Source organism: Cucurbita pepo, chromosome 18 (genome assembly GCF_057944985.1).
Source record: "Cucurbita pepo subsp. pepo isolate OVF chromosome 18, ASM5794498v1, whole genome shotgun sequence".
NCBI lineage: Eukaryota > Viridiplantae > Streptophyta > Magnoliopsida > Cucurbitales > Cucurbitaceae > Cucurbita > Cucurbita pepo.
Genome location: NC_141815.1, coordinates 713648 through 784831, shown reverse-complemented (window position 1 = coordinate 784831; position 71184 = coordinate 713648). Strand labels below are relative to the sequence as shown.

The 71184-nt window shown below is 37.5% G+C and overlaps 5 protein-coding genes and 2 pseudogenes across 8 annotated transcripts in view; 3 read left to right on the top strand and 4 right to left on the bottom strand.

Annotated features, from left to right (window-relative positions):
- Positions 1 to 4569, top strand: part of LOC111780421 (kinesin-like protein KIN-14G) — a 9430-nt pseudogene extending 4861 nt beyond the window's left edge. The window contains exons 10-18 of the transcript XR_015413820.1: positions 357 to 452; positions 544 to 720; positions 802 to 908; positions 994 to 1424; positions 1726 to 1979; positions 2073 to 2236; positions 2666 to 2854; positions 3053 to 3579; positions 4165 to 4569. The product of XR_015413820.1 is annotated as a kinesin-like protein KIN-14G (transcript). The remainder of the gene's footprint in view (positions 1 to 356; positions 453 to 543; positions 721 to 801; positions 909 to 993; positions 1425 to 1725; positions 1980 to 2072; positions 2237 to 2665; positions 2855 to 3052; positions 3580 to 4164) is intronic.
- Positions 4570 to 16879: 12310 nt separating this feature from the next.
- LOC111780070 (putative protein phosphatase 2C 5) lies at positions 16880 to 21430 on the top strand. Of its 2 annotated transcripts, none has more exons than XM_023660344.2 (8): positions 16880 to 17128; positions 17511 to 17768; positions 17958 to 18129; positions 18223 to 18440; positions 18525 to 18632; positions 18720 to 18845; positions 19737 to 19945; positions 20977 to 21430. In XM_023660344.2, exons 2-8 carry the CDS (start codon positions 17559 to 17561, stop codon positions 21194 to 21196), a joined length of 1263 nt encoding a protein of 420 aa, XP_023516112.2. In that variant the 5' UTR covers positions 16880 to 17128; positions 17511 to 17558; the 3' UTR covers positions 21197 to 21430. The 2 variants fall into 2 exon arrangements, with proteins under 2 accessions (XP_023516112.2, XP_023516113.2); XM_023660345.2 differs by lacking the exon at positions 16880 to 17128 and adding an exon at positions 17167 to 17283.
- A 919-nt stretch (positions 21431 to 22349) lies between these two features.
- Positions 22350 to 26665, bottom strand: MTSSB (mitochondrially targeted single-stranded DNA binding protein). Its single transcript, XM_023660347.2, has 6 exons — positions 26507 to 26665; positions 26006 to 26187; positions 24189 to 24397; positions 24020 to 24120; positions 22799 to 22858; positions 22350 to 22695 (listed from the first exon to the last, which is right to left on the bottom strand). The coding sequence occupies exons 1-6, from the start codon at positions 26559 to 26561 to the stop codon at positions 22667 to 22669; spliced, it is 636 nt and encodes a 211-aa protein (XP_023516115.2). The 5' UTR covers positions 26562 to 26665; the 3' UTR covers positions 22350 to 22666.
- LOC111780748 (U6 spliceosomal RNA) lies at positions 23544 to 23654 on the top strand (annotated as a pseudogene).
- A 3640-nt stretch (positions 26666 to 30305) lies between the features above and the next one.
- LOC111779696 (eukaryotic translation initiation factor 3 subunit A) lies at positions 30306 to 39288 on the bottom strand. The gene is made up of 14 exons (XM_023659813.2): positions 39167 to 39288; positions 38321 to 38418; positions 37037 to 37518; positions 35741 to 35956; positions 35235 to 35603; positions 35120 to 35149; positions 34526 to 34753; positions 34237 to 34398; positions 33730 to 33951; positions 33421 to 33633; positions 33126 to 33332; positions 32372 to 32452; positions 31516 to 31717; positions 30306 to 31145 (listed from the first exon to the last, which is right to left on the bottom strand). The coding sequence occupies exons 2-14, from the start codon at positions 38364 to 38366 to the stop codon at positions 30688 to 30690; spliced, it is 2916 nt and encodes a 971-aa protein (XP_023515581.2). The 5' UTR covers positions 38367 to 38418; positions 39167 to 39288; the 3' UTR covers positions 30306 to 30687.
- A 4287-nt stretch (positions 39289 to 43575) lies between these two features.
- Positions 43576 to 45081, bottom strand: LOC111780299 (large ribosomal subunit protein eL39z/eL39x). Its single transcript, XM_023660663.2, has 4 exons — positions 44947 to 45081; positions 44156 to 44199; positions 43931 to 44034; positions 43576 to 43836 (listed from the first exon to the last, which is right to left on the bottom strand). Exons 2-4 carry the CDS (start codon positions 44156 to 44158, stop codon positions 43788 to 43790), a joined length of 156 nt encoding a protein of 51 aa, XP_023516431.1. The 5' UTR covers positions 44159 to 44199; positions 44947 to 45081; the 3' UTR covers positions 43576 to 43787.
- A 3801-nt stretch (positions 45082 to 48882) lies between these two features.
- LOC111780580 (putative protein phosphatase 2C 73) lies at positions 48883 to 53746 on the bottom strand. 2 transcript variants are annotated; one of them, XM_087119479.1, is made up of 6 exons: positions 53456 to 53746; positions 51790 to 52047; positions 51044 to 51124; positions 49521 to 49644; positions 49214 to 49437; positions 48883 to 49138 (listed from the first exon to the last, which is right to left on the bottom strand). In XM_087119479.1, the coding sequence occupies exons 2-6, from the start codon at positions 51994 to 51996 to the stop codon at positions 48935 to 48937; spliced, it is 840 nt and encodes a 279-aa protein (XP_086975605.1). In that variant the 5' UTR covers positions 51997 to 52047; positions 53456 to 53746; the 3' UTR covers positions 48883 to 48934. The 2 variants fall into 2 exon arrangements, with proteins under 2 accessions (XP_086975605.1, XP_023516780.2); XM_023661012.2 differs by having other exon boundaries at positions 50816 to 51124; positions 53456 to 53744.
- Between the last annotated feature and the right edge of the window lie 17438 nt (positions 53747 to 71184).

Below are 71184 nucleotides of genomic sequence, written 5' to 3'. Positions count from 1 at the left end.
TGTACTTTGTTCGAGGACTCCAGAGAAGGAGTCAAGGCTCGATTAAGGGAGGCTATTCGAGGGCTCCATAGGCTTCAGGGGAGGCTCTATAGTGTACTTTGTTCGAGAGGAGGATTGTTGGGAGGGAGTCTCACATTGGCTAATTTAGGGAATGATCATGAGTTTATAAGTAAGGAATACATCTCCACTAGTATGAGGCCTTTCGGGGAAGTCCAAAGCAAAGTCATGAGAGCTATGCTCAAAGTGGACAATATCATACCATTATGGAGTGTTATGGAGAGTTGTGATTCCTTACACATTTTTCTAGATTGTACCTTCTAATGTATTCTCAGTCTAACTGCTAGCTCCTAACTTAGGTAAGCGCATGCATAGTGTGGCTTATGCAGCTTCAGAATACCGAAGGGTTGTTGAAGAAAATCGGAAACTATATAACCAAGTTCAGGACCTGAAAGGTAGCATTAGCAGTGTGAACTTCCTCATAAATTTTGGCTCTAATTTGGCTTGGTAGTAGCAGTCTTGTAAACAATATAATGTTCATATCAGGAAATATCAGAGTATATTGTAGAGTTCGACCATTCCTTGGTGGACACTCAAACCGACCCTCTATTGTGGATCGCATTGATCAAGGGAATATGAGCATTATGACACCATCGAAAAACGGCAAGGAGGGAAGGAAATCATTCAGTTTTAACAAAGTATTTGGGCCTTCTGCAACCCAAGGTTCAACTTCCTTTTATGATCTTCTTATCATATAAGTTTTCAACATTATGAATATTGAGCATAAACATTCTCTCTATGCAGGGGAAGTATTTTCAGATACTCGACCTCTGATTCGATCCGTGCTCGACGGTTATAATGTCTGCATATTTGCTTATGGTCAAACTGGATCAGGGAAAACTCACACCATGGTATGAGATTAAGCACCAAATATTAAATTATGTGATTATTTACATAAGTTTTTTTTTTTTTTGATCCATTATTTGTAAAATCCAGTCAGGACCAACAGAGCTCACTGAGGACACTGTAGGTGTAAACTACAGGGCCTTGAGTGATTTGTTTGTTCTTTCACAACAAAGGAGACAGACCATTTCCTATGACATATCTGTTCAGATGCTTGAGATTTATAATGACCAAATTAGAGATCTTCTTGTCACGGATTCCAGTAACAGAAGATATCCTTTTCTTTTTCCCTTCTGTATTTCTTTATATTCTTTCATATAATGAAGCTCTGACTATAATGATTGTCCTTAACTGGTAATTACATTGGAAGTTCGTAACAGTTCTCAAAATGGGATTAATGTACCGGATGCATGCCTTGTACCTGTGTCATCAACAGAAGATGTTATAAATCTGATGAATCTCGGCCAAAATAATCGTGCCGTGAGCTCTACCGCCATGAATGATCGGAGCAGTCGCTCTCATAGGTACAAACTCTTTTTAAATAAATTTAGTACGAAGATTTAGGAATGACACGTGTTAAGAATCACGGCTCTCCACAATGGTATGATATTGTCCATTTTGAACATGAACTCTCATGGCTTTACTTTGGGCTTCCTCGAAGGGCCTCATACCAATGGAGATGTATTTCTTACTTATAAACTCATCATCATTCCGTAAATTAGTCAATGTCGGATCTCATAGTATCTAATTATTCATTGCTTTGTCTGTGCATCTTTTTGTTTTTTGCCTCCTTATGTGCTTAAACTATTATTGCAACAATTGCAGCTGCTTAACTGTTCATGTTCAAGGAAGAGATTTGGCAACCGGTGCGACCCTTCGTGGGTGCATGCATCTTGTTGACTTGGCAGGAAGTGAAAGGGTTGATAAGTCTGAGGTAATAGGAGATAGATTGAAAGAGGCACAACATATCAACAAATCTCTTTCTGCATTAGGAGATGTTATTGCCTCTCTTGCTCAAAAGACTGCACATGTCCCTTATAGGAACAGTAAACTCACACAATTGCTTCAAGATTCACTTGGTATGTGTGGCTTTGAAAACTAATGTGTGTGTCTTCTCCCTTTTGGCTGTTGTAATATTCTGGCTAACCACATTTGCTTCCGCTTCCATTCAGGAGGTCAAGCAAAGACACTCATGTTTATTCATATAAGTCCAGAGCCTGAAGCTCTTGGAGAAACATTGAGTACTTTAAAGTTCGCCGAAAGGGTTGCAACCGTTGAGCTCGGTGCTGCTCGGGTTAACAAAGATAGCACCGAGTCTAAAGAGCTCAAGGAACAGGTTTTTAACTTTTATTCCCCATTATTATTTGGTTGATAAATTTCGGAAGACCTTTATGTGAGATCCCACATTGGTTGGAGAGGAGAACGAAACACTCCTTATAAAGGTGTGGAAACCTCTCCCAAGCAACATGTTTTAAAATCTTGAGGGGGAGCTCAGAGTGGAAAGCGCAAAGAGGACAATATCTGCTAGCGGTGGGCTTGGGCCGTTACAGTTTATGATTTTTTGGCTCTTGTGTTGTCGCTTCTTCATCTGTTGTCACTGCAAATTCTGCTCTAACTCATTTCTTGGCCTTTTTCTTCCAGAAGGCAATTAATAAGTTCTTTGATTTGCATGTTTTTATATGCTTTTGATCAGTACAAAGAATAATAGAAATGGTATGCTCTATCTCTCGTGTTCTTACGTGACAACTTTATTTCTTATTATCAGATAGCTAGCCGAAAGGTGGCCTTAGTGAAGAAGGACAGTGAAACGGAGCAAAATTGTCGACCAAGCAGTCCAGAAAAAAGTAGGATGAAAACTTTCTTGTCATCCCCTTCACTTCCTAGCTGGAAAAGTGTTGTGGAGATGTCTGTTAATAGAACAAATTCATCGGAAGATGTTCGTAATCCTCCTGAGGTACGAATTGTATTGAAAATCAATGTGCAAATAAAGCTAAATTTGATAACAAAATCCGTAATATTGAAAGTAATACCATATCATATCATTGTGGCGGGTCGTGGTTCCTAACAAAAACTACTTCTACTTTGATATTAGTAAAAGTCTTAGTCGGTCACTGAAACACATCTGCGCTCATGCACGCTTTTTTGCTAACAGGTTCAAAACAAATCGAACTCGAACGTCAAAAGAAGAAGCTTAGATCCCCGAGACATATTGCCGAGTTCTCCATGGCCACCTTTGGGCGCAACTCCTGTTAATAGGAGGGAAGAAGAGAAAGAATCTGTTTCAAGTGATGGGGAGGACAAAGTTATGGTAAACAAGAATGAGAACATTAGTAGTGATGAAACTCTTACAGGATGCTGGGATGTAAACACGAAGTTGCCTGAGACATTTGGTCAGAAATTTGTTGTGAATCCATCGAAGGTGTACCCTGAAACCCTGCTCAACAATCCTTCAGTGAACAAGAAGGAAACCCAAGAACCTGATGTGCAGAGGAACCAGGTTGAGATGGTCAGCACTGATGATTCTGATGATCATGATGCTGCAAATAGTGAAACATCAGAGCCAGAAGTTATTTGGCAGTCAAGCCTTCCACTTCCAAGACCTTCAAGCATTCCAAATGGTTTGGGATCAAAGACAAAGAAAACAGCTATTCCTAAGCAAGCAAGGAGCCCAGAAATGAGGTAATTATTCAATCTTTTACTATTCTTCCTGCTCTTTGGTCTGCATAGAAGAGAAAAATCTGCTCCCCTGTCTCCCATATGCTAAAAGAACTTTCTGCTCCAAATCATCATGTTTAGAAGTGTTTTGTAGTAACTTTGGAAACATTCAAGCATTCAAAAGTTCTTTGTGTTGAGAAAGCACTTGTAGAATGTGTTTTGATTCTGAGTACGGTTCGGAACCACGACCCTCCATAGTAGTATAATATTGTCCACTTTGAGCATTCTGAGTACTATTGGGAACTACGACCCTCCATAGTAGTATGATATTGTCCACTTTGAGCATTCTAAGTACTATTGGGAACCACGACTCTCTATAGTAGTATGATATTGTCCACTTTGAGCATTCCGAGTACTATTGGGAACCACGACCCTCCATAATAGTATGATATTGTCCACTTTGAGCATACACGAGTACTTGTTATGAAAGCACTTTTAAGAGGGTAGAATCAAACATCAAAGTTGTTTGTCATCACCACTATATAATGCACACTTTATCCCCATGTCTGCTACACCAGATTGATTATGTTTGAATGTTCTTAAAACCAGGAGCTTCATTCCATCATTGATCCCTTCGCCATCACGAAAACCGCAAGCTGGAGTCGCCCAGCCCGTGCCCAAGACAAGCAAACCAGCGGCCGTGTCAGTTGAGGGGGGGAAGAGGAGGGGTGGCTATACAAAATGAGAGTATTGGGGGATGGAGATTGTTGTTGAATTGATTCTTCCTTATTTTTGCTTTCCCTCTCTTTGTATTTATTGTATATAGAAAGAGCGAGAGAAAGAGAAAAAGAGAAAGAGAAAGAGATATATTGTCCGTTGAATAGGCAATAGCTCAAGTTGCCTAAGTTTCTTGCTTAAGTTTCTCTTTCTCTTCATTGATGTGTAATATTAAAATTTAAATTTTTAGAACCTACATTGTATTTGTGAAATATTATTGATTTTTTTTTATAGACTCGGAGTTGCTTTGAACTCAGAGTTGGGCAACGCTTCCAATCATTCTTTCTTTTCATTCGTCTGGATGATATTGCAGTTAGGATCGTACAACAACACAGACTCAATCTAGATGAACACAAAAGAACAAGAGAGAGAGCTAAAAGTTTATATTGATGACTTCAAACATGTATACTAAGAGAGAACAATTGTTTACTGTATTTACCGTGAATAGCTTTACCAATTTACTATATATAACTATCTACCATTGTTTACTATGTTCTACTAGACGTTCGTTGGGTGTCTCCCTAGTATTTGGGTGATTGCTGACAACACCAGTCTAATGAACATAAGTCATTTAGCTATTTTTAGAATTTAGGTAGCTCAAGTTAAGTTGTATGATCCACATGTGTGGTAGGTGATTTGGCGTGTGACATAACATCAATCTTGTGACCCTGGCTGCAATTTGATTGAAGTTCTCTCTACAACTCTTAAAACAAGTAAAGTTGCCGGATTGACGACCTTCACCTTTACTGTATCTTGATGCCAAAGGATGTTCATGTGTTTTACTTCGGTCTCCGTCATGAAGTTGTGGGTGGCTCCAGAGTTGACAATGGTGCTCCTGGCCACCCTGTGATTAACCCAGATTTCACATACAAAGACTGCATTCCACTAACTTCTCCATTTCTTTCGCTCTCTTTTGGAAAGCAGGCAAGTATTCCAGTGCCCATAGGTGAGAGTGTTCAATATTCTCAACTAGCAATATTTTTGTTTCTACCGTCTCATATTCGACTTTTGAGTTCATTCCAAATTTTGCTTGGAAGGCATAGAGTACCCGCCTTTTGTGGGCACTCGGTTTCTTGGTCGGCCCATGCATATGAAGCAAGACAAGGGGCCTTGACTTTGACTATGATTGTTTTGGCTGTGAGATCTCTGCCGTGGAGTTCTACCTCTTTGTTGGGAGGACTCGCATTCTTCTCCTCCTCCTTCAAGTCTGTCATTTCCCCCACCTTTGGGGGAGTTGGGTCGATCACTTTTATTTCCACCATTTGTGGACACCTGGTTCCATCTTATCGATAATAAGAACAAATAGTCGTTCAACTGTAGCATAGGTCGTAGAAAGGTCTAGAATTCGTAGCTCGTAGAACTTTGTCTTCACCGACGTCTTCAGTCCCTCAAAAAAGCTAAAGACTTTGTCTTTCTCCGACGTATCCTTAGAAAAAAAACTTTTGAAAAGTAATTACATAATTATTTTTCATTTCATTACAAATTTTAATTAAACGTTTGAAAATAAATAAATAAATAGATATTTTATGAACTAATGTTTTATTTTTTATTTTTAATGAAAATAAAAATTTGAATAAATGACTCGAAACAATTAAACTATCTAACCCAAAAAAAAAAAAAAAAAAAAAGAAGAAGAAGACACGTGTCAGATGGAGAGGTGAGTTGTACAGACTGGCAGGTGAGGTTAGCAAAAAAAAGAACAGCAAAGGTCCACTTGGCTTTGAGCGGACAAATTGAGGTTTCCAGCTGGAGGAGGAACGTAGGCCGACCCCTTCTAATTAAGTGCCCAAAACACCCAATTGGGTCCCACCTTAACACGTGGCCACGTCATCTTTTTAATTTTCTTTTCATTTTTTTTCCTTTTCTTTTTTATATTAAAGTGACAGCATAGCATCAACAACAAAATTTTTTGCCCCTCCAAAAATATTAAAAATGAAATGACCAACCTTTGAAGGACCACAAATACTTCAACCACGAGCCAAAAACGGGTCGGGTTAGAGAAATCTATGAGACTAACTCGAAATTTCAAGTTGGTTCGGTTTGTGATTGAACAACCCAACCGAACCCTCTAATTTTATGTTGGATTGGGTCAGGTTCTCGAGTTGTTTTTTAATTAATTATTTAAAAAAATCATACTTATCATACACGGTACATTAATAACTAAAATCTTATAAAATTCAAATAACAAACATTTACGAGTCAAGACACATTACTAACATGAGTTAAAAAGTTACAATTATCAAGTATTCTTAATTTTTATAATAATTTTAAGAGTAAGGTAGGATCGGGTTGAGTTGTAACCCTAATTTCAGGTTGGTCAAGTTAACCCAACTAAAAAATATTAACCCGCAAATCGACCTGTATGGTCCTAATTTTGTTACCTATATCAGAGACGTCACTGCATGCATGTCTTTAATAACGGAAAAGCCACCCATGAAACTACTAATTGAAAACAATGCATACTATTGTTCTATCTTAGCTTCCATGATCACTCCAACATTCACCGTCATCCGTGCAGGGGCGCTTTACCTTTACCTGAAAAATAAAGGTAGCACGTAGCGTGAGTATTTTAAGAAATACTCCGTAAGTAACCCCACTGTTGAGATTAGGTAATGCAAACACACACATAGATGATGAGACCTATCCTTTCAAACAATATAGCATGACCTTGAACTCTTTCTAGCCCGACAGAGTTGGTTGTGTGATATTTCCTCACACACAACCCACGCACGCGCACATGGACCCACCAGGCGGGCTTGTATATTTATCCCTAAGTCTGACTTCGTTGGACTAAACGCGCTGACGCGTCGCCGGACGCCATGAACGGGAAGGGCTCGCATGATATCATGGTGAACATAAATATCGAAGATATGCGTCCGTACTAACATAACATAACGGGGAAGCATCTCGATGCACATGACATACATAAATGTATGAGGTTCCCATGGTTTAAAACCATAGCATAAAATAAGAATCACTTTGTTCTTTTCATCCATGTCATAGTACACTATGGGTCATGTATGCATATTAATCAATATGGCTTTCATCTTGCATCATCGTATAATCCATAACATGGTTTCACATGGTAAATCGTAGCATTACACACGGTAGTTTTAGGACATCACATAAATGCATAACATGACATCATACATTATCACATAGCATGACATTATGAAGCATATAGGGGTCCCGGGACATGCGTCATTATACATCATACAATTTTTCCAACACCAACAGTAAGGTCACTTACATGGTTGACCTAGGTCGGAGTTACTAATTATTCTTTGTACCGACTTGAATATGCTCCTCAAGGTCCAATTCAACTTCGGATCCATCGTCTTGATGATATCAATTAAAACAAATGACGGCATAGATTAACTACCTTGTAGTCCAATTATCGAGGATAAAGAAATACCTCGACATATATACTCTACCTTTAAATCAAGTCTACTGTTTCGTATTTAAAATTCTTAAAATTAAAAATCATGTGCAGTTGGTTTCCTGTGTTTGGCCAAGGCCATATATCAGATAGATCGATGGGCTCAGGTATATGTTAGGAGCTTGCACGGAGTGCCAGTCCTGATCATATCATATCAAGACACCAGGTTCACCTATTAGTTTTAGAAAGGTCTACAGAAGGAGTTGGGAACGCAGCTCATATTTAGCACAATATTTCACCGTAGATGGACGGACAAACCAAAAGATTGAATAAAGTTCTAGAAGATATGTTGCGGGCTTGTGTTATAGATTTATCAGGTTGTTGGGATGAGCATCTGCCCCTGTGGAGTTTTCCTACAATAACAGTTATCAAGCGACCATTTAGATGGCCTCGTTTGAAGTTTTGTGTGGGTGTAGGTGTCGAACACCGATATTCTTAGAAGAAGTAGACACACAAAAACTATTGTGTCAGAGTTAGTGCAGGTTACTAACACAATAATATAGAATATTAGGCAGAGGATACTTACCACACAAAGCCGACAGAAGGGCTATGCAAACTCTTGTACAAGAAACCTCAAGTTTACTATGGTTGATCGTGTCTTCCTAAAGGTGGCACCTATGAGAGGGGTGTTGCGATTCAAGAAGAGGAACAAGTTAAGCCCGAGGTTCATAGGCCCTTTTGAGATTTTTGAGAGGACATACAAACTAGTATTACCACCCACCATTGTCGGTGTGCTTATGCATTCGACATTTCCATGCTGTAAAAACACACACCATAACCTATTCATGTCATACGACACGAGACACCTCCCCTTTTAGAGGACCTAACTTATGAGGAGAAACTTAATTTTTGCTCGTGACGTAAAACAGTTGTGCATCAAGAACATTCCTTTATTCAAGGTCCTGTAAGGTAACCAACGAGATGAGGAGACAACTTGGAAACGTGAAGACGATATGAGAAGGCTCTTATCTCGAACTCTTCCAAGGAAAACCAACTTTCGGAGACGAAATATCTTGAGGGAAGAGTTTGTAGCAACTGAGCCCAACATGTATATGATTTTATTAACTTTTCTCTTACGAACTTATGTGATTTTATTGATGACCTTAGAAGCTAATGAAAATTGCCTTATGGTTATTTTTACCCTATAGGGTTATTTTTTCAAATTCCTGGTAACTTATCCATAATTTGAACTTTCACGTAACCGTTCATATTTATTTACATTGCTTATACATATAGTGGGTGATATGCATCGGGTTTTTTGAACATCCCTAAACTTGCCAACTAAAAAAGTCTCTTCATCAAGCTTTTTTGACCAATTGGGTAGATCAAGAAAACAGCAGTAGTGTAACATGTTACAAAAATCCAAGGACGCATACCCATACGGAAGCTAAGTTCCCACTCTCGACCCATGTAACATGCTACACCAAGTAAGATGTGTAGAACAATTAGCTCATAAGGACCACAATTGTATAACCATTCATCAACGGAAGCAGCTTCCCAAATTGGGTAAAAATGCAATCGATAGCGGCAGAAGTAGGGATAATGGCACCAGAAATAGTATTGTTTCCTTAAAGTAGAGGTCCAGAAACAGGTTCACGAATACCATTAATATCTACTATAGGAGCAGCAATGAAGGCAATAATAAATACAGATGTTGTTGTCAATTAGATAGCGATCATCAAAACACCAAACCTACTAAAATAGAATAAATTATTTAATGAAGCTGGGACGATATAGTTGACAATTTACACCGTTGGATGTAAGAAAGAAAAAAAAGCGTAACTTCAAGAGGAAATAATCGAAATTCAACTGCCGCACGGGTTTTTTTTTCCTGTAAATTAGTACGCTAGGATTATGATGATCATATTATTTTATCAAAAGTGATTGTAATTAAGACATTAATGTGAAATTTTTTGAACTAATTGTGTTTAGGTTTACTAATATATCTTGTGAGAGTCCTTAATTGGTTGGGGAGGAGAACCAAACACCCTCTATAAGGGTTTGGAAATTCCCCTAGCAGACGCGTTTTAAAGCCTTGAGGGAAAGTCCAAAGAGGACAATATCTGCTAGCGGTGGATCTGGGTCGTTACAAATAGTATCAGAGCCAGACACCGAACTATGTGCCAACGAGGAGGCTCTTCCCCGAAGAGGGGTAGACACGAGACTGTGTGTCAGTATGGATGTTGGGCCCTGAAGGGGGGTGGATTGTGAGAGTCCCACATTGGTTGGGGAGGAGAACGAAACACCCTTTACCCCGATAGGAGGTAGACATTATTAGGTTATGGAGTCTGATGCTTATTTATAGCTTGGTCAACGGTTATATCCGGTAAAGCTATATATAGTAGATATATATATCCCGTCCGGTAGAGCTTTGAAATGTACTTTCTATTCTCTGTACTCTCTCTTGTTGTACATATCTGAAGTCATCAATAAAAAAAATCCTTTTAGCCAAAGTTCTCCTTGCAATTTTCTCTATCCCATTCTTTGTGTTCATCTAGATCGAGCGTGTGCGTTGTTGTGCAATCCTAACAGACACGAGACGGTGTGCCAGTAAAGACGCTGGGCACCAAAGGGAGGTGACCCTTTACCCCAAAGGGAGTAGACACGAGACGTGTGCCAGTAAGGACGCTAGACCCCGAAGGGGGGTAGACACGAGACGATGTGCTAATAAAGACGTTGGGCACCGAAGGGCGGTGACCCTTTACCCCAAAGAGAGTAGACATGAGACGGTGTGCCAGTAAGGACGCTGGGACCCAAAGGAGGTGGATTGTAAGAGTCCCACGTTGGTTAGGAGGAGAACGAAACACCCTTACATGGAAACCTTGATCTGGGTCGTTACACATCTAATTTTAGTTTTATTTAATTTCATTTCTTACCTTTTTCCACCTAATCTTTCCCTACTAACATCTTTTTCAATATGAACAATTAATTAAAAGTCAAATGATATGGAAAACTAAATCACGAAGAAAATACAAAATTCCTTCAATCAAGCAATTGATTTTCAAAATTTTTTTAAAATAATAATATTATTACTTTTCTACAATAATAATATTATTCCTCCAATCAAGCGATTCCTACAAATATTTCTTCCGGATGCTGATTCTTTACTGTTAGCTTGGTTGGATGAATTGTATGTATGATGATGCGTGCCTTGTGGCCCTTGCACGTCTCATAATTATGATTGTTATGTTATGCTATGTTATATTGTACTATGTTATGCTATGTTATATTGTACTATGTTATGCCATGTTATACTAGTATGTTATGTTGTGTTATGCCATATTTATAAGTTATGTTATAGTGTGACAATGCTATGTTGTAGAATTATGCTAATGATGATAATCTATGATGCATAAACCTTCATACACCACGCTAGGTAAGCTATGTTATTTACCAAAGATTTGACCGAAATTATGCATGCATCATTCATAGACTCCCTTGTGAACACACACAATCCAACTCAAACTCAAACTCTGAAATCAATTGGTTGAATTTTAGATGCCTTACAAACTAATTTAACAAAGATAAATATAGCAAACTCTAAAAATAAAAGAACTCAATAAATGATTAGGTGGTTCTAACATTCACAGCTAGCCATTTTAATCCTAAAAAAATGGTCTAATACGACTCTCTTTAACAATTTCTCCCCTAAATTGATTTCGAGGGATGCTTTTAAGTTTACTTCTGCTACTACACACATACTCATTGACCCATGTAGTTTTATGAACGCATCCAGCTTCAGTGGTTTTGTCATAATATTTGTAACTTGTTCTTGTGTGACACAATGCTTCAACTTAATAACTTCATCTCTGGTCAAATCACGCAAGAATTGGAAACTCACATTAATGTGTTTGCTGCGTACATGCATGATTGGATTCTTGGATTAGTTTAATAGTGGAACTGTTATCACATAACATAGTGATACACTTATCTTGAAAATGACCAAGTTTTCAGTGTTAGTTATGCTATCAACTCTCCATTAGCCCATTTCCAATACAGAACTCTCAATCTCAACACCCTTTTTGCAGCATGCAAATGCAACTCAATTGAACTTGGCATAATCAGTTGAACTTGGCATAAATCTGCTATTGAGAGACACTACATTACATTAAATCCGGCCTTGTTGTAGTTAGATACATAAGACTTCTATTCAGTTGTTTACACATGGTAGCATTGACCTTGGCTCCTTCTCCATCCTTTGTCAGTCTAACCCTAGAAACATTAGGGTTTTTCACGCTGTTACTTTTTTCCATCCTAAACTTCTCCAAAAATTCTTTTGCATACTTTCTTTGACTAATATAAATGTCTTCAGCATTCTGTAAAATCTCTACGCCGAGAAAATATTTCACTTTTTCCACATCAATCATTTCAAGTTCAAGTTTCATAGAAGTCTGGAACTTAACAAACATGCTCTCATCGTTACCAGTAAAAATTAGATCGTCAACATATAGACTAACAATCAAAATTTTACCTTCATCTCCTATTTGTATGTATAAAGTATGATCACAGTTGCACCTTTCAAATCCTTCCTTGACAAACTGTGCTTCAATTCGATTGTACCATGCACATGGGGCTTGTTTAAGGCCACATATGACTTCTTCAATATACACCTTGTATTCTTGACCTTTTTCTCATAACCTTGTGGTTGCTCAACAAACACGGCTTCTTTTAACTCTCCATATAAGAAAGCATTTTTCACGTCAAGTTGATACACGTTCCAACTATTCCGAGCTGCTAAATCAATTATCATTCGAATAGTATTCCACCTAGCCACAGGTGCAAACACATCGGTGTAGTCTATACCATGTTGTTGTGCATAACCTTTTACTACCAACCTAGCCTTATACTTTTCAACTTCGCCATTTTCGTTGAATTTGGTTTTGAAAACCCACTTTACACCAATCTTCTTCATTCCTTTAAGCAAATATGTCAACTCCCAAGTCTCATATTTCGTTCGATGACTTCTATCTCCAAGTCCTTGCAGCTCTCCATTTTGAACTTTGAACAGCTTCTTCAAAGGTAGTCGGATCTGTAGTTGAGGTTAATAGATCTAAATTGTTCACTTCGGGTGTGCTTTCTTCAGATGTTAAAGAATTTGATTCAGATGACTCATTGGAAGATACACTAACTTCCTCTTCTTCTACTACTGCTTCCTCTTCAGATTCTTCCTCACTTTGGTCATGTTCACTTCCTTCTATAACTATCTTCCCATTCGAGAGTATCAAGTTTAGCTTCTTCATTACTTTTCCCCCAATTCCAACACTTATTTTCTTCAAAAATCACGTCTCTTCTTACAACTATCTTCTTGGACACTAGATCATAGAGTCTATATGCTTTAGACTCTTCACTCGTCCTTAGCAGCACACACTGAAAACTTTTATCATCTAACTTCTTTCTCTTACCGTTTGATACATGAACATGACCAATGCATCTAAAAACTTGAAAATAATCAATATTAGGTTTTACGCCACTCCAAGCCTCCTCAAGAGTCATATCTTTCACTACCCCTATAGAACTTCTGTTGAGCACGTGCACTGTCCAATTTACTGCTCTTGGCCAAAAATTCTTTGGAACTTGCTTCTCTGATAATATACTTTTAACCATGTTCATTATTGTTTTGTTCTTGTGCTCAACTACACAATTTTGTTGCGGAGTGTAGGCCGCAGTAACTTGTCTACTGATACCATTAATTTTGCAAAAAATATTGAACTCTCCACCCCTATCCGTGCGTAGATAACGAATAAAATCTCCCGTCTCTTTCTCAACAAGATTTTTGTAATTCTTGAAGATAGTAAAGGCTTCAGAGTAAGAAAATATATCCACACCATTCGACTGTAATTATAAATAAACCTTATAAAATATCTCTTCTTACTATTGGGAAAAGGTTTGATGGGTCCACAAATGTCTGCATGTACTAGTTGCAGCCTTTGTGTTACTCTCCATAAACCTCTGTTTGAAAATACATCCCTATGTTGCTTTCCCACCATGTAATCAGTGCAGATTTTAGACGATTCTTTCAATTGGGGTAACCCACTCACCATTTGCTTATGTTGCAATGTTTTCAAACCTTTGAAACCTAGATGTCCATATCTTTGGTGCCAAAGATGAGCGTTGTCTTCTATAATTGTTTGGAAACAAGTGGCCGTTTGTGACCTAATTCTTTCAAGTAATATGAACATCCTATAAGCCCCTTCTTGGGGCGATAGATTTTGCATTCTCCATGTTGTATCAAAATAGAATACATCAGTGATTACCTGAGTGACTCTAGCAACTTGCAACATAATGTTACCTTTTCCCAACATCGCCATCTTGAAATTATTTTCAAGCTTCACAGATTGTTGGAATTCCTCATCAAGATCGGAGAACCATTCCTTGTTTGCACATATATGATTGCTACACCCCGAATTAAGGAACCAAACGTACATCTTCCCTCCTTGATTGATTGAGCGCCACATATGACATCAGCAACATCTCTTCTTCCTCCTCAAGCTCAGCATAATTTGCTTCCTTCTTCCATTGAGGACACCCATATCTAAAGTGTCCTAACTGATACTTATAACACTCAACTGTAGTTTTGTTGAATGGATGTCTACTTCTTCCACTTCCTCTACCTCTTCCTCGAAAAGCTTCATGAGCTCGATCACCTCCTCTTCCACCGATTCTATTATCATATGTCACATTTAGTGCTTGTTCATCACCTACACATCCATTCAGTATTTGCTCATGTACCATCAAGCTGCTTTGCAATTCATCGATAGTTAAAGTGTCTAAGTTATTAGACTCTTCAATCGAACATATAACATAGTCAAATCTTGAGTTCATTGATTTCAAGATTTTTTCAATAATCCCCACCGATTTCATGTTTTTGCCATGAATTTTCATCTTGTTTGGGATGGTGAAAGTTCGAGCAAAATATGCATCAACACTCTCGCCCTCTTTCATCTGTAGAACTTCAAACTCGACTCTTGTGGAACCCTGATACTTTTGATTCATAGAGTCCCAAATTTGTTTGGCAGTATCTCTGTTAAGGATTGTTTCCATAATAGTTCAATCAATGGCTTAGAACAAATAATTCTTGACCTTCAAGTCTTTCAGCTTTTGATCTGCCATTGTATTTTGTTGTACTTCGGTAATCTTCAATCATGCTGCGGCAGGGATTCCGGTCTCCACCAAAAACCAATATTCCTTTGAGCGAAAAAAATTTTCCATAAGCATAGACCAATTATCATAATGGCCATCAAACTTAGTAATTGCTGATTGAACGAAATTGGTTTCAGCTGCCATATTTTGAATCTCTTTCATCTCACTTTTCAAGAAAAACTGCAATTTCTTTTTTCACAATCGGTTTTGCGATGTGGCTCTGAAACCAAATGTTGTGAACACACAAACTAACTCAAAATGAAATGGTCTAATATGACCATCTTTAACATACTCGGGATACTTCGCCATTAGGATTAGTACGGATGCATACCTTACGACATTTATGTTCGTTATCATGTTATGCGGGCTCTTTCCCTCCGTGGTATCCAACAACCCATTATTGAGTGCTAACTCGACGAGCAAGGCCTAAGGGGTATACGAGTCTGCATAGTGAGTCCACATGCGCATGTGTGGTTATGTGTAGGGAAGTACTGCACATCCAACCCTGCTCGGACCGGAAAGTTGCCTAATGTTTTGTCATGTTGTTTTCAAAAGGATAGGTTTCATCATATTGCATGTGTTTGCTTTTCTCTACCGCAACAGGATTATTTCTTAAATACTCAAGTCACGTGCTACTCTTGTTATTATTATTATTATTATTATTTTCGAAGAGAGAGAAGGGTCTATCTATTTGATTTAGTTATTCAGTTAAACCAATGATTCCGTATGTAACAGATAGCAACAAACATTTCATCAGGAAAAGCCATCTTTTTTTCAACAATGTCTTTGTCATTTGATCTTCGGTCGGATAGGAACAAATTTGATTTATTTCATTTATGAAATTTATTTTCCGCTTAAGGTATTTATTTTGAATGTTAAGTCTATGACACTTTTATGAAATATTTTAAATGATTTTTTCTACATACGCCAGGCACATCATGTATGTAATGACGTCTCTATTTTCTTAGAAAAATTAGGGTCGTTACTAATGGTATCAAAGCGGTACCTCTCGCAGTAAGATGTGGTTCAGGGACAAATCAATACAAAAGCTAGTGACATCTGAGTAAAGGATGAGTACATGAATGAACCGAGACCACATCTGTGGATAGAATCAGCCAGAAAGATTTAAAACAATTGAAAGTCATTACCTATACCGACAAAGTACACCTTCTTTCTCGGTGGCTGAATCATAGAAACTCCATGATTAAATGTGCTTTTCTTGGAGCAATTTGCAACCTACTAAAATTTTCAAAGGATGCACGTGAGTGAGGACAAAGCATGCTGGAAGGACTTGTATTGATCTGTGGGGATAATTTTCACTCTTAGAATCTACCCGTTTGTATGCATCATCCTACAAAACCTGATTTATATGCGAGACCTCCTTCATGTTGTATGTAAGAAAGATTTTGGATCCTTTTTTTTCTTAAGGTTCAACCGTGCGAGAGTCTGTAAGCTTATATGTAGGCTTGAGATTTATGAAAACGAGGATGCCTGATGGATTGTCAATGAACCATGTATATAGAAATATTATGCATCCAAACTCCCTCGGGGATAAAATTTAAACCTAAGACCATAAACATGAATTTATGTCTCGCGGTAGAGTCACTTACTTTACCCGTGTCAATTGAAGAGACGGTGAAACTGTACAAAAAGTCGAGACATTTGTAACACGTAATAAATAATATAACGCTCCATAAGGGTATAATTGGTAATCCTTAAAATTATAGGAATGTTGAAAAAAAAAAACTTGGGAGGACTAAATGAATAATGTAAATATTGAAGTAGGGATGAAAATGGAAATATTCACAAAGGAAGGACTATTTTGCAAATAGCAAAAAGTAGGATAGAGTCAAAAGGACGCAAATGTCAAAAGAAGAATTGTTGAAGGGTATTTTAGTCATTTAGAAAAATAATGTCATTATCAGAGACCTTGCCCGATAATCCCATCTCCAACCCCACCTTTCCGCGTCTCTTTTCTTCTTCTCCTTCTCTCTCTCTCTCTCTCTCTCTCTCCCAATCAAATCACTGAGAGAAACTGTGGGTTTCTCTCTCTCTCTCTCTAGAAATTCTAGCTGAGAATTTTCCCCGCCATCCGATCGACCTTGTTAGCAGTAGATAATTTCAAGGAAGTTGAAGATTTTGTGAAATGGAGTTGCAGAACTGTCCACTGTCCGATCCCCTTTGCTCGATCTGCTACTGACATTGAATGCACCACCTGTGAGCTCTGTGGTCCCTTAATTTTCCTAATTTTTATCGTCCTTTTTGGTTTTGTTTGAAATTGCTCTCAATTTGTTGTACGATAGGTTTGTAATAGAGCGAATTTGAGAGGCGTTTGGTTCTGCTTTTTCCCTAATTTTGTTTCAATTGATTCTGTGAGTTCTTGCATTTCATGGCGCTAATTTGGTTTCTGAGTTGGATTCGGTGTTGTGCATTTCTTTCATTTTTGGTTAGGTTTTTCTTGTTTGTTCTTGTGTATCTGTAAATTATATGCTGCTGAATCGGCTTCTCAAAGTTTAGATCGGCCAGTGGGAATTGTTCTATAGTTTGTGTTTTGGTCAAGATGTTGGTTGATACTCATTTAATTGATTTCAATGACCAGGAATTTTGGCTGCACTGCGCTCATGCAAATGCCGAAACATAGGATGTAATGAGTCAGACAGAAGTATCAAGGATTAAGCCCCCTCTCGTTCCGCTCGCTACTTTGATCGGTCGCGAGCTGAGGAACGAGAAGGTTGAGAAACCTTTTGTGAAGTATGGACAGGCTGCTTTGGCAAAGAAAGGGGAGGACTACTTTCTGATCAAATTAGATTGCCACCGTATTCCTGGGAACACTTCCACCACGTTTTCTGTCTTTGCGGTATCCTTTCAAACATTATTGTGCTCTTTGTTATCTAATACTTCAGATACTTCTCCTAAGACATGAATTCCGTGATTGAGAACTGGGAAAATAGTGTGATTATGAGTCTTAGAAGTGATAAATTTCTTTATCAAATGGGATTACTGAGGATAGGATGATACTGAGATTGATTGAACCTTCTATTTGCAGATTTTTGATGGACATAATGGCATTTCAGCGGCTATTTTTGCTAAGGAACATTTATTGGGTAATGTCCTAAGTGCAATTCCTCAAGGGGTCAGTCGAGAAAAATGGCTTCAAGCCCTTCCTCGAGCACTAGTTGCTGGTTTTGTTAAAACTGACATAGAGTTTCAGCAGAAAGGTATTCTATCAGCGATTTTCTTGTTGTACTTCTTCCTGAATACTCGATGCGTTGTCCACCGTGTCCTTATGCTCCGTTTAATCTTAATTGCAGGGGAAACTTCTGGGACTACTGTTACATTTGTTGTGATTGATGGGTGGACTGTTACCGTTGCATCCGTGGGAGATTCACGGTGCATATTAGACGCCCAAGGAGGTGTGGTTTCTCTATTGACAGTTGATCATAGGCTGGAGGAAAACGAGGAAGAGAGGGAACGTGTAACTGCAAGTGGTGGCGAGGTTGGGAGGCTCAATGTTTTTGGCGGGAATGAGGTATAATTGTATACATCTCCACTGTTTCTAGTATTACATGATGACACATTTAACTATATCCCTTTTTATGACTACCGTTTGCAGGTCGGTCCTCTCCGCTGCTGGCCCGGTGGCTTATGTCTTTCTAGGTCCATTGGTGATACAGATGTAGGAGAATATATTGTCCCAATACCGCATGTTAAGCAAGTGAAGGTGACTTCTCAATCTTTCAGTAATTGTTTGACTACTAATAGAATGTACCTTGACTATTCTGCTATCTTTTTATTCTGGATTATACAGCTTTCTAATGCTGGTGGAAGGCTAATTATTGCTTCTGATGGTATTTGGGACACATTATCGTCTGATATGGCTGCAAAGTCGTGTCGAGGTTTACCTGCAGAGCTCGCTGCCAAGCTGGTTGTGAAGGTGGGTTTCAACTATACATTCTAAGAGGCTTTTGAACTTACGCCTTGAGGCTAGACTACAAAGTTTATGTCCTTGATCTTACACCTTTGGGTCATAAGGGGCATAGATCTCTAAGAAGAAGCTTAGGCCTCCATGAAAATGCTCTTTAGCTTAATTGTCTTTACTCCTTGTTAAATGACTATAAAATCATTACCAATTTTGTGAACTTCAAATAGTTTAACAAGTTAGCTTGCAAACCTTATCTTCATGCCCAAGAACCATGGGAAGTTGCTTCTTAGAATGCCGTCCTCTCGGATTGCCCATTCATGAAATAAGGTGCAGGAGTTAGTAGTTTGTAATTTGTATCTCATTACTACTTCTACCCACTAAGGCGTTGGAAAATTGTTAGATCCCACATTGATTGGAGAGGTGAACAAAAGAGGTGTAGGAACCTTTTCCTAGATGAGTTTTAAAATCGTAAGATTGACGGCGATACATAATAGGTCAAAGTGGACAATATCTGCTATTGGTGGTTTTGAGCTGCTACAAATGGTATCAAAGCCAAGTTTCGAGGATGCTGAACCCCAAAGGGGGGGTGTGGACACCAGGCAGTGTGCCCGCTGGGCCTCGAAGGGGGGTGGATTGTAAGATCCCACATTGATTGGGGAGGAGAAGGAAGCATTCTTTATAAGGATGTGGAAACATCTTCCTAGCAAACGCATTTTAAAATCCTTGAGGGGAAGCCCGAAAGGGAAAGCCCAAAGAGGACAACATCTACTAGCGGTGGGCTTGGGTCGTTACAAAAACATTGTTGATAGTTATGATTTTGAATCTTATTTAAGAAAGTGAACTTTTTTCTTTTTAAATTGAGACTTATGTGATGCATTGAATTTTAATCTGTTCATATTGTAGGAGGCTTTACGGTCAAGGGGGTTGAAGGATGATACAACTTGCTTAGTTGTTGATATTATCCCATCCGAGCAACCTATATTAATACCATCAACTCCAAGGAAGAAGCAGAATGTGCTCACTTCTCTCTTTGGTAAATCTGCCAACAAACTTTCTGCTGTTGGAGTTGTGGAGGAATTGTTTGAAGAAGGCTCTGCTATGCTTTCTGAAAGGTATGATTGGTGCTTTTCTTTGGGAAATTGAAGTAATCTTGTCTTTGAATCAATGTTTTTTTCTTTCTTGTGTTGCCATTTTATCTATTTTTGTTCTTGAAGCATGAAATGATGATGTCTGAACACATTTTTCTAGGATTATTCTCATCTTCGTTCACCGCTAGCAGATATTGTCTTCTTTTGACTTTTTCTGTCGAGCTTCCCTTCAAAGTTTTTAATACATGTCTACTAGGGAGTGGTTTCCACACTCTTATAAAGAATGTTTTGTTCTCTTCTCCAACCAATGTGGGATCTCACAATCTACCCCCATTGGGGCCCAGCATCCTCCCTGGCACTCATTCCTCTCTTCAATCGATGTGGGATCTTAGAATCCACCCTCCTTCAGGGTCCAGCGTCCTTGCTGGCACTCATTCCTCTCTTCAATCGATGTGGGATCTCAGAATCCACCCTCCTTCAGGGTCCAGTGTCCTTGCTGGCACTTATTCCTCTCTTCAATCGATGTGGGATCTCAGAATCCACACTCATTCAGGGTCCCACGTCCTTACTGGCACTCGTTTCTCTCTCAAATCAATGTGAGATCTCACAACCCACCCTCTTTTGGGGCCAGCATCCTCCCTGACACACTACTTGGTGTCTGGCTCTGATACCATTTATAACAGTCCAAGTCCTCCGCTAGCAGATATTGTCCTCTTTGGGCTTTCCCTCAAGGTTTTTAAAACACGTTTGCTAGGAAGAGGTTACCACACCCTTATAAAGAATGTTTCGTTTCCTCCCCAACCGATGTGAGATCTCACATGCTGTTTACTTGTTATCCCTCATTCAATTTAACTAAGACTCCTACTCTGCCTAACTTGTTATATTGATAAAAGAGGTGGTCTTAGGAAAATTTCCTAGGATTATTTACCTCAATGTTGATATAAATCGTACTGTAATTAATTTATATAAATGTTGTAATTTCCATCTGAAAGTGACTTGAAACATGCTCACCATCACTTATTCTTGAACTTTCTCCTCTTTGAATGGAAATACAGGTTAGGGAAAGATTTTCCTTCGGATCCAAACTCAGGGATCTGCAAATGTGCAGTCTGTCAAGCGGATCAACCCGCAAATGAAAATTTGTCGATGAATTCGGGGCCGTTCTTTTCACCGTCGTCAAAGCCATGGGAAGGTCCATTCCTCTGTGCAAAGTGTAGAAGAAAGAAAGACGCCATGGAAGGGAAAAGGCCAATAAAACCTACAATAACTGTTTAGTAATTTATCCCATAACATAGTGTATGTTGTTGATAACTCTATATAATTTTTTTTTTTTTTTTTTTTTTTTTTTTTTTTTGTTCCCTCATCTGGCAGTGTGAGCATTACTTGTTTTTTGGGTTTCCCCTGTGGTGATTGTTATAGATAGATGTGTGTAAGAAAATGAGGTTGAGATCAAAGAAAGAGTTGGTAGAAGAAGGATGTTTTGGAGACTTCTAAAGAGCTTTGCTTTCATTTGGTTTCTTGCTCAAACTGTTGACTGACTTACTGACTCACTCACTGACAACATAGACAAACATTGATATCAGACAAAAATGTCTTGACTGTTTCTTTGTGACTGTCCCATTGTCGTCTTAGCATTCTGTCATATCTGCTCCTGTTTTGCTTTATACGTTGCAAGGATTTCCATTGCAATTACTTGTAAGTCTAGATGATGGTGTCAATTTCCCTTTTAATTCTTGGAGGTCAACGCTTTCGACTCCCGAGTCGAAAGCCTGAACTTTCGAGGATGGCATTTTCTCATGTCGCTACTAGCTATAGATAAGATATGACTGGTTGAAGAAAGAAGAAAAGAGAAATGAATGATTATGCGAGACTTTGCGTTAGAGACCAATGAAATGACGGGTTGAAAAGGCTATTGGGATTGGGATTCAAACAGTAACAAAATTACACCTCTCGTGGAGGTCGACGTTTTCAACTCTTTGGCACCAGCCTGAACCTCCGAAAATGGCATTTTCTAATGTTGCTACTAGCTACAGTTTAGATATGACTAGTTGAAGAAAGAAGAAGAGAAATGAATGATTATGCGGGACTTAATCTTAGAAACCAATGAAATGACTAGTTGAAGAGACTATTAAGCTTGGGATTCAATCAGTAACAAAATTACACCTCTCATGGAGGTCGACGTTTTCGACTCCCCAGTGCAAGAACCTGAACCTCCAAATATGGCGTTTTCTCATGTCGCTATCAGCTACATATTAGATATGACCGACTAAAGAAAGAAGCAATGAGAAATGAACGATTAATCTTAGTGACCAATGAAATAGAAGTTTGATTATACAAAAGTTCTTTGAATACCTCTTGCTTCAACTTCCCCGCTTATTATTGCTATCACTTCAACAGCAGCGGCGTTCTATAATTATCAAACGAGGCATTAACAATTAACAGTCTTCTATTGAACTTTGTCTAATCTGCGGATTTCAAAACTATGATGCCATCACTTGTTAGGAGAAGTGCATTTAAACAAGAATAAAGGCATCATCAGCAGTGACAACTCTTGTGAGCCTATAACAATATCCCTGGCCAATCTAACACAAAACTGGCTTTTAAGAGCCTTGAAGAACAAAATGCTACAACGCTAATAAACTAAACAATTGCAAGAAGAGATTATGAGGCATTGGTAGTTTCAGTACTCAACTATTATAGCTAATCTTTGAATGGCAAGTAATACCGTCTCTTTTTGGCAACATGTTATGTCTCGTTCTGAAACAACCCTTCTTCTGTCAATTACAAAACAAACAAAAAAACACACATCAGATGTCATGCAATGCATTGTTCCATGTTTAGTAATCACATATACAGAATGTTATCTGGAAAGCTCACTTAAATCGTCCAGACAAATATTGCTGGCACTTTCTCCGGCCTTTAAAAGCCGAATCTTCCCTGCAAAAAAGGAAGGATGGCAGTTAAAAGGGTCCCCCATAAGGTCTTTCACAGATCAAACTTGAACCAACATTTAATAAAAGTATTAGCTGTTCATGGTCGTGAATAATTTACTGTTCATACCATATAAAGATTAGGATAGTTTTAATTTCAATTTGTTCCCTTTGACTGGTTATGTCTTGGAATGCTTATGGTTTACCACATCCTGCCACTTTTCTGACTTGATACACATTCTTTAGACACTAACTTATCACCTTTCTATCAAATCTAAAGAGAATATGTTATGTAAAATGATTGTCAACATCTTGTGATACTAGAGAAGTTCTGAAAAACGAAATAAAATAAAAGGGATCAAATTTAAAATGTTATCTAATAGGAGCTAAATGAAGATCAAGTACAAACAATATGAACTAATATGATAATTTAATCTTTATGATTATGAATATCCAAGCACGCCCTTTTAGATGCTTAAAATGACCTTTACGAAAAAATCAAGTAGATGCAGAACGTACAGAAGTAATAAGATGATGACTCTTCTTATTAATCTAAGATACTGAAATAGCCCTAGCCTAAGTCCAAGCCCACCGCTAGTAAATATTGTCTTCTTCGAACACGTCTGCTAGGAATAGCAGATGTTTCCACACTCTTTTAAAAAATGCTTCATTCTTTTCCCCAACCGATGTGGGATCTCACATAAAAAAAAGGACATCCGATAAAATTGGAACGATACAGAGAAGATTAGCATGGCCCCTGCACAAGGATGACACGCACAAATCGAGAAATGGTATCAGAGCCAGACACCGGGCGATGTGCCAGCAAGGAGGCTGAGCCCCGAAGGAAGGTCGACACGAAGCGGTGTGCCAGCCGCGAAGATGATGGATTGGGGGGGCCCCACATCGATTGGAGAAGGGAATGAGTGCCAGCGAGAATGCTAGGCTCCAAAGGGGAATGGATTGTGAGATCCCACATCGATAGGGGAGGAGAACGAAGCATTTTTTATAAAAGTGTGGGAAGCACCCCCTAGAAGACGCATTTTAAAAACCTTGAGAGGAGGCCCGAAAGGGAAAGCCCAAAAAGGACAATATCTGTTAGCGATGGACTTGGGCTATTACAGAAACATTCAAAAAGGAAATCAAAAGATAATAGTAAGTATTGTAATACCATCCCGTCGAACACATATTTCTGGGACATTTTTGACTTCACCATTGATGCTGTCATTGTAGACTCTGGTTTCAATGTCGCCCTCAACATAAACCGATGCGCTGATAGTTAACCAAAAATCAGTGAAATTGTACAAACAAACTAGTTTTATGAGAAGTTCAGACCATACTTTTTAACAAGTTGTTGAACTGCATAAGCACCAAGAGGCTCATTATGCACAGCAATACGATGCCACTGAGCAGGCTTTGGCAGATCTTTTGCTTCAACAATTCGTTGGTCAAACATCCCTCCTGTTCCAACTGTAAAGATTGTTATTGTGCGCCCATTTCTCAAGATCTTCTGCACAGGGGCTTGCCCAATCCTTCCACAAATTATTGCCTGCAAACATTTGATTACACTTTTAGACAGAATAAACATTATATTGGGGATAACTGAACTCTTATTTCTCTGCAGAAGATAACAAATTTAAAGAGACATGATTTTCCTGGTTTTTACCTCGTTTTCACATTATCTAATAACCTGAATCAAATATAATCTCTTCTGCTTAGTTGGGGTGGGACTTATACCTAAGATTGTGATGTAACCCTCCAAGGAAGATATTTAATCAAATGCTAAACAGAGGTAACTATTGTCTGATATATTCAGATGCGTTTTTATTTTTGTTTTTTGTTCTTATTTTCGTTTGGATAACAAACAGAGAAAGGTATATTCCACAAAAGATGAGAACAGACACACTAAAGGAGAAGAAAATTAGTTAACTATTTAGCTGATTAGTTAGGCTTTCAGGTAATGTTAGTTATGCTGTATAATCTATCTATAAATAGCTGATATGAATCCAATTATCATGTGAGAATAAATCTTTCACAATCAGCGACAGATTCCAGAACCACCAAAGTTACAGAGCTCTGGGTTTCTCCCAAACTCACTCTAATTGTTGCCCATAATACCTCTCAAGTCTCACTTACAAGTGATTCGTTTAAGACTTTCCGAACTATCTAAGAAGTTACTCATCCTACCTGTTCACCTGGAATCATACGATACATCACATATACTGATACGAAATAAGATATATTAATCATACCACAAAGATTTAAGTACTTTATTATATTTTTAACTTTTAGAAAATTATCTTTAAGATTATAAGTCACATTTAGATAGTGGCCATTATGGTCTTGATGGCCATAAAAGTTACAACCTTTCAATTAACCATAGGTTACTATAAGGTTTATTTTCAAGGTGATAAATAGGCATTCATATTCATGTTGTTGCTTTAGTATCAAGATTTTTGGATATTATAATGAAAGTTGCATACTATGCTTCTTAAGGCATGAGCTTGTTCCTTTGCAGTTCTTGTGTTTAGATTTGCATGCTAGAGTCAGTCAAGTAGTCTTGATCAAGCTATCTTGTGGAGTGATTCAAATCACGTGTCCAGAAACAAGTTCCCTTTATTCTTGATCTTGATCATCAAGGGAATCCGTTCCAAACCTTTCCCTTAGGTTGATTCCTTATCATTTTTGGGGTTCTTGGATAATTTAGATCTAAAGATCTTGTCCTTCAACATGTTTGTTAGATCAAATCCCAAGAGTTTCATAACACACATATATTTAATGTTCCAAACCACTTACATCATACTTTAAAGTTCAAACTCTAGCCACATAAGTTCTCGTTCTTTCTTTGCCCACAACGGTTCTCACTTACTCGCTATACCCCATTCTTATGCTTTCTAAAATACGGAAGTACACAAATGAACAAAAGAAGGCAAGGCACTAGGCACATTTTCTAAAAACCAAAAATATAGAAGCTGTTCTTTTATTTTGGATAGTTTATAAATTTGATAAAAGTAAAACAATCACCAAAAACATGAAGAATCATCCCAATAACAGATTGGAGATACTAAACATCACTATTTGGGTGAAATTCCCAGCATCCGGATTTCAAATCCCAACTTTTAGAAATGGAACACATCAGTAGACAAAGATCAGATACCTTATGTACGCCACGAAATCCCCAACCTCGCCTGGGATCCACACCCTGGGGCTGTAATTCAATTTTATCATTAAAAAAATCATCATATTCTTCTTCATCTCCATTGTTCTTCTCAACATCAATGCCACTTCCAGAAGCACTAGTCGATAACCACAACTTTGAGCTCATTTGCCTACTTGCCACTACAATCAAACGTTCAATAAGTAATCAAGCCACCACTCCAGCAAAAACATTACACATAGACACCCAATACATACGATTAGTCAAGTTTTTCATCCAGCCTCTCAAATTAAAACAAAAACAAGTTCGCTCACCACGTATATTTGATAAAAATCCACTCCGAAGATCAAATTGCAAAAATTCGGAAAGCGTCTTTCAAAAATCAAACGACCTTTTCGACACTAAACCATAGAAAACGTCTTGGGAAATTCCCTCAGCTCGTAGAACATAAAGAACATACGCCTTAATCAATCAAACAAGAGAGAGATAGAGAGAGAGTACCAAATGAAGAAGAAATCCTGAAATCCTTGAGGAATCTCATTGCGACTGCATTCATGTTGATCGAGCGAGAGCAGAAATGGAAGTGTGTCGATTCGATGAGGGTAAAAGGAGGGTTTTAGGCCTTCGCCAATATTTCCTAAAGGTTAGTATGTACCATTATATATTTATACTAATAATACAACAGACTGACTGTTTCCCTCTTCCCTCTTGACGATGCCTCATCGTCTCACTGGTCGACCTTGACCCCTGTTATTTTGAGATCATAGAGTTTGCTTCGATATAGTACCGCTCTCGAGGCCCGCACCAAAACAGTGCTTTACCCCTGGATGTCCAGTCAACTGCTACGCCTCAACGCATTTCGGGGAGAACCGGCTATCTCTGGGTTCGAGTGGCATTTCACCCCTAACCACAACTCATCCGCTGATTCTTCAATATCAGTCAGTTAACAGTGGTTTGCTCCTAGATGTCTAGTCAACTGCTGCGGCTCAACGCATTTCGGGGAGAACTAGTTAGCTCTAGGTTCGAGGGGCATTTCACCCCTAACCACAACTCATCCACTGACTCTTCAACATCAGTCAGTTAACAGTGGTTTAACTCTAGATGTCTAATCAACTGCTGCGCCTCAATGCATTTCGAGGAGAACTAGCTAGCTCTAGGTTCGAGTGGCATTTCACCCCTAACCACAACTCATCCGCTGATTCTTCAATATCAGTCAGTTAACAGTGGTTTGCCCCTAGATGTCTAGTCAATTGCTGCGGCTCAACGCATTTCGGGGAGAACTAGTTAGCTCTAGGTTCGAGGTGCATTTCACCCCTAACCACAACTCATCCACTGACTCTTCAACATCAGTCAGTTAACAGTGGTTTAACTCTAGATGTCTAATCAACTGCTGCGCCTCAATGCATTTCGAGGAGAACTAGCTAGCTCTAGGTTCGAGTGACATTTCACCCCTAACCACAACTCATCCATTGATTCTTCAACATTAGTCGGTTCGGACCTCCACTAAGTTTCACCCAAGGTTCATCCTGGTCATGGATAGATCACCTAGGTTTGGGTCCATAAGCTGTGACAATTGCCCCATGAGGACTCACTTTCGCTACAGCTCCGGTGGGTTCCCTTAACCAAGCCACTGCCGAACTCCATCAATTCGGACTATCCAATTCAAACCATAAAACTTGGGTTGACTTAAATTTTTTTCTTTCTAATTCGGGTTGTGTCAAAGTTTTGAACCTAAAAATCATATTAATTCGCGAGTAGACATTTTTTTGGTCAGGGTCAACTCGACCAACCCGAGGGTTACAACTCAATCCTATTTTAAAGATTATTATGAAAATTAAGAATGTTTGATATTTGTAACCTGTGTTAGAGATGCGTTGCGACTCGTGAATATTTGATATTTGAATTTTATAAAATTTTAGTTATTGATGAACCATGTATAATAGATAAGTAGATATTTTTAAAAATAATTATAAAAAAAAAAATAGTCGGGCAATTCAACCCAACCTACCCCAAAATAAATATAGTGGGTTGGGTTGAGTTGTGAACTCTATTCGAGTAGCTCGGGTCACCAATTCAACCAAACTGAAATTTTGGGTTGGTCCAAAAGATTTTTCTAACTCAACCTAACCCAATCCGTGTACACCTCTATTTATATGGATATAACTTTTACTACGTGTAGAACTGTTATACAAACCCTAGCGATAACGAGACTAGTCGAGAATGTCGACGACTAAGATCAATTTACGTGTTTTTTCTTCTTACAAAGATCATCTAACAACATCATATGATAATAAATAGAATATATACATCGAGGATATATTAAACGAGGTAAAACCGTTCATATTTCATCAAAGCTTAGACATCTACGATGTTGAAGAAAATGGTGATGTTATTCAAAAAGAATTTGTCGGAAGATAACCCGGTAAACTTATTTAGGAAGACATTAGCTACTACAAAAATAGAACATTACCATTCAAAGATCTGAAACGATGGTTTTATGATACCAGTAAACGTGTTTGAGACGAACGTTAAAGTGTATGAATAATGTACTTTTTTTTCTTTCATTACGACTTTTTTCAATTTGGCTTGTAACGACTCGACTTTTTAAAATTCTATATTGACCGAGTACGTCACTTATAGGAAACAAAAATATGCATGTTACAAACTCACGCACTTCAATACGAATCATTCGAAGTAATCAATAAGAAACCACTTCATTGAGGTTAGATAGGCATATAGTTACCACAAATATTAAGAAATGAAGGGACCTATAAATAATTCAAAATTGGTCGAGGCCCTCGGAACAAGACTATTCTCATGACCTCATAACCTTTAGACTTAATCATATGAACCCAGAAATCGAGGACCAAGGTCATTGGATTAGAACTAAGTTATGGACTCAAAAAGCACGACTAAACCTTAGGTTCTTAAGACAAGAGCCAACATGTTTCATGTTCAAGATACGAGTGTGGTACCTAACATCCACTATAGACACGATTAAGAACCTACACGTAGACTACTTATCACGGACAGGAAAAGATTGCAGTCGATTTGATAATGATCGAGTGACATTGCTTCTTCGGTCTGAACCCAAGAATCCCTTAGATATGATACAAAATAGATCTTGTTCTATCGTTGATCAGAGATTTCTCTATGAACAATACAAATCGAAGTTTGAAGAAGGGGAAGGAGGAGTCCTCAACCCGCAACAGATAGAGGAGGATATATTCAATCACAAGTTTGGGCTCCTAGAATATGGCACCCTTGGGACTTTCTATTTGATTGTATCGAAAGGCCCAATGAATTGGGATTTCCCTATTGAGTTGGGTCATTTCGAGGCACGCCGATCATTTCTGACGAAGAGAATGATTCGGAGTTCTTGTGGAGTGAAACCGTGCAGTAACAGACATGAGATAGATCTTCCAACAACAAGATTTTTTCGAATAAGCCAATTCATTTGAGATCCTGCAGATCCACTCTGAGTCATGTGCTAGAAAAGCTAGAAAATGAACGTAAACTGTTGAATCGGTTAAAACGGTAGCGAAACCAATCTAGAATGTAGTGAACCAGGCCAAATTGGACTAAAAACTAGAGACAATTCGCAAACATGACCTGAACCAATGAGAATACCCTGAACTATACTCTCCTAAACCAAGGCTAGAAATTAGACACACTAAATCAATCAATTTACACATTAGACTGCATACCCCACTCTTCTTCTCCATCGGTTTCGCATGGTCAATCTAGTAACACAAACGCATAAATTGTTGCCAAAACAGCAGTAATGAGAATACCCAGAACTATACTCTAAATTGCATTGAACTAGAGGATTAGGAAATGAACCCAAACCCTAAACCGAAAACCCTAAACCCTAAACCAAGGCTAGAAATTAGAGTCACTAAATCAATCTATTTACACATTAGACTGCATACCCTGCTCTTCTTCTCCATCGGTTTCGCACAGTCAATCTAGTAACACAAACGCATAAATTGTGTGCCAAAGTAGCAGCAATAAGAATACCCAGAACTATACTCTAAATTGCATTGAACTAGGGGAGGATTAGGAAATGAACCTAAACCCGAAACCCTAAACTCTAAACCCTAAACCAAGGCTAGAAATTAGAGTCACTAAATCAATACATTTACACATTAGACTACGTACTCTGCTCTTCTTCTCCATCAGTTTCGCACGGTCAATCTAGCAACACAAACGCATAAAATGTGTGCCAAAGTAGCAGCGCTACAACCACAACCAAGACATGTCAGTGAAATGAATGTAAATTCAAAAGGAATAGAAGAAATAACTTAAAAATGGCAGATTGACATATATATAAAGTCCATAAAAATGCTTGTAAAAGCAGCAGAGTTCATCTCACTAACGAAAAAAAAGAACTGTGGAAAAGAAAATTCAGGCCTATAAATTGGTAGCCATGAAATGAAATGCAGTACATTCATCATATAATTAGAGAACAAATGGACAACTCATCCACCACTAGTCTTTTCCTTCCGCCACCTAAATGCAGCACCACACATAAGACCACCTTCCCCTTCCCTTCTCCCTTCCCTTCCCAATAGTACCAAAAACAACTGATTATTTTTTCCATAAATGATTTAACTTCTCAAGCAAACCAAAAATTTTTCTTCCCAATTCATACCGACTTTGCCAGACCTGCCTTGCCACAATCAGCGATCTGAGCTACCACGATTAGGACCTCGGGATGACGACCAAGATGACCTTGAACTTCCGAAAGCAGATCTGCGTTCATCACTGCGCCAGCTGTCTGGTTGAGATGGTCGATTATCGGACCTGCTGCTTCCCCATCGATCAGATTCAGGTGCTGGTGCATTAGGGCTAGAGCTTTCAGTCCGTCGAAACCTAGGCACATACTTCGCTGGGGCTGGGGCGGCGGCAGCAGCAGCTGCAGCAGCAGGAGCAGCAGCAGCTCCGGACTCCAGAGGTTGAGAAACAGGAGCAACATGAGGTCTAGAAGGTGCATCAGCTGGTGCTCCACCACCAAACAGCATTTCTTTCCGCCGCCTTTCCTTTTCTTCCAGTTCTCGCTCCCTCTGTCTCTGCTTCTCAGCAATCTCATCCAATTTAGCCTTGCGTTCAGCTTCTTCCCTCTTTCTCCTCTCGGCCTCTGCGGAGTTTGAAAGATGCAATAAGTGATAATAGGCAGAAAAGGAAACTACACAACCAAGCACACTTTTAAAGCATAATTAATGATCACCAAAAATACTTATAGAATCGAACAAACGAGAAACAGGAGACCCCAAAAAAAGTTTGAGAAGATACATTTCAGAAGCTCAGATATTTGACAGACACCCTCCCTCCATACTTCATGAGAAATTCAGATCATTGGACCCAAAAATGGGGAAAACAAAACAGGCATCAAAGGGGTTTAGTAGATTTGTAGATGGTGGTGGATGGTTCGATTCTCTACCCCCCGCCACCCCCGACCCCAAATGTTAAATGAAATTTTAAAAAGACAAATGATGTTGAACAAATACCTTCACGTTTGCGTGCTTCCTCCTCTTCGCGTAATATTCGAATCCTCTCCTCCTCACGCCTTACATAAAAGATTTTCTTCCTCTTAGCCTCCCTTTCTGCTTTCCGAGCATGAATTATTTGCCTGATTTGTTCTTCTCTCTCAACTCTGCGTCTGCTGAACTCCTCTTGGCGAAGATTAATGACTCTTTCTTGGAAAATTTTCTGAAGAACAAAGAACAAAAGGTCAAGTTTAATAGCATGCCAATAGTCAATTCTGCAAAGATTCGTACAATTCAGTAAATAATAAAGAAAAAGAACAGAGAGCAAAAAAAACAGTCTAATGAGCCTATGGCAAATAACCTAAGTTGAATTTCACCTAAATAAATTATATGGAAAATAACCTTAAGAAGCGCTCATGTAATATATGTAAAAAACTAGCGTAGAATTTATGCTAGTTATAAAAAATAGTAAATTGTGGTCAAAACATATTTGTAGGTACGCTGAAGTATAAAACATAGCTTCCTATACAAACATTGCATTGATATGTCAATTCATATGAATTTGATAATATAAATTAGTAGTATTAAACAAGAAAAAATCATTATTGGTTAAAAGTTAATTATACATGGGTTCGTGAAATATCAACATCGATAGAAATCAAATAATTTATAAATTTCGTTTAAATCAATGAATTAAGGTTTATTTAAATTTCTAAATAATTTATATACCATATTAGTAGTATTTATACAACATATCAAAGATCATATCTACATATCAATGAATATTTTCATCATTATAACCAAGTGAAACCTAAAACTTTGAGTAGACAAAGATCAAGATTAAGCCAATACAGCCATATGAAGCAAACTACTTTACCTTACTCTCCAACATTCTAGCCAATCGATTCTTCTCCTTGAGATCACCTTCGTGGCGTTGCTTGCTTAACTCAACCTCCAGCTGAAAAGTAGAAAAGAAAAAATAATAAAATAGAACATAAAAACATCAATTAATTATTAACATACTAACTGTGGAAATAAAAAATCTGATAACAAAAATTGAAGCACAATAATATGAAGAGGAAAATGAATAAATGGAATCCATACAACCAAAGCGTGTATGGTAAAATCAGAGACAAAATTAACCATTTGACTTCAGAAACTTAAAACTAATCCTTGAAAATCGTAAATCCACTAAATAAGTAATGTGCAAAAGCATCAGTTCAGCTTTATGAAGTTCACATAGGATTACAGCGATCCTATCCGAGATAAGAACTTCCCTCTCTCCGCATTAACCAAAAGTACTTATCAAAAAAGTTGATTCTTTTTATCCGACTGGAGAGCCTCCATGAATGTAGTAGTGAGTATTCTGCTAGTTTTATTCCCACCCTCACAATACAGAAATGTGTTGACAGTAACGCTTCATAAATGGAGAATCATGATGCATATGATACATAAGATGGCATGTGTGATACAGATGATATAACCATATACATAATTATTTTACTTTGTTCCCTAAATATACTAACAAAATTTAAAAACAATAATAACAATAAAAAGACTACAACCAAAAGCATATAATCAAAGTCATAGTTTCTTTTAACGTGTTAACAAAATCATTAGGAAAGTATGACCTGCTGATCACGTTCATGAATCAATCGCTCTTCGAGCAAACGTTGCTGAAATGCAGCTTCAATTAAAGTTGCAGCCTCCTCTCTTTTTGCCCTTTCTAGATAATCCATAGTTTTGGCTAGCTTTTGCAATTTCTTCTCCATTTCCTGCCTCTCCCTTAATTGTTCCGTAAGGGCCAATTGCATTAAAGTTTGTTTCGTCATCTTTTCCTAGAGATTAATACCAATTGTTATTAATCAATTCTACATCCTTCCAAAATAAGAAAAAGAATTAAAAAAAAAAAAAACAAAAACTCACAGAGTCAAGAACCGGCTTCCTGCTTCCCTTCTTTTTACCAACACGCTTTTCAGCTTCCTGAAGTAAAGCCTGTGCTTCTTCAAGTTCTCGCTCTTCCATTTCCCTACGCAGGCGTTGGTTTTTCCTTTGTTCATATTCTGCAGCTAGGCGCTTCTGCTCGGCCTCTTCAGTTATCTTCAGTAATTTTAACCTCCTTGATTCCTCCTCACGTTCCTAAACAAAGTTCATTACATTTTTTTTATTTATACACCACAAAAAAAAAAAATAAATAAAAAAAAAAATCTGGCATTCACAATTCGATTAGAGTACCATTTCCAAAAGTTGTCGTTCCTGCTCTTCCTTCCTTTTCTCAATTATTGATTTCCGAGCAAGCAGCCTCTTGTGTTCCTTATCGACAATATCTGCTAAATCAGGCAGTATCTCACCTGTTTTTGATACTTTCCTAACTGGAGGATAGATCATAGCTCTTGCCTTGTTTAAGGATTCAGCGAGAACAGCCAGGTGGTCCCGAAGCCCATCTGATTCAATACCCTAAATTGATCCATAAAAAACAAAAGCATCAATTTAAAATACCTTAAATCCTAATATAAACAAACAGATGAAGATAAAGTCGTCCTTTAAAGTCAACTAACGCATACAAAAAAGGCAGAGGCTTAAATCAGAAGGGTTAAATTATAATCTTAAGCAGCACACAATAATTAGATGGGATATATAAAAATTATAAGTGAGATGCAATTATCGAGCATGTCTCAAATATTAGTGGCCTTCTCTCTAAAGCAAAAAAGATAACGAAGAAGTCCAAGAAACTTTCAATACCAAAGTGCCAAATAACACAATGTTCCTTGAATGATCAACTTTCATGGCAATGAAATTTTGTTTAACTGCATCAACTGATATTTTCTCCACGGCTGAGAAATCAAAAAATGGGATCATCTGAGATAGACTCTCAATTTTCATAGTCTGATACACCTTGGAGACCTGGCATAACATAGATAAATAAAAGGTTCAGTGGATTAAAACAAGATTGCCAAGCAACATTTCTTCTTCATATATGAAGAAATAGCATAGCAACATTCACAATGAATTAAGGATATACAAAAAGTACCTGCTGAAGCAACCTCAGGGTAGCAAGTTTTTCAAGAGCCGGAACATACTGGGATAATTGCACTTCAGGGACAGATGAAGCTGATGAAAGCTTGCCTCCAAGCTTTGATATTTTGTTTAATAAAGGTTGCAATTTGGTTGCAAGATCAAGAGGGAAAAATTCATGCTCCAAAAGATGATAGAGATCTTTAACTTCCTGAGTTGCGCAGCTCAGGACTCCCTTAGACACCTAGAGGAAAGCAGAAATATACTAAGCAAATAGAACTAGAATTATTGACTACATACTAAAGGTTGTGTTACATATTTGCAAACAATTTTCACTACAAATGAAAAGACAATTCTTCGTATAAAATGGGAGGTAGATATGATTGCACAAGTAAAATAAAAGAGCCTCTTTGACTAACTTGGTACGAAGCTAATCACTATTAGTTGCTAAACTTTCAATAGGAAGCTCGAAGTTAATTCGTCAAGGTATAGAATTTTCCTATCCACCCTTCTAGCTTCAAATAAAGGTGAACCAATTGAAGTATTATAATTTTAGAGGATAAGAGGGGAAGAGTTGAAAAAATATTAAAGTAAAGTGAATCAAACATACCAGTTCAGAAAGAAGATTCGCTCTTGAAAGCTGGATGAATAAACAGAAAAGAAGTAAGGTACTGCTCAGGTTGTGAAAAATATAAAAGAAAATCCAATTAGGCAAAGTTCTTTACCACATCTCTACTTTCAAGTTTGGAGTCTAAATTGAACCCTATAAGATTAGCCATCCTCAAATTCCGCTCTTTCTCATGTTCAAGTTCTAAATGAGAAGCACCGTGTTTAGAGTCATAGGGGGACACAGCAAGAGCTGCTAAAAGAACAGATGAAGCTATCAGCTGCAAATCCTTCTGGCTTAAATTTTTGTTGAAACTCTTCTGAAGGGAGAAAAGTTTAAGCCAAGCATAGGCATGATAAAGATTGCTCTTCGATATCCAGAATATCTCTGTTAATTTGACGTAATAAACAACCATCAAGGATGGTTTAGGTGTTTTCTTCACCATGCACATCAAACCATGAATATCTTCCACCGAACGAAAAGCTTCCTGCAAATATCGGTGAGAAAGAAATTTTTTACTTTGTGTTATTCGTAGAGAAAAATCATGATATAAATTTTGGGAATCTACACATTAAACGACTTCTCTATATTGAGAGAAAAATGACTGAAATGAACAATTCAGACCTGCCAGAGCTCCAGCTCTGTGGCAACTTTCAGTTGTTCAAATCTAGTGTCAAGGTACAACTGCAAAGTCTCTGGAGTAGAAATGTCGGGTCGATCTCTTTGGTCCCTATACTTGTTGAGATTAGCAAGATGATTTCTGATAATTTCACATAATCTGCGAAATTCTGTTGTTCTTTTATACGTCTTACAGAACTGGAAGGCACGATGGGCTGTCATCTACAAATGAAAAACACCAGCAGAAATATTACATCTAGTTACAAAATTCTACATATGCTACATCGAGTGACTGTACAGAACACATCAAGGACAATAAAAATAAAAATGCAGATCCTTCTACCATCATACAGAGGAGACCATGACAAGTATACTTGCTATTGAAGTGGTAATTCACGCTAAATAAATAATGTCCAAACTGAGTAAGGCCTGTGACCTTGTATCCTCCTCTTCTCGAAATTGGGTTATGTAGAAGGTAAAGAATGAAACTTCAAAGAAGTCTTATAAAAAACCAGCCTACCCACCCAAGGTTCAACACATCATACCTCAATCTTCATAACATTAACCAACTAAAACATATTTTTCAAGTTATCAATAAAAAAGACTAAATAAGTCCTTGAATTTTGAAAATATCTAAAAGGTCCCTCAACTTTGAGTCTATATATGTCTATTTGATCCTGAAATTTCAATTTTGAGTCTAATAGGTCCTTGAATTTTGAAAATATCTAAAAGGTCCCTCAACTTTGAGTCTATATATGTCTATTTGATCCTGAAATTTCAATTTTGAGTCTAATAGGTCCTTGAATTTTGAAAATGTCTAAAATGTACCTCAACTTTCAATTGTGTTGAATAGGTCCCACGACATGATTTGACGTAAAAAAATAAATGAAGTCTAATAGGTCCAACAACTCTAAAGTTCTTGACCTATTGAACACAAGGTTGAAAGCTCATGGCCCTATTATAAGTTAGGGGCCAAATGTACACAAAGCTGAAAGTTTTTAAGACTAAATTTGTAACTCAACCCCCAAAAAAATTAATTTCTTAACTAAAAGTCATGGAGCCCTATATAACTTCCAGCTACTGATGGTAAAAGCTTTCTTAAATCCTCCACCATTAGAACCATTAGGATGCTGAGTGATAATATGATGGTTTTAACTACTACGCCCAAGCCCAAATGAAATTTCCACCATAGTACTAAAAATTAAAGGCATGATATACTTCTAATTTTTTAGAAGATATAAATAGAAAAAATTAACGTACTAACTCATACACTAAATAACTAGCAATTTATTCATGACTTACCGCATAAAGTGCCTCCAGCTTTGAGTTATTCCTAAGTATCTCAAGAACTGTACGATATGTCTCCCACAGAAATTTAAACCAAGGGGTAACAAGTTCGCGATCAGATCTATCCTTTCCCTTCTCACCACTGACATAACTAAGCATCAGATCTTCTGGCCTTTTATCAGCTTCCAAATCATCAACGTCCAGAGCTTCTTCTAAAGCTTGAGCTTGGCTACGAGCCTGCTCTGCCTTCTCAGTGGAAAGATGCATAAAGTGCTTGATTACTTCCTCTAAAGAAGTAACATTGACTTGCTGGCAAACAATACGGTACTGAATTAAACCATCCTTAGCAAACCTTCCTTTCCTCATGTCCACACAGAGCTCAACATACTTAAACATAATCCTCTCAAGAGGTTTCTGCCATGCTCGATATTTCTTTGAAGTGATAAGATCGTGAAGGGCTTGCAAAGCATCTTGCTTCTGGCCAACATTTATCAGCTCTGAATACATGCAAGGAGAACAAATTAAATACTTGCACTGCTACATTAAACAAAAAGAATAAAATAAAATTAAAAAAAACACACAAGAGATGCATCATAAATTTCAAAATTGGGCGAATACATCAACAGTGGTGGACTAGAAACACAAATATGGAACTCAAGTAACAAAAACACAAGTCAAAACAAAAGCAAACTGACATTTTATATGTCCAGAATTAGAAAAGGGCTATTCCAATGATTTTCTAGAATCTTCCAACTACCGTTCAAATTATGTTATACAGATATATTATAAAATAAGAAAAGGGAGTGAGTTCAGAAGCACTTAAAAATGATGAAAAACCAAATTGCATGTTTCCACAATAAAAAAACCTCATGAGAACACAAAATTCAAAACATGAATATGCTGTCTAACTATAGTGCTCATACGTCATATGCCACACACACAAAAAAAGAAACTATTACTTACATGTGACAACAGCTAGAGCAAGTTATCAAACTTAAATTTCAAAAGTAATGTGAAGACTACAATGAAGCAAACTAAATGGAAAACTTCCAAAAGTCATATCACTAAATCCACAGTCATCAACACACTAATAATGCATATTTTCAATCTCACTCAGAACAAGAGTGCTGAACTGACTTCCCAACGAGCACATTCATTGAATTTTGAGGGCTTAAAGTACGAGAATCCATCAAAAGAACCAGACATATTACTAAAACAAGGTGCCAAGAAACTTATGGCATGCTCGCAAATACAACTCAATCTATTGCAACCACAAAAGAGAACATTATGCTCATTCACCTTCAGCTCGTTTTAAAGCATTCTCTGGCTTTAAGAAAGACGCCATATCTCAATCCAATCTTTAGCTCACCCAACGACAGCATGCAACGTTGAATGACCTGAGACACCCCAACGAACAAATTCATGAGCATTACTGAGAACCAATATCGAAGTTGATACCGAATAACAGGGTGATTCAAATTCTATCATAACTTTTTTTTTTTTTTTTTTTTTTGTGGGAGGAATCTCGATTGATTCACCTCATCTATTTATAGTTCAAATAAACGATGGGGTAGTTGAAATTTTACAACCCAACCGTCCAAAAATATAGAATCAGAAACACACATTATTGACACCAGAATTGATAGAAATCAGAATTAACAAAAAATTCCACAGTAATACAGTTATACATCCAAAATAGATATCCCTCCCACGACTCAAAACAATTTCGATCACAAGTACAAAGTAGCACATCATTTCCACAAAAATCAGACTGGATGCCGATCTCCACACAAAAAAGGTACTCTTTTAAAGGGACAAAAAGTCCAAACTATCTCTAACCTAATAATTCCCAAAAACAGTCCAGAAAGAATATACCAAGAACACACCCCTCCTCCCAGATCTAAAAAAACACATCCCGCAAAATCAAATTGTACGCCAGACAATATCAAACACAACAACGCAATTACCCGAGGAAGATTACGATTGTAATCCTCGGAGTTCAGCGTAGTTTCGCCAACAGAAAATCCCAAAAATGAAAACCCAAATCGATGAATGAAAATTTCAGAAGAAAGCAGAGAGAGAAATTGAAGGTCTACCAAGAGAAGAAGAGATAATCGACGACGGAGATGCGGAGAAGGAAATTACCTAAGAGAGAGCGAAGAGATGAAGTGGCCGTCGCTAAGGGGGAAAAACATGAACTAGGGTTTTAGGACCCTTTTTAGTTTTGGGCTTTCATATAAATGGGCCTCATAAAAGGAATCGTTAAACCGGAAATTCGTTTACAAATGGCCCATTTAAATCCACTAGCCACTCGATATAACTCGAACCCGACTAACCTAAACTATCCAACCTAATTTTTATGGTTCGGGTTGGGTTATATATTTTTTTTGTTCGGGTCGGGTTGAATTTTTTAAAAATAAAATTTTGAGTCAATTCATGAATTGATATTTTTTCCGTCGGGTTGACGGTCAAACCGAAAATAGGGTTACAATCCAACTCAATCCTACCCTACTTTTAGAATTATTACGAAAATTAAGAATATTGAATTTTTAGGGTTCGGGTTGGGTTATATATATATATTTTTTTTTTTTTTTTTTGTTCGGGTCGGGTTGAATTTTTAAAAAATAAAAATTTGGGTCAATTCATGAATTGATATTTTTTCGGTCGGGTTGACGGTCAAACCGAAAATAGGGTTACAATCCAACTCAATCCTACCCTACTTTTAGAATTATTACGAAAATTAAGAATATTTAATTTTTATGGTTCGGGTTGGGTTATATATATATATATATATTTTTTTTTTTTGTTCGGGTCGGGTTGAATTTTTAAAAAATAAAAATTTGGGTCAATTCATGAATTGATATTTTTTTGGTCGAGTTGACGGTCAAACCGAAAATAGGGTTACAATCCAACTCAATCCTACCCTACTTTTAGAATTATTACGAAAATTAAGAATATTTAATTTTTATGGTTCGGGTTGGGTTATATATATATATATATTTTTTTTTTTTTTGTTCGGGTCGGGTTGAATTTTTAAAAAATAAAAATTTGGGTCAATTCATGAATTGATATTTTTTTGGTCGAGTTGACGGTCAAACCGAAAATAGGGTTACAATCCAACTCAATCCTACCCTACTTTTAGAATTATTACGAAAATGAAGAATATTTAATTTTTATGGTTCGGGTTGGGTTATATATATATATATATATTTTTTTTTTTTTGTTCGGGTCGGGTTGAATTTTTAAAAAATAAAAATTTGGGTCAATTCATGAATTGATATTTTTTTGGTCGAGTTGACGGTCAAACCGAAAATAGGGTTACAATCCAACTCAATCCTACCCTACTTTTAGAATTATTACGAAAATTAAGAATATTTAATTTTTATGGTTCGGGTTGGGTTATATATATATATATATATATATATTTTTTTTTTTTTTTTGGGTCGGGTTGAATTTTTAAAAAATAAAAATTTGGGTCAATTCATGAATTGATATTTTTTCGATCGAGTTGACCAAAACCGGGTTATAACTCAACTCAACTCAACCTTACCCCACGTTTATGATTATTACGCAGATTAAGAATATTTAATTTTTACGGTAGATGTGAGTAATATGTATTATAGATAAATATAATTTTTTTAAATAATAATAAATAAAAAAATAACCCGACAAACCAACCTGAAAACCGAGAATTGGGTTGGGTTGTGAATTTTATTCGGATTGTTAGGGTCACCATCCAAACCAACCCTAAATTTAGTTTGTTCCAAAAGATTTCCCGAGCTCAACTCGTGTACACCCCCTACATGTGTATAAATTTTATAAAATCGTATTTTTTAATAAAAAAAATTTTGTGTATATGTAATAAAGAACTTTTCAATCACCGAACGGTTAGAAGTGGCTTTACACGATACATCTCAGTTGTTAAGATGGTTATGTTTCATCACATCGATATGTAAACAAATGCACAGCTACAGTTACGTCACACTCATATGTAAACAAATGACTACTTCGAGATGAGTCTGAGTTACGTTTGAGCTTCCAAAGATTGTAATCCCTACTTGTTGAGGTTTGTTAGGATCGAAACTCATTAAACTTTCCAACATTTCAAAAATATTCATCCACGAACTCGGGAAGAGATGCCAAATTGGTTGCATCAATTTCTAAGATAGCATAGATTATCATACGAATCTAGTTCGAGTAAATGAACTTTCACAAGGAAAATGTGTGCAAGATTTTGTTCGACACTCTCCTACGTAGCTAAGGTAACCTTACGTTACAAGTTATAGAGTAAATTGTCGGTGATTCATCTTCTAGAGGCACGTACGAACTACAAAACGATATTGAGCTAAGGCTTAGAAGGTTTTGAAGTCTCTAAAGTGTTGCTATCGAGGGAGTCATCCAAATTCGTTGATTTATATGGCTTGTTAGGCTTTTTTCTAGTGATGATCATCGTCGTTGCTATAAATGTCGTAATTATTGTCATAGAGTATTCACTTGATGAGTTGGTCTCTTATTCATTAGATCTTTAAACCTCCTTTGAGAACCTAGCGTCTTCGCTCTACTAATGGGATCTCGCTATCCACTTACCTTTGGAACCTAGCGTCCTTGCTCTACTAAGAAGTTTCCACACTCTTATAAGAAATGTTTCGTTCTCCTCTCCAACCAATGCGGGATCTCATAATCCACCCCTCTTGGGAACCCAACGTCCTCGCTAGCAAATATTGTCTGCTTTTACCCGTTACATATCACCATCAGCCTCAAGATTTTAAAACACGTTTACTAGGGAGAAATTTCCACACCCATAATAAAAGTATAGAATATCAAACTTAATTAAAGTATACTCATTTCTTAACTAAAACATTAAAAGTAAAAACCGGGTAGAAAGTGACTCAGTCGCCGAGGTTCAAGTTTTCTGTTTCTTCTTCTTTTCTTACTGTACAGGATAATTCTTCTTGTGAAGGCTATTAGTGGGATAGGTGTAGGAGTTCAGTCTCTTTCCTTCCAATGTAATTACATCCAAAATGGACGAAAATCTCGAAAAAAACGTCCATTTCTGAATCAATGGTCCTTCAGAGTTCAATCGGCGAATAAAACAAACAAAGCTAGAAAGGCTAAGCTAAGACAGAGAGGAGGTAACCAACCCGGGAGTTCCAAAAGGATTGAAGGAGAGAAGTTAGAAAGGCTAGGACAGATAGGAGCAAATCCTACCATGGTCTATATAGCAACCATTGTTGGGTTGTTTCATTCTTAAAATTATGGTCTCAGAGATCAAGTTCTATATTACACTCAAGATTCAGTTCTATATTACACTCAAGATCCAGTTCTATATTACACTCGAGATGTACAACATCTTCGTACAGCTCCAGTTCTATATTACACTCGAGATGTACAACATCTTCGTACAGCTCCAGTTCTATATTACACTCGAGATGTACAACATTTTCATATAGCTCCAGTTCTATATTACACTCGAGATGTACAACATTTTCATATAGCTCCAGTTCTATATTACACTCGAGATGTACAACATTTTCATTTTTATACACATAAAACTCCTCAAATTTACACCAGTTTTGTAATCTCTAAACCTCGATGAGAATGCAGTATCAAATTCGTCGTAAAATTCAATCATTGAGTTTTCAAACTCAAATTTTAACTCCTAGATTTTATTCTCTAATTCCATTTTTCAATTAATTGCCGAAATCTTCTACACTACCAAACATGGGTTTCAAAATGAAACCCATTCCCATTTCCTCTCAAATCCTCTTTCCCGTCATTCCATTTCCTATTTATTCCAACACGGTAAACTCGGACTCGAGAGTCACACGAACTCTATTTGAAAAACTATTTCGCTTCTAAGATGATGTTTAGCCATGCCACTCTCCTCAAAAGAGAGACTATTGGCGACTGGTGGAGACCTTTTTTTCTTATTTTTGGCACCCCTTCAGGCTATGGCTCAAGGGCATCTCAATATGGAAATTGATCTAAGATGAATAGAAAAAGATTAATCAAGAGGCAAACACGAATAGTGGATCAGATGCAAGAGAAATTCCTCCCAAGACAGATTGGTTTAATCATAAAAAATTTGGCGCGTTAAGTGGGGAATTCCTTCCATACACGATTGGGGAAAGACCAAACTTGTCGAGTGGGGAATTCCTTCCATACACGATCCCAAGCCCACCGCTAGCAGATACGTTCCTCTATGAGCTTTCCCTTTTGGGCTTTCTCTCAAGGTATTTAAAACGCATCTGCTAGGGAGAGGTTTTCACACCCTTATAAAGAATGTTTCGTTCTCCTCCTCAATCGATGTGGGATCTCACAATCCACCCCCATTCAGGACCTAACGTCCTCATTGATACTTATTCCTCTCTCCAATCGATATGGGATCTCAAGTCAAATATGCAAACTAATGCACCCAGACAAGTAGGTAAATGAATCAGATTTTTTTAAAAATAGATATGAGGACACCAAACTCATATCATCCACATGAATCATTGAACAATTCAGACCAGAATAAAACTCCACACTAAGGTAAGAAGAAAAAGCACCAACACTGAAATTAACTTGATAATTGAAATTACTGGAGATATAAATTGAACAGTGAAGTAAATCTAAAGATTAACGTGAGTTTCTCTTCAATAAGTTCTTAAATTAAGAGGAAAAAGTTCAAAACTCTAGCTCTATATCCTTTGTCTTCTCCACAACTAACATAACAGTTAAAAAAAGATTCCAAACAGGATGAAGAGCAAATCACAAGAGAAACACCTCAAAATCCGAGCTTCGTGCGGCGCCAGTGCCTTCGCTTAGCATTGTACCTGAAGTATACATCAACATATGATGTTAAATTCAAAACTGAGAAGAACAGAAATGAGATAATATGAAAAAAAAAGGCAGAAAAGAGCTAAAGACCTGATGGTGTTGTCAGTCCTCAGCCGTATCCAGTGAGGAATAGGCCTGTTCTGTCTCATCTTCTTAGCCAACTTCTTCTTGATTATGAAGGTCTTGTGAGACGGCTGCAAACATTAAAGAAAACTCACATCATAAAACACAATCTCCCAAAACAAAACTCAATTGAATATATAACTAAAATACATCGTCAACACATAAAAATCACTTCCAAGAAGAAACAGTTACCATCTTCGAAATTCTGGATTCGACCAACAACCGCGACAAATTGCCTGATAAAGGAAGAACCACCATCAATACATAAACCAAATGAAAAAACATAAAGAGAATGAATAATTCAACATTGAAGTCCAGACTGAAAAAGGGAAATTCATAAACTGAACGATGATATAGTTAAATGTAAACTGCACGCCGAAATCATTGATTCAGAAACACTGTTTATGAAGAAAAGAATTGAAAAGATATCGGAAATTACCAATCGAGCAATAAACTCAGAACTAGTATGTACCTTACAAAATTAAGGATTCATACAGTCGAATTGAGTCACTTTATTCTACTCATAGAACTGTTCTATTTGTTCCACTCAAATTAACAAAACAAAAACAAAAACAAAGAAAACTGCAGTGAGGAAGTATATACATCCTAAATCAATAGTACTTCACTCCCTACACCGAAAATTCAAGACTTCAAATAATACACAAATGACAAACAGCGCATCAGCTCCACAATATTCAGATTAATGGCCGACAAACTCGATCTCTAAACAATCAAAAACTGTTTTCTCGCTAGCCTAATAATTCCAAATTCATTCTATAAATCGACAATAAAAGGCATGACACACACAAGTTACAAAAACGTATAGAAATTGTAAGGCGAACAATATCGAACATAACGACTGACAATCCGTGGACCCCTATGATCGTAATATTGGATTTCAGCGTTGTTTCGCTGATATAAAATCCCAAAGAACAAGATTGCAAAAATGAAGTAATGAGAATTTCAAGAAATTGAAGTTTTACCGATAAAGAAGCGGAGATAATCAACGGCAAAGAGGAGGAGGAGAAGCAAGATTATAATGAATTAGGGTTCATGAGTATTCATCGAGTTTGGGCATCGAATAAATGGGCCCACTACGTGTCGATTCAAAATGCGAGGCTATTGAATAAATAAGCCTAAATTAATAATAATAATAAAAAAAACTAAAACTTTGTATTTTATTTTTTTAATTAATAAACTTTCAAAAATGGTTAAAAACAGTGAGGTCGAGTGTTACGAGACGAATGTCTCGAGTGACTTCCTTTGAAATGGGTCTTTCAAGGACAGTGTCGGATGGTACAATGTGCCAACATTGCGCCCCTACTCGAAGGTCGAATTGTGCACCCACTATCTGAATAGATTCTGTAAATGAACTAGCATGGACACGGGAAGGTCCAATGCCTCGGTAGAACCCATATGGATGAGTGTTCGGGATGTTCCAATGTTATGGACGCACATGGGCCTATTCTCGATGAGTTAGACCGAGCGAACTATAATGGTCAATGACATCCTAAGACTTGGGATGACATCAAGACATGATGATTGTGTTAATTGAGAATCAAGAAGACATGATGAGATGCGATGTTGCACATGAGAGACCTTGGCCCCGAGTAGAGGCAAGGTCAAGCCAAATGACTTGGCCTAGTATAGAGGCAAGTCGGTTGGGTCACAGAAGATTGAACATGCACGCGCAGGCAACGTGTGTGACCGAACAAGCTTGGATTCAAAATAATTTGTGTTCGGTTGGCGAAATATAAGCCTCACCTAAAGTCCAACGAAGCCATAAAGACGGACAAAAAATGAATATGTGGCTTAGGTTCCCCTCAAGGTTTGTCGTGAGTGTGTCAAGATCACGACGCTGCACCATTAAAAATTTACGACCGTAACACACGACTCCACACGCTCCTGCCTATGACCAGTATCATACACCGGTATCATCATCTATCATGGACTCTAAGATAGGTCTAAAATGCATTGAGGAGCTGTCGCTCTCTATTGGTAATCTCTCATTCTTTCCACAACTCTATAGGTGCTTACTACTGAGTGGTAGTTGGAAGCTCTCCTAGTGGTACCTAACAAGCTCCCTATCCCTATTCCATTTCAGGTTCTTGATGGTCCAAGACATATTATATAGTAAGTGCAACGGGTGCTCCTGCACTAGTACCCTCTATTGTCACGAGCCATAAGTGAATGACGTTGCATTCCTATATACTAAGTAGACTCTCACTAGACGAAGTAAGTTCATGATTAGGGTTTGTGCTCTACCCGTCCCTATAAAGTATTAGTCAACCCACACAACTATAACTAATCCTAAATGTGGCTCAATGACCTAGGAAAGGTGAATCATAGGCTATTAGAGGGCTTAGGGCCTCGAGTATGCCTAATCGTCGCGCTTTATACTATATCAAGCTGTTAGAGAGACTAGTAGATGAGTCGTATTTGATCGAGAGCGGGACTCATATACGAGCTCTGTAACGACCCACAAATAATAATAATAGTTTTAAAAAAAAATTATCGACTCTCTCTCATCCTTCTCGAATATCTCTCCAACACCTACTCGAAAAAAAAATGGCAGATTTTGGGAAGCCAAAAATTGGAGAAAGAAACATAGGAAAGATAACAGAGGGTAGAGAAAAATGGGAGATGACTTCACTTCAACCAGATTTGATAGGAATGGAAAGAGATAGACTGTAAGTTAGATCTCCTTTTCTTTTATTTTTTGAAACCGATAGAAAAGTTATTTTAGATCTCTCTTTCCATTATTTATATTTAAGATATCTTATAAAAAATCAAACTTGTTGAAAATGGCCAAAAGTACGTAATTAAAAAAAAAAAAAAAATCCTTCTGAAATTTTTAGAAAAGAAAAAGAAAATCAAAATCCTTTATCCAATTAATTAGAATCAAATCTCCCCTTCCATTACCAAGTTATTTAGATTTTAATTAGCATTGTAATTGAAATTGATGTCATGGTTCATATAGGTTGGCATGAAGTTTAACACAGGGACCATTGTAAAATTTAGAGAATTGAAATTGAAATTGATGTCATGGTTCATATAGGTTGGCATGGATACAAAGAACAAAACCTGATAAATTGGTGATACCAGTTTAAGCTAATCAGGTAAGTGGTCTTACTATAGGATAGGCTAAAAATTGTATGAGTTACGATGATTTATGAACTATGTCGTACGATGCGGTATATGAGTTATGATGATGTATGAGTCATGATGATGTGTGGGTTACGATACTTGACGATGTGCTCAATATATATATATATATATATATATATATATATATATATATATTTTGATGAATGTCGTACTTTATATGTTTGATGCACTTTGTGGCAATATGATGAGTATGATGATTGCGTGACGTTTACCTTAATATGATGATGTTTTCCATATTGAGCATGCTATATGATGATGAGTGTCATATTGCATCATGTCGTTAGATCGACATAGGACACAACCCTAAGAGTGTGAAAATGATATTAATATAAATATCCACGAGTATGTGTTACCTAGAGTAACAAAGAGATGAGACTAGAGGGTTGTGTCAGAAAAGACATTATGATGGATTTAGAGAGACCTCATGCATATTGTATGTTCATAAGCATAGGGCTACTTCCCCTAGAGATGACGAGTGCGGACGCGCACCGTATGATGAGCGCGAATGCGCACAGGTGCGAAAGCACACAAATGAGGGTGTTCATGAGGCGCATGACACTATGGGGTTCCGCTGACTCCGGACGTCGCTACAGATTAGCTTGACCAGCGGGTCCAGGGGGTGTGCGAGCGCCCTGGGGATTCACACTTGCACGTGTGAGTCGTGTGTAGGGAAGTACTACACATCTAATTTTTCCGAGACTGTAGGCCACCCCTAAGATAATTAGAGATAGGTCCCTAAATCATGATTGCATGGGTTTCTATTTGCATGGCCCCTATAGTGGGGCCACTTATTGAGTATTCTTTGAAATACTCAGGCCGTGTGCCACATCATTTTTCAGGTAAAGGCAAGGTGCACTTGTACAGAGAACGGCGACATCGCGAGCAGAGACTGTGGCACGTGCATAGGGTAGACTCATATTTAAATTCTTAGTTTTAAGTTAGAATAGGTTGTTTTGCATTCCATTGTTTTAAATTATTTTGTATTTGTTTTTATTTTCTCTCAATTTTAGTATTTTGTATTTAAACACGTAAGATCATGGCTGTGTTTTCCAGAGAAGAAGTTGTTTCTAACGTTTTTGAAATTTACGTTACAAATGATGTTCATGTAAGAGTTATATTTCCGCTTTATAGATGAGCATGAGACGTTAGTGGCGACTCTAGATATGTGGAAATTTAGGGTCGTTACAAGCTCGATGTATTATGTTAGTGCAGATAACTATTAGTCAGTCAAGATGCCCTAGAAACTCCTTTATATCTAAGTGGTACATTACACTCTGTAGTGTCAATGGACATGGTAAACTAGATAAAACCCGATTAGAGAAGGTAAGTTAAAGGTTTACTAATGAGTAGTCTTGAGTTAAACTCGAGTTAGGCTACCAGGATCAAGAAATGGGTCTAGAGACAAAGTCGATGACCCAATTAGGGAAGTTTTAGGAGCAAGATAAAGTTCAAGACAATTCAATATAAATAAACGAATAAAACTCTTTATTTCATGAGCCGTTCCAACATGTTTTATTCTCACTCACATGCATCTTAGGAAAATTCTCAGGAGGTCAAGTCACTGGACATATAATGTGGTCTCGATTCATTCATGTACCCGTTCTTTACTCGAGTGTCACATGCCACTAGCTTCCGCATAGGTTTGTCTATTCACTACATCTTGCTAGAAAAATTATTGAGCTTATACCATTTGTAACGACCCATACCCAAGATAAGGTATTGCTCTTATACTTATCAATGTAACGTGAATCTACGACATGGTTTTGTTCACCATGTCATGTGGTACGATTAAAGCTCGTAAAGCTACATCAGAGCAAGAGGTTGATGATGCAAAGGTGAAGAATGGAGAAAGAGGACGATAACCGACATGTCATCCGCTGCAATTCCTGGCCTCCTCCGCTTCCATGCACTGGTAGCATAATCGACCAAACGTCGAGCTGATTTTTCTCTATCGACGGTCGAATGTACGATTTGCACTGCCTCTTGATTCGACACCACGTCCCATATCTGATACACATAGATGAAGCATTTGATACCACACTCATGCATTTAGCTGAGAAAAACAAGAGTGAAGAGCCTTACTCCATCTGTTGCAAGTACAACAAACAAGTCTTGGTTGGTTACACTTCTTTGTGTTACATCAGGCATAGAAATGAGACCAAAATGCTTAACACAAAAATCTCCGAACGATCTCGACAATGATAGCCCCGGTGTTTCCCCGTTCGGCAACCAAATACGATGCGTCCCGGGTTCATCTTGCAAGCAGAAAACCCGCCCGTTGCATTGTGCTATCCTCTCGGCCTCCTCTACGCATAACAAATAACAAACATGTTAGAGCTTTGTGCTTTCCCTTTTCAATACTCGTTTATATACAAAGAGAGGAACAAACGAGGTAGATTCGGCTTGAAATCGATAGTGAGCTGAATTGGTGTCGGCATCGAGTTTCCATCGTTAGAAGTTGTAGCCAACACGGCCCGAGAGTCACCGAGGTTTGCAATGATAATTGTGTCACCCTGATAAATCACAAGTTCATATAAAAAGCTTGATAAAGAAAACGAGCACTAGAAATCATATTGTAATAGTCCAAGTCCACATATAGCGGACATTGTTCGCTTTGGCCCGTTGCTTATCGTTGTCTTCCTCATAATTTTAAAATGGGTTTGTTAGTGAGAGGTTTCCACACCCTTATAAGGAATGTTTTGTTCCTCTCCCTAACCAAGGTGGGATCTCACAATCTACCCTCCTTGGAGGCCCAACGTCCTCGTTGTCCAATCGATGTGGGATCTCACAATCTACCTTCCTTGGAGGCCCAACGTCCTCGTTATCCAACCGATGTGGGATCTCACAATCTACCCTCCTTGGAGGTCCAACGTCCTCGTTGTCCAACCGATGTGGGATCTCACAATCTAGCCTTCTTGGAGGCCCAACATCCTCGCTGTCCAACCGATGTGTGATCTCACAGTCTACCCTCCTTGGAGGCCCAACGTCCTCATTGTCCAACCTATATGAGATCTCACAATCTACCCTCCTTGGAGGCCCAACGTCCTCGTTGTCCAACCTATGTGGGATCTCACAATCTACCCTCCTTGGAGGCCCAACGTCCTCGTTGTTCAACCGATGTGGGATCTCACAATCTACCCTCCTTGGAGGCCCAACGTCCTCGTTGTTCAACCGATGTGGGATCTCACAATCTACCCTCCTTGGAGGCCCAACATCTTTGCTAGCACATCGCCCCGTGTCTGACTCTGATACAATTTGTAACAGCCCAAGCTCACCCCTAACAAATATTGTCCGCTTTAGCTCGTTACGTACCACCGTCAGCCTCACGGTTTTTTAAAACCCATTTGCTAGGGAAAGGTTTCCACACCCTTATAAAGAATGCTTCATTCCCCTCTCCAACTGAGGTGGGATTCCATAATCCACCCTTCTTGAGAGGCCAGCATTCTCGCTGTCACATTGCCCAGTGTCTGGCTTTGATACAATTTGTAACAGCCCAAGCCCACCGTTAACGGATATTGTCTGCTTCGGCCCGTTACACATCACCATCAACCTCACGATTTTTTTTAAACCGTGACTATTAGGGAGAGGTTTCCACACCCTTATAAAAAATGTTTCGTTCCCTTCTCCAACAGATGTGAGATCTCACCCATATAAAAGAGAGTAACATAACAACTATAACATTACTTGTCGAACGATGGAAAGGGCCGTCGTTCCACTATGAAACGTGTCGATTTTACGGTGTCGTTCGAGCTCTCGATCCACCATAGCACAAGCTTGTATATAAGAATGCTCCCATAAATTGAACTTTAGATGTGTTTTGGCTAAGTTGAGTTCCAAATGTGAGTGAGGAGAAGCTTGAACAAGTGCTTCTTGCCAATTGTAGAGCAAAGCTATTGGCATTGATTCTCTAACCTTCTTTGCAACAAAATGGCCCCATGGTCCATGCCCATCAAAAACACCACAAAACATCATATCCTTTTGACATCCAAATTCCTATAATGAAAGCCATTTGTCAATAACTGTGATCCCATATTGGTTGGGGAGGAGAACAAAACATAATTTATAAGGGTGTGGAAACCTTGCCCTAGCAGACGCGTTTTAAAGCTTTGAGGGGAAGCTCGAAAGGGAAAACCCGAAAGGGAAAGCCCAAGGAAGACAATATCTGCTAGTGGTGGATCTGGGTCGTTACAAATGGTATCAGAGCTAGACACCGGACGATGTGCCAGCCTTCTCGCTGTTCCCTTAAGGGGGGTAGACACAAGGCGGTGTGCTAGTAAGGACGATGGGCCCCAAAGGGGGTGGATTTGGGGGTGGTCTCACATCGATTGAAGGAAGGAAAGAGTGCGGCCCCGAAGGGGGGTGGATTGTGATGTCCCACATTGGTTGGGGAGGAGAACAAAAAGGGGGAAAGAGTGCCAGCGAGGGCGCTGGGTCTCGAAGGGGAGTGGATTGTAATGTCCCACATTGGTTGGGGAGGAGAACAAACCACCATTTATAAGGGTGTAGAAACCTTCCCCTAGCAGACGCGTTTTAAAGCCCCTTGAGGGGAAGCCCGAAAGGGAAGTCCAAAAGAAGACAATATCTGCTAGCGGTGGATCTGGGTCGTTACAATAACCATTATGAACAAAAGTTCATGTTTTTAAGCTATATTTGCATACCTCCCACACAATGCAGCAGTCCTGATTGATACCCTTCTCACCCCGTTTCGAGAAACTCGAGACGAAGTTGCTTGAACCGTCGATATGTATACTCCCCGAGCCACGAATGATCAAATCCTTCTTCTTTGCAGACTTTGCCATTGCTTCAGCAGCAGAAGCATTTTCAGAGTTCTTCCATTTCTTGAGCTTCATGAACAAGTGCTCCATCGCCTTTTCGAGGTAGGTCGGTTTCTTGTGCTCGTCGTTCTTCCCCGAGTTCTATTCAATGAAAATTTGGAACAGATCAGATAGAATCTAATAAAAGATTTGGATAATACAAGTGGAAATAAACAAACATTCATTATTTTGTCTGGTTTTTGTTTGTACAACGTCATGTATTCAGAACCAAAAGGAATGCTGTTGGAGAGTATATGACAGAATCTAACTCAAAAGGTTTGCTGTCTCAAATTTTAAATTTTGAACCAAATAGGGACGATGTACCTCTTGTCTATCGTTTTAACAAATTAGACCATAGAGCCTCTCATTAAATGGTCATCTATCCATCTAGCACTATCTCGATGACACCTCTTCTTTGGAGCACATTACTAATCTAATAGAACTCTACTACAAATTTTCACTAGGACTACACTCTCGAGAATCACAATCTTTTTGTTCAATACTTGAAGATTCTATTAACCTAATAAGGGTTGTGAGATCCCAAATCGGTTGGAGAGGGGAACGAAACATTCCTTATAAGGGTGTGGAAACCTCTGTCTAGTACAAGCGTTTAAAAATCTTGAGGGAAAGTTTGGAAGGAGAAGCCCAAAGAGGATAATATTACTTGCGGTGGGCTTGGGCTGTTACAAATGGTATCAGAGCCAGACACCGAGTGATGTGCTAGCGAGAATGATGAGTCTCGAAAGGGGGTGGACACTGGGCGATGTGCTAGCGAGGACGCGAAGGGAGGTGGATTGTGAAATCTCACATCGATTGAAGAGTGAAACGAGTGCCAGCGAGGATGCTTTGGCTCGAAGGGGGGTGGATTGTGAGATCTCACAGTTGTCGGAGAGGAGAATGAAACATTTTTTTACAAGGGTGTGAAAACCTCTCCCTAGTAGATAAAGAAGCCCGGAAGGGAAGCCCAAAAACACAATTTCCGTTAGCGGCTTGCTGTTAACCTATAATTTTTAAATTTTTTTAAAATTTTTAATAATATTTTATAATTTTTAAAAAGTTTAAAAAATATCCTCAAAATTTATAAAATTCTCTTTCAAAAAAATATTAGTACTATATTTAAAAAATAATTGAAATTTATAAAAAAAACCTTTAAACTTAAATTAAATTATTATTATATATTAAAGTCGAAGGTTAAATATTTTATTTTCGAGTTAACCTAAATGTGTAATCTTCAAGTATGTTAAATATTTTATTTTCGAGTTAACCTAAATGTGTAATCTTCAAGTATAAAGAAACTGAGACTGAAAATTGTTAGATGAACACGACTCTCCACAATGGTATGATATTGTTCATTTTGAGCATAAGCTCTTGTGCCTTTGTTTTGAGCTCCCCAAAGACCCTCGTACCGATAGTATTCCTTGATTATAAATCTAGGATCATTCTTAAATTACCCGAGGCTAAAGGAAAAAAGCAAAAAAAAAAAAAAAAGTAATGAAAAATAGGAAAGAACCTTGATTTTCCGGGAAAATGAACAGAATACGAACGGGAAGCTAGAGCACCGGAATCTGAAACATTGACCGGAACTATGAATCTCCGGCGAAATCCGGGCGAGCCAAGGCGGCGGAGAGAGAGACAAACGGCTGAAACCTACCGGAATCCATGGAAGCAGCTGGGCTCCGATTCTTGCCGGTTTCTTTATAACTTTCTCGGGAAACAAACAGAAAGAAAATCAAAATATGTGTTTTATTGTAACGAAAAGGGCAATTAAATAAGAAGAAATGAGAGAAAATTATGGTTTACTCAAAGGATATGGATCATATGAACAATATGATATTGTATTACCTCGTTTTTCACGAACGAGCTCATAAATGTTCCATAAATCATTGACAAGATATTTTTGTGTTTTTTTTTTCTTCATATAATTTATTTTAATAATTTCATAATCTTCTAGTGATGGTAAAAATTTGTTATAAGAAAATAAGTATAATTTTCAAAAATAAAAAACAAAAACCTTATGTTCGGCTGGTGTTAGCGTGACACCGGAGTAAAAAATAGGGGTGTACATTCAACTCGACAACTCGGACCAACCCAACCCGAACTATAAGGGTTGGGTTGGGTTGGATTAGCATTTCGGGTAGGGTTGGGTTCATTTTTTATAGCCCTTCGATTGACCCGATACAAATCAAAATATATAAATTATAGTAAGAATCCTTCATTATTAATGGGTTTGCGAGAGTAGTACTTTTGCTGGTCTAGCGAGACCCACGCCTAACTTTAACCCATTCTATTAACGGGTTTGCCAAAGTGATACTTTGGCCTCTCTAGGGAGACCCACGTCTAACAGGTTTGCTAGAGTGGTACTTTGGCCTCTCTAGGGAGACCCACGTCTAACGGGTTTGCTAGAGTGGTACTTTGGCCTACGTCTAACTTTTTTTTTTTTTTTTTTTTTTTTTTTTTTTTTTTTTTTTTTTGTGAATAGTTATAGATATGATTTGTGTTTGTCTGTGAATTTTTAATATATTATAGCTAAGATTGTATCAGAATAATTATAAAGTGTGGATTAATAAAACTTGAAAAAAAATTGACAACCCAACTCGACCCCAACCCGAAAACAGTTGTGAAAAGTTTTGGGTTGGGTTGGGTTACCAATTCAACCAACCCGAACTTTTGGGTTTGGTAAAAAAAAATCCCTTAACCCAACCCAACCCGGACCATGAACACCCGTAGTAAAAAAGTACATAAATGGACTGGACTATATTTATAATAACTCATACCTACTGCTAATGAATATTGTCTACTTTGACCCGTTATATATTGTCGTCAGCTTCATGATTTTAATGTGTCTATTAGAGAAGGGTTTCCACACCCTATTATCACGGTACACTTTCTTTTCAAGTAGCTCAATTATAAGAACTCCGAAATTAAAGCTTATTGTGTTTCGAACAATTATATATTAGGTGACCTTTGGAAAATTTTACTAGGAACCATGTGAGTTAACGAGAATAAAACATATTAAAATAACTTGTGTTGGTCTATGAGAATAATCTTCTCTCTTAGAAGCGAGAATTAAATAACGTGGCTATGTCGCAATGGATGTAAGAAAGTCTTGAGGCGACGAGGTACTGAATCTAAATTTCTAATCCTGATCTAAATACTGATATATGAGTCGTTACGATAGAATTTTAGCTGTTTGAGACTTCTATGTTTATTTTGAGGTTGAATGTAACAGCCCAAGTCCACCCCTAGCCGATATTGTCCTCTTTGGGCTTCTCCTTAAGGCTTTAAAACACGTTTTCTAGTGTGAAAACTTTTCCAACTCACGAACACTCCAAATAATTGAATTCGAATATGGAATCGGGTCTAAAAAAATATCATAATCGGACTTGACCAACTCACGAACACTCGGACTCCGACCTAATGGCGTGGTTTATTAAAAGAGGTTGAAATTCAAAAATATCATGATTGCGTGGAAAATGGCATGTGTAAATTAGCTGTCACAGATGGAGACATGACATTACGGTCTCCTAAAATTGTGGACTCAATATATATATATATATATTATAGGTAACCAGCTGAATCAATAATATAAAAACATAAAAAAAAAAAAAAAAAAAAATCATATGTTTATTTATTTATTTAGAAATTGTAACGAGATTAAAAAAAAAAAAAAAAAGTCAGAAACGACACTCGCCGAAAATGTGAGATTTTCGACGAGCACCGTGGATCTTGCAATGAAACGTTCTTCCACACGCCTTTATAACTCCTCTTAAGCCGTCCCACCACAACAAACCTGCAAGAGAGAAAACCTGTTTTGATATAGACATTTACGTTTTTGACCATCTCGAAGCTGAATTTGATCTTATCAAAAGGATTTAAGGTTAGTATAACATCCCGTTTCTCAATTCTAGTTAAATTAAGTTGGGAAATTAGAATTACTAAAGTAATTAAACGAATGAGGAAATTAGAATTACTAAGTTAATTAGATGAATGTTCTAATAGGATGAAGCACCTCGACAATAGTAGAAATGAACTTCAAAGCACGAAATCAAGCCTATTCGAGTATTAAATAGAATATTGATTAAGACCGTTCAAGTAAGTGACCTTCCTATCGACTCGATCAGAAGACTTGTCTTATGTATGATGACATGTGCCCAGTGGCCCTTGCACGTGTCATGTATGTTTATATGATATGATGACGTGTTATGATGATACTATGATGTGATTCGATATGATATTATGATGTGTTATGATGATGGTGCGAGTTGATATTACATTATGATGTATTATGATGATGTTATGATGTTGTGATGATGTTGTGATGATGCGATGTACTATGATGCTATGATACGATAAGATGATGATGCATTATGACATGATGACATAAGATGTATGATAATGATATGACATAATATGATGATACCTTATATTACGTTGATATGCATGTAAGAGATATCATGTTGCATTATGATGAAAATTTTTATAATACACAACCCCTAAATGATGTTATAATGATGAATGTATGAAGGTTTATGCATGCATGTTTCCTCGAGTAGCATGTGAAGTATGCGTGAGGTTTTGTTACATGAATGATTTAAGATGAAAGCTAAAGAGACCTCATGCATATTGTGTGTTCATTTACATCGCTACTTCCCCTTTTTTTGATGATAAGTACGGACACGTACACTATAATGATGATTATCATCATGCTTTGCATGATATTCGAGGGTTTTCTGTACCTCTGGAAGTCCAGCTACAGCCAACTAACTTGACTATGGTGGGACCAGAGGGTTTGCGAGCCGCCTGGTGGGTCCACGCTCACACGTGTGGGTCGTGTGTATAGGGAAGTACTACACATCTAATTTGTCCAGAATAGAGGTCACTTCTATGATGGTTTTAAATGGTAGGTCCCTAATCATGATTGCATGTTTTTGCAGACCCCAATAGTGGAGTCACTTACTGACTATTTCCTAAAATACTCAAATCATATTTTACTTTTATATTTTAGGTAAAGGTAAGGCACACTGTACGGTTGACGACGACATCACAAATAAAGACCATAACACATGCATAGGATAATTGCATTTAATTTCGCAGATCTTAAGTTAATATAGGTGATTGTTATTTTTATAATTTACTTAGGTTTATTTTAACATTTCCTATTTTACTGTTTCTAAGACTCTTTTCTTAAACATGTAAGTTCATGACATCGTTTTATGAAGTCGAAGTTACGTCGTGCATATGGTATGACTTTAGCTTAATTGAAAACTAGGGTTGCTATCGTTAGTATCAGAGCTCTAGGTTATAGATTCTGTAGACTAACCTACGAGATAGGCTTGACATGTTCCATGACCCCATCGCTGATTCCCGTCACCATCATATATGCCTTACGAAAGATAATAAATGATGTTTTTCTATGTTATGTTTTACTTTGCATGGAATATGAGTGTTAAGGGGTGTTTCTACTTCACCTAAAGTTAATATTGTATACATATCATAGACATTTTATGCGGAAATATTTCATTCAAAACTTCACCCTATACTAATCTATATACTACTAAATGGAAATGCAAACTAACCTATACTAACCTATAGTCTACTAAATTCAAATTGTAAATTTACCATATGCATTAACCACGGTCTCCTAGGTTGTGATGTCACTGTCAGTCGTACAAAGAAGCCGTGCCTTTACCTGAAAAAAATTAGTATATGACTTGAGTATTTTAAGAAATACTCAGTGAGTGACCCCCTATCGGAGTTGGATTCAAGCACATACAATCATGAATGGGACCTATCATACCAGTCTATGTTCCTATGGCGACTATTCTAAGCGGGTAATTGGATGTATATTTACTATTCTACACACGGTCCACACGTGCGAGTATGAACCCACCAGTCAGTTCGCACACCTTCTGAGCCATTTTCTCGTCAGGCGAGCATTCTCTGACAGCTGTTGATGTTGGATATGCATTAGAAATATAAACTATCGCAACATTATTATGGTAAATATAATGATCGTTTTCCTGCTTCGTAACGTATGCGTTCGTACCATTGTAAAAGGAGAAGGGGTATCCCCGATGCATGAATACATAATGATGCATGAGGTCCCAACATTTTTCATTTCATTATTAGGTATAAGAACCCCTCTAGCATTTTCCTTTATATCATATCATTTTATCATAACTTCCATGAGTATACCGGGGTTGTGCATTATGACAATTCATCATTTGCATGTCAATCATATCATATATTATTCACGTCGAACATATGTCATGGGAATCATTTCTAACATCAACATAACGTAATTATTTATGTGCGGAAATAAGCGCTTAAACTTCTTCAAAAAATATAAACTTCATCTTAAAACTACTTACGTGTGTTCCGAAACATCTTTAAAATGACAAAAAAAAAAAAAAAAAAAAAAAACTAAATAAATAAATAAAGATTTAAATTAATAATATCCTATCCTAGCCTAAGTCTTAAGAAAATAAATGAACTACCCTATGCATGCGTCATGGTCTCGAGTTGCGATACCGTCATCAGTCGCACAGGGATGCCTTGCCTTTACCTAAAATAGAAGTGACACGTGACTTGAGCATTTTAACAAATACATAGTAAGCGACCTCACTATTGGGGTTAGATGCAAACACACACAATCATGAGTGGAACCTATCATATCAATCTATATTCCTTAGGTGACTATCCTAAATGGGCTAATTGGATTTGTATTTGTTAATCTACACACGATCTACACGTGCCAGTATGGACCTACTAGTCGATTCCACACCTCTTGGTCCCTTTCTTGTCGGGCGAGCATTCTCTGGTAGCTGTTGGTGTCGGACACCTGTTAGGAATAGCGACCGTTGTATCAACATTATGAGAAACATAATGATCGTTTTCCTGCCTTGTAGCATACACGCTCGTATCATCATAATAAGGGGTATCCCCCAATGCATGAACACACAATGATGCATGAAGTCCCAACATTTTTCTTTTTTCATTATCATGTATGACAACTCCGCTAGCGTTTTTCTTCATATCATATTACTATCATAACTTTTCCATACGTAAAACCAGGGTGTGCATTATGCCGAAAACATCTTATTACATGTCATTCATATCATACATCTTATCATGTCACATATGGTCATATCATACGCATATCATGTTATACCATACACGTATCATATCATAAAGCATATCCCAGTATGTGTAGTATAGTCAAACGTATCCTATCATAATATATCATATCATTCATGTATCATATCTCAAATATATCGTCAAGCACATCGTATCATAACACATATATCATATTATTCACATAACATATCATAACATTTACATAACATATCATAGTCATATCATTTCAGACATGTCCAACATATGACACGTGCAGAACCATGGGGTACGTGTATCATACAACATCAACTTTTAACCGAATCAATAGTAAGACCAATTACTTGGTTGACCTTAGCCGGTGTTCTCCCTGAACTCGAGTACATTTGAATTCTGTCTCTTGAAGTTGCTCTAAGTATCATCGGGATTTTGTTTCCTATTAAAACGTTCATCTCATTTTTGTTAAAAACTCACATTTCGAGCCTAAATCATCTTGAACTTGGGAATAGAACATTATACTGACCTCAATTGCCTTAACTAAGGTCAAATTCAGCTCAGGAAGGATAAGAAATGTAGGGAATGCTATGAAATTATGCAACTCGAGCCGAATAACTCATTTTTGAGCCGTTAGAATCATCGAACCGCCGCTGAAGCCGAGTCAAAGGACCCACGTAAGCCAAAAGAGTCTGCATCTACATGCGCAACACGTGTTGCCATGGGAAGATGACGCATCGTGGGTTGCTTCTCGGGTTGAGGCGCAGACTTCAGGTCTCTCTTATGGGTTGCGAGTCATAGACGTCTAGGTTGTGGGTTTGGGCAGTGTCTTATCTTCTCGACCGTGTCTAACTCGTGATTGCAGCAACACACCTAAGCATTGTCTGTGTTTCGTGTGCCGTCAGCATATTTGGGCCGTGTGCGCAGATTGGTTTTATGCCCTTGGGTTTGGGTCCGACTCGAATTGATAGTCTTCCTCGCCAGTTCCGAGCTACAGTTAAACCCTACAGACTTACCCTAATCATGATTGCATGTGTTTGCCGTCCCTGACCACAACAGTGGAGTCAATTACTGATTATTTCTTAACATACTCAAGTCATGTGCTACTTTTATATTTTAGGTAAAGGCAAGACACTCCTATACAATTGACAACGATATGACAATTAAAGATCATGAAACTTGCGTAGGTTTAGTTGCATTTAATTTCGTAGATCTTAGGTTAGTATAGGATATTGTTATTTTTATAATTTACTTATGTTTATTTTAATATTTCATCGGTACTATTTTTAAACCCTTTTCTTAAATATGTAAGTCCATGATCATGTTCTATCAAATCGTTTGAAATGAATATTTCTGCATAAGAAGTTACGTCATGCATATGGTAACAACTTTAGGTTAATAGAAAACTTGGGTCGTTAAATTTTAAATTGTGCAAAACTTTATCGTATTTTATTTTTATTTTATCCGTCATCGTTTCAATTATTTTCGTCACAATCCGAGATTTGAAGCTTTGAATATCGAGTTGTGTCGTTAACTTCTAAATCTAGACTCAAATAGGAAGATGTAGAGAATTGTGAATCATGAATTGAAACAAATCAAATAGATTTTGGATTCCTTTTGTCCCATGTGGTGGTTACTTTATGGGTCCTATTCTTTGCAAAAGAAGAAATATACCCATAAAAGTGATATCAATGCATGTGCTCTTTATTTTATGCCACAACTCATAGATATTTTCCTTAGTTAACATTTTTAAATTTTTAAATTTCAAATCTAATGTTTCGTTAATTCCGCTCTAAACATAATCTAAACGACGTTTATTTAATGGTTTTACAGAGACCGACTCGTTACTCGGTGGGGAATTTCCATTTAAATGATGCACTGAGACAGTGAGGTGAGATTTTTTTCTTAGCTAAATGGAGCACGAGATAACAATTTATATTCGCTGTCCTCGTCCCCGTCCCTAGCCTCGACCATGACAAATCTCCGACCCACCCCACTCAAATAAATATAAATACTTTTTCAAGGTTATATATATATATATATATATATATATATATATATAGATAGATAGATAAACATTGAAAAAGCTTCTCAAACTCGATCCTCGCAAATTCTTTATAAGGAATCCTTTTCTAATTCTAAAAAAAAATAAAAATAAATGGAGAATTGCAAGGGAGGAAGATTGATATCCCTTCTCTGTGCACGGGGTGGAGATTGATACCCCTTCCATGTGCACGGGGATGAAGATTGACACCTTTACCCCTGTCGGAGAATATATTAGTTATAGAATATATCTTAGATATTAGTAATCCATTAATATTTTTACTTTATTAATAGTATATTTTATTTTATTCTCAAGATTTAGTTACTTTATATTTTTCGGGTAGATATTAGTTGATATCTTGTATCGTATTGATTGAATCTTCGATCCCAATTCTATTTCTAATTCTTCAACTCAGTATCTTTGAGTAATAATATTTTCAGATCTATTCACACTTTTGAGGGGTAGATATTGTGTCATCCCCGTCCCGACTAAAATTAAGATTTTGAATAATAAAAGACAACATCGAAAGAGAATAAAAAACTTTTAAAGGTTTACGAAGAAGATCGAGAAGAAGAAAAAAGGGACCAAAATTGGAAAAATTCCATTTCTACCCCTAACAGTTAGATGTCCTCATCCATGTTATTGATGTTGTCATATTATGCGAAGACATGCACCAAAAAATGTGGTCATCTTCACGATATTACTTGGATTCTTCTTTGAGCATCCAAACAAACTATAAATATTTACTCAATTTTCTCTACACATTCAAACTTCAATAATCAATAATGTCTTCGATCTCTTACCTCGAGATTGTATTGCACATGTTCTCTTGTTCGCTCTTGCTCGGGAAGCATGTCAGTTGTCGATCGTGTTCGAGATGATACGGTTGATGGCGTATGGGAGAAATTTCTTCCATTTGATTGTGAAGAAATTTTATTGAGATTAGATTCTCGATAGTTTACCGTACTAAAAAGGAGCTATATTTGAAGTTATGTTGTCCTCAAGGGTAAAAAGGTACATTTTCATATTTATATAGCGATATTGATATTAAATTAGTTGGGTTTTATTAATTAACGTTTATATATTTTTTTTTTCAAAAGCTCGAGCTACTACAGGTGGAATTAGAGATATCCAGGAGGTAAGTAGGAAAAAAAAAAGTCTTACTCGTATTTATGTTTATATATAAAAAAGTGAGACGAGGTGAATAGAGACGCTGAGCCTCGAAGGGAGTGGATGTTAAGAATCATGGATCTCCACAATGGTATGATATTGTCCACTTCGAACATAAGCTCTCATGACTTTACTTTGAGCTTCCCCGGAAGGCCTCATACCAATATAAATGTTTTCTTACTTATAAACCCATCATCATTCCCTAAATTAGCTAACGTGGGACTCCATCCCAACAATCCTTAACAATCCTCCCCTCGAATAAGGTACACTATAGAGGCCTATGGAGCCCTCGAAAAGTCTCCCTCTTAATCAAAACTCGACTTCTTCTTTAGAGTCCTTGAACAAAGTACACCATTTGTTCGATACTTGAGTCACTTTTGCACATTCAAGGCTCACTACTTCTTTGTTCAAAATTTGAAGATTCTATTGACATGACTCTGATATCATGTTAAACATCATGAATCTCCACGATGGTATGATATTGTCTACTTTAAGCATAAGCTCTCATGGATTTGCTTTGGGCTTCCCTATAAGACTTCATACCAATGGAGATGTATTCCTTACTTATAAACCCACGATCATTCCCTAAATTAGTCAATGTGAGACTCCCTCCCAACAATCACCAATCATCAATAGTGGATTGTGAGATCCCACATCGATTGGAAAGAGAAACGAGTGCCATCGAGAACGTTGGGTCTTGAGGAAGGGGTGAATTGTGAGATCCCACATCGGTGGGAGAGGGGAACAAAACATTCATAATAAGAGTGTGAAAACCTCTCCCTGGTAGATGTGTTTTAAAAATCTTTCGGAGAAGCCCGAAAGTGAAAGACCAAAGAGAACAATATCTACTAACGGTGGGCTTGAACTATTACGAAAAACTTAGATACAAAAAATATAATATGTTCAAAAATATATTTAAACAAAAACTAGGGAACGGGAAAGGGTCGACTCCTTATCCCAATCCTTAATCTTAAGAACAATTTTCTCTATCTCCGTTCTTGCCTCCTCTTTAAAACAGGAACTAGCGGTCTTCATACACTCGATCATATTAACTAAAATAAATTTTGAACCCGTGAAAAAAGATCGAAAAAGTTTAGGTAGCATTGTCAATGGGTCACTTTTGTATGAACAGGCGGTGGATCAAATATGAATTTTAATATAAAAAGTTCATATTTGTTCCATTGCTTGTTGATGCATTACTTACCTTTGAAATGCTTCTACAAATGGAAGGGTCCATATTCGAATACATGTCACACTATACTATTGTATAGTCTATCAATGATCGTCTTCTACCATCAATATCATTTTAATAGTGACTTTTAGATTTTTATTACCGACATATAAAATTATATCTTAATTACTGATAGACCATTTCTACGTCGTGATCATATGATTCAAGAATCCATTCAACTCAAAAATAGGGTTACAACTTGATCTTACTTTTAAGATTTATTATAAAGATTAAGAATATTTGACGTTTATAACTAGTAATGTATTGTGACTTGTGAATGTTTGATATTATAGATGAGAACGAATTTGAATGAAGTGAATGTTCAAAATATGTGAAGCCTCGGCATAAATGAAACGATTTTGAAGGACAAAAACAAGCAAATTTGAAGCTAGATAGAACTTTGGCTAAGACCAACTAAGTAAGTGCCTTACAATCGGCTCGGTCGAAAGACTTGCCTTATGTATGACGACACGTGCCCAATTATTCTTACATGTGTCATTTATGCTTTATATTATGTGATGATGTAATGATGTTGTATGATAATGTGATGATATTATATGATGATGTGATGATGTTATATTCATGTGATGTTGTTATACAATGATGTGATGATGTATATGATGATATGAGATGATGACATGACAATGACATGATGATGATGATGTAAGATGCATGATGATGAAATGACTTAATATGATGATGTTTCATATTAAGATGATGTGCATGTATTAAATGCCATGATGCATTATGACGACAAGTTTTTCTAAGACACAACTCTAATTGATATTAATAATGATGAATGTATGAAAACCAATGCATGAATGTTGTCTGGGGTAATGTGTGAATGATGTATAAGGTTGTGTCATAAGAACGATTTAAAGATGAAAACTACAGGTACCTTATGCATGTTGTGTATTCATATACATCAGGTTACTTCTCCATTTATGATGATGAATACGGACGCGTACACTATGATGATTATGATCATGTCTTGCATGATACTCGAGGATTTTCTAACCTCCGAACGTTTGACTACGGACAAATAGCTCGACTATTATGGGTTCAAATGGGTGTGAACCACCTGGGGACTCGCTCATACGTGTGGGTCGTGTGTAGGGAGGTACTATACATCCAATTTTGTCAGGACTGAAGGGCACCCCTATGATGATTTTAACGATAGGACTCTAAGTATGAATTGCATGTGTTTGCATTCCCTGACCCCAATAGTGGGGTCACTTATGGAGTTTCTTAAAATCTCAAGGCGTGTGCTACTTCTATTTTTTAGGTAAAGACAAGACACCCTTATACAGCTGACAACGACATTACAAGTAAAGACCATGACACATGCATATGATAGTTGTATTTAAATTCTAAGACCATAAGTTAGTATAGAGCATTTTTCAAATTTTACAATTTATTTGTTTTGTTTAATATTTCATATGTCCGTTCAAAGATCTGTAACATGTAAGTCTATGACAATGTTTAAAAACGATGTTTTTTAAAAGTTTATTTCTGCATCAGAGATGATGTTATGAAGATGGTAACGACTTTAGGTTAGTTAAAAATCTAGGGTTTATACATTAAGTATCTCAAATATAAAATTAAAGTTCAATCTCATTTATTTACCATTTTCCTACTTATTAATGGAGTATATATGAGTAATAGACCAAACACGTATACCCGTTTATATATATTTTTCATTATAGTCTAGTTCATATTGTTGAAAGAACCCTGAAGCTACTATTTGAACCTTATATTTTTTCGATTGATCCATTCCAGAGACATTATTTTAGAAACTAACTTGCAAAAGATAGAATTTGATATCTCTTGGTCCCGACACTAGTTTCCAAGTTTGATTTTGGTCCAAGGCTATAATTCTTCCTCCATTGCTGGCTGCCAAGCCATATTTTGTGATGTTTCTTCGTACGTCTCTGGCTCTTTAACTTCTTCTTCTATAATAGATGTGTAGACATACTTTGGATTTGACTTTTGAATTCTTTATGACCATCTGAGTTGTTGAGGTGTCCTTTGCTTTTCACTGAGTTTACTTGATTGAGTCTCAACAACATTAGTGTCACTTGGATCTTCAGGCACATCAACACTTAACTAAATGTGTATAGTTTTCTCCCCTGTCTCCTGTGGTAGAATTTCTTCAATGTTGTCCAAATCTGGTTATACTTCCTTCTCTAGGGTCACCATGCTTCCATTGCGTCACTCTGATTGTCGGTCATGTAATTTGAGCATCCTGAATCAATGATCGAGTCATATTCATAATCGATATGCTCTCTCATCATCGCCATGAGCGCTAGCTCATCTTCTTCTATGACACATAGTAACTCTACATCCCATTCATCTTTCATCTCCATGTTGAAGGTTGCCACATTACTTTCATCTCCATGTGGTACTTCTTCCCGCAATTGTAGCAAATATTTTACTTCTTCCCGCAATTGTAGCAAATATTTTACTTCTTCCCGCAATTGTAGCAAATATTTTCAAATCTCTTCCCTTGAGAACTCTGGTTGTCATTCGTTTCAGCTCTGACAAAATGTGCAGTTTCTTGATGACTTCTCTCTTTGTCACCATTTTTGTATCCACGATTCGTGAGAGACTTTAACCCGTTATTCCTAAAATAACTAAACAATTTATTCATAAAATATCTAACCATTTATTCCTAAAATAATTCCATCGTTTTTCAAATATCTGGTTATCCTTATTAATAAAGTACCTAAATCATTTTCCTAAAATACATAGACAACTGACTCATATAATTATTTTTTTTGTCAGTATTAGGCTAAGTTGGGTTGGATTATGAACTCGATTCAGAGTTTCTTAGGTCACTAATCAAACCAAACCAAAATTTCGAGTTAGTTCAAAAGATAAAATAATTTTAAAAAGAACAACCTGAAAACCCAACCCAAACTCGAAAATAGAAGGTTAGGCTAAGTTGGGTTGGATTATGAACTCGATTCAGAGTTTCTTAGGTCACTAATCAAACCAAACCAAAATTTCGAGTTGGTTCAAAAGAGTTTTACAATCGAACCCAAAACAGAAACCTTTATAGGCAACAAAAAAATATTAATGCACAAATTTGGTAAGGCTCCTTCTATTCAAGTAAATTATGACATTACCAATAGCTAAAGGTTTAAGGTTGAGTCTTTTCTTCCCGTTTACTCTCGTTCAAATTACCTCAAAAATAGACCTTAATCGTGGCTCTGTTAGGAATCACGGACCTCCACAATGGTCACGGACCTCCACAATGGTATGATATTGTCCACTTTGAGTGTAAGCTCTCATGGCTTTGCTTTGGGCTTCCCCAAAAGGCCTCATACCAATGGAGTTAGTATTCCTCACTTATAAACCCATGATCATTCCCTAAATTAGCGGATGTGGGACTTCCATCATCCAACATATATATGTGTTTAGGTCCATTATATATATATATATATATATATATATATTATATACGTGTATATATATGTACATATATAATTCGGACACCCATAGCTCGGACATTGTGGCTTGTGGTTTGTCTTGTCCAACGCCCAAATGGGCCTTGGTCTTGTGATCCCATTTTGTTCATATTGGGCCCAAGACATTAATATTTGTTTTATTTTTATTTTCTTACTAAATTTCATTTAATGAAAGTTTTTTTTTTTTTTTTTTTTTTTTTTTTTTTTTTTTTTTTTTTTTTTTCTAAAAACTTCAAAAGCATTTTTAAACTTTTAAGTTCAGGTTTCGAGTTCCATAGACAAAATTTCGAGTTGAGAGAGAAATTTGAAGGAGGAATTATGTAAGTCGGGTGAGGAAGACCATATCTGTCACGACCCGATATTTTACTATGAGTCATGACTCAAAAGACAATGTGTATGCAAAGAAAAAATTGAGAAGGTGTAAAGGCGAAATCATTTATTCCTATAATTGAAAGTTTCAACACAAAGATTCAAACAAATGAAATTTCTAAAAAATAAAAATGTGAAAATCTAAATGCAAAAGAAAAGATTGGACTGACGCCCCGGGACATGCATTCGTATGTGACAATTCGCCCCTCCGATCACGACCTACCTCGACCCAACAAAAAAAAAAAGAGAGATAGATAGCAGGAATGAGTATAAAATTATACCCAGTAGGCCATCTACTTGTAGGCTCTCATCGCATCCTAAGCTTAACAGTCACTCACGGGCTTCTCATTGGCTTTAGGATGTCTAGTTCTAATCTTTGACCCTCAGGAGTCTCCCCTTGAGACTTCTATTGTTCTCCATCCTCTTGTTTGGTACCTTGGGGTTTCTTATGCTAAGTTGGACTGACCGGTATCTCTCTATACGAGGCGCTACCTCTATATGGCTAACTGAGAGTACATGGTATCTTGCGTAGGGGTGTGCTGAATACCTCCTAAGCCCATAATAGTCCCCCTGGGGGGCGCGACCCAACCCGTTCCCATACAGCTAATGGAGACACATTTCCCATGCGAAACGGCTGGGATCAGTAAGAACTGATCGAGACCTCTGGTCCTCCCATGTAACTATAGACACCGTTCAGACAACTAGCAGCTTAAAAACATCCCTAAGGTACTACGTTTACCGTGGTGATCTGCTAAGCTCTTAGGGGAAGGATTGATTTATGCTCAGTGACTGGTCACTCTAATCCTGGATCCCTAGGCTCATTCTTAAGACGTTTACTAAACATCATAACGTTTCCTAAACATTATCAAGAGGGAGTAAGCATCAAGAATAAGATACATTATACAGTTTATGCAAAAATAGGCAATTATGCTCAACGGGGTGATAACGTCCATCAACACCTAGAACGCAGAGTTCACAATTTACCCATCCTTCTTTCAGCATGGATAAACAATTACACACTAAGCGGAAGCATAAAACATGTTTAACTTGTCATGGAAGCATATATAACTGGTCATACAACATGTACTTTGCAACCTAAGCTCATAACATAGAATAGTCGAATCACATAAGGAAACTAATCTAGCATGCATGTATACCAAGGCGATTCCTACATGTATTTCTTTCTAAGTTTTGTGTGGTGACCTACCTGGTTGACGCGTGCCCTTATGCTAGCGTCTCTGTGTTCGTAAGGTGTCCAAAAATACTGATTATTCTTGATTAAGTTCTTATTCACATAAAAATAGAAATCGGGACAAACAGAAGGTAAACGGACGAAAAATGAGCCTCCCACACACCCTCACACGCCGACCACGCACCCGCCATGCATGGGAAAGGATGCCAGTACCAGGCTGCACGTGGGACGGCCACGCGCGGATTGCTTCACGTAGTTGCGGGTCGGGTTGGTTTAGCCAATAGTCCCATTCACTGCGGTTTGCCCTGGTTCCTGTTGGTGACACGCGTCATCGTTCCGCTGGAGCTGCGTTGCTCGACGCGTCGCCGCCTGTCGAGCCGCACTCCGCTGCCCGTCGCCTTTTTTTTCTTTTTCTTTTTTCTTTTCTTTTCTCTCTCTCCAGCAATCCGTAGCCCTTTTCTAATCCACCGTTTTCTAATTTTCATATCTTTTGATCTGGAGCTCGAATCGATATGGTTCCTTCGACAAAATTCTATATGGACTACGCCTTGGTATTTTTTTTTCGTGATTTTAGCCTCAACATAGAACAAGATTTGAGCCACAAAAGTTCGCATGCCGTCTCGGACGATTCCCGAATTTCTGCCAAGTTTCTTCACAAAGTCGGCTTCCCTAGAAGAACGTATTCAAACATTAGGTCCCGATTCGTAAAGGTTAGTCTTAGATCTGAGAAACATTCAAGAACTCACCTCGATTCTAGACGAAGTCCCGACGACGGCTCCTCAATTCTCCCAAACCCTCTCCTAGTCTTCCCTTTCCACTTGGACCCCTATAGTAGGCGGAGTTGCAAAATGACACATTTGCCCCTCCATGGGCTTGGGCCGATTTATTTATTTATTTTTTTTCGGCGTTACAATATCTGACGGATCTGGATCCGGATAGGTCACCCATCCGTAGCCCACTATCCAACCTAGCCCGAAAACCCAACCTCTCTATCCACAACCCAAAATCATGACTCGCCCCACCTACAGGCGCTTTGACCCAACTGAGCGCACGACCTAGATTCTCAAACTAAGGCCCAGCTGCAATAGTGTCGACCCAACGAACCCGTGCCTCTACCTGACTACGACTTGCACTCGTGTCACCTCTTTCTTGCGACACGTGTTGCACCTATGACCAGTGGCTCCTTCGGCTTATGCCGCTCAGTTGGCTCGGCTTGACTTCAGTAGCTTCGACCGCTCAGAACGTGGCTTCTAGGCTTAGTAAAGGGATTTTTATCAAATTTCCGTTTCGACCATCTCGAAGTTGAAATTAACCTTGTTTAAGGCAATTGAGGTCAATATAAGATCCAATTTCATAGTCTAAATTAAGTTTGAGCTAAGAAATTTGAGTCATTAACGAAACGAGATGAATGTTCTAATAAGAAACAACTACCAACGATACTTGAAGCAACTTCGAGGGACGAAATTCAAACGTACTTGAAATTAGAGAGAAACGTAGACTAAGACCAACCAAATAAGTGGTCTTACTATCGGTTCAGTTAGAACTTATATGTTGTATGATGACACGTGTCCTGTGGCTTTGCATGTGTCATATGCTTGTTTTGTGTGAAAGGTTATGAAATGATATGTGAATGATATGATATATGTTATGATATGATATGCTTGATGACATGTTCATAATATGATATGTTCATGATATGATATATATTAGGATGTAATAGCACTGACAATACGACGCATGTTGTGATATAATATATGACATTGCATAGTATGATATGATACGTTGGAAGACACGATATGTTTATGATATGACATATGTTTGACATGATGAAATATATGATATGCTTAACGTAAAATATGATGTTTTGACATAATGCACAACCCTGATATATGCATGGAAAGCTATGATAAAATGATATGATATAAAGGAAAATGGAAGGGGTTGTTGTACATGATAATGAAAGAAAATGTTGGGATCTCATGCATAATTGTGTGTTCAGACATCGGAGAATACCCCTCTGTTTATGATGGTACGGACGCATACGCTACGAGACAAGAAAACTATCATTATATTTATTATAATAGTGCGACGGTTGCTATTTCTAAAGGGTGTCTATCAACAATAGTTTCAGAGAACGCTAGTCCAACCAAGAAAGGAACTGATATGAACCAAGAGACATCAATCATACAACAATATGCTTCAATGAAGATGTAAAGAAAATATTGTTGAAATCATCAAAAGATATTTCAATTCATGCCACATTGAAGAAGAATGAAGTTTCATGTTATAAATTTTTGGTTAAGACTTTTTATTTACTTTAGGTTAGAATTACAATAATGGTTAATTATGGCCATTAAGTATGAATGTTACAGCTCTTGCTCTTGGAATGCCTTTAGTTTCATTTTGAGGCTATATAAAGCCATGTAGGTTGTATTTGTAAGTAGACTTGGAAAATGTAGTAAAAGAAGCATTTGTGCTTTTCTTTAGCCAATGGCTAAGTTTATTTGCAATTCTATGTAGTTTAGGTTGCATGTAGAATCATTCAAGCTCGACATGATCAATCTTGCTTGTGGAGTGATTCGAATCTCAATCATTTGTTCTTGCGTTGAGATATTTGATCAACAAGAAGCATTCAAGCTAGACATGATCGATTTTG

What these genes read in the sequence shown, in the direction of transcription:
- LOC111780070 (XM_023660344.2), top strand. Translation starts at nt 17,559, where the DNA reads ATGAGTCAGACAGAAGTATCAAGGATTAAGCCCCCTCTCGTTCCGCTC. An exon ending in CATAGAGTTTCAGCAGAAAG is followed by an intron (nt 18,130 to 18,222) that starts GTATTCTATCAG and finishes TCTTAATTGCAG; the next exon opens with GGGAAACTTCTGGGACTACT. An exon ending in TCTGCTATGCTTTCTGAAAG is followed by an intron (nt 19,946 to 20,976) that starts GTATGATTGGTG and finishes ATGGAAATACAG; the next exon opens with GTTAGGGAAAGATTTTCCTT.
- MTSSB (XM_023660347.2), bottom strand. Translation starts at nt 26,561, where the DNA reads ATGAATGCAGTCGCAATGAGATTCCTCAAGGATTTCAGGATTTCTTCT. An exon ending in CAGGATTTCTTCTTCATTTG is followed by an intron (nt 26,188 to 26,506) that starts GTACTCTCTCTC and finishes GTTTGATTGTAG; the next exon opens with TGGCAAGTAGGCAAATGAGC. An exon ending in GTTCAACAACTTGTTAAAAA is followed by an intron (nt 24,121 to 24,188) that starts GTATGGTCTGAA and finishes GTTAACTATCAG; the next exon opens with CGCATCGGTTTATGTTGAGG.
- LOC111779696 (XM_023659813.2), bottom strand. Translation starts at nt 38,366, where the DNA reads ATGGCGTCTTTCTTAAAGCCAGAGAATGCTTTAAAACGAGCTGAAG. An exon ending in TGCTTTAAAACGAGCTGAAG is followed by an intron (nt 37,519 to 38,320) that starts GTGAATGAGCAT and finishes GCATGTATTCAG; the next exon opens with AGCTGATAAATGTTGGCCAG. An exon ending in TTGTGTTATTTGGCACTTTG is followed by an intron (nt 33,952 to 34,236) that starts GTATTGAAAGTT and finishes GGATCAATTTAG; the next exon opens with GGTATTGAATCAGATGGGCT.
- LOC111780299 (XM_023660663.2), bottom strand. An exon ending in AGGACTGACAACACCATCAG is followed by an intron (nt 43,837 to 43,930) that starts GTCTTTAGCTCT and finishes TGTATACTTCAG; the next exon opens with GTACAATGCTAAGCGAAGGC.
- LOC111780580 (XM_023661012.2), bottom strand. Translation starts at nt 51,996, where the DNA reads ATGGAGCACTTGTTCATGAAGCTCAAGAAATGGAAGAACTCTGAAAAT. An exon ending in CCCTTTCCATCGTTCGACAA is followed by an intron (nt 49,645 to 50,815) that starts GTAATGTTATAG and finishes GTGATTTATCAG; the next exon opens with GGTGACACAATTATCATTGC. An exon ending in TTTCAAGCCGAATCTACCTC is followed by an intron (nt 49,438 to 49,520) that starts GTTTGTTCCTCT and finishes TGTTATGCGTAG; the next exon opens with AGGAGGCCGAGAGGATAGCA.